The 64,544-nt window shown below is 41.4% G+C and overlaps 1 protein-coding gene across 1 annotated transcript; it reads left to right on the forward strand.

Annotated features, from left to right (window-relative positions):
- The first annotated feature begins 30,603 nt into the window (after positions 1-30,603).
- Positions 30,604-39,595, forward strand: LOC145407173 (uncharacterized). Its single transcript, XM_080278204.1, has 4 exons — positions 30,604-30,674; positions 37,182-37,417; positions 37,626-37,749; positions 39,494-39,595. Exons 2-4 carry the CDS (start codon positions 37,215-37,217, stop codon positions 39,593-39,595), a joined length of 429 nt encoding a protein of 142 aa, XP_080134330.1. The 5' UTR covers positions 30,604-30,674; positions 37,182-37,214.
- Positions 39,596-64,544: the final 24,949 nt, after the last annotated feature.

Below are 64,544 nucleotides of genomic sequence, written 5' to 3' on the forward strand. Positions count from 1 at the left end.
TTTACCAGACTCAGACCACCTAAAACTCTTGCATTCACCTCCCTTACAACACCATCCATGTAAATATTAAACAACCAAGGCGACATCACACATCCCTGTCGCAGCCCCACTCCCACGGGAAACCAATCACTCACAGCATTTCCCACTCTTACACACGCTCTACTATTTACATAAAAACTTTTCACCCCTTTTAGTAACCTACCATCAAGTCCATACAATCTTAAAACAGTCCACAAAGCCTCCCTATCAATTCTATCATACGCTTTCTCTAAATCCATAAATGCCCAAAACACATCCTTGCCTTTCGCTAAATACTTTTCACACACTCGTCTCACAGGAAACACCTGATCAACGCATCCCCTCCCTCTCCTAAAGCCACACTGCTCATCACTAATTACTCCCTCTGTACCCTCTCTAACTCTCATAATTAACACTCTACCATAATAATAATAATTAATAATAATAATAATAATAATAATTAATAATAATAATAATAATAATAATAATAATAAAAGAAATAATAATATTCTTGGTGTGCAGTTTCTTCCTGTGCATTAAGGGAAAATATGGACAATGCATACACAATCATGCAATATATACACCGACTAAGTTGAAGTCCATGTTATCACTTCCCTTCTTTCTGATCGTTTTAATTTTTTGGAAGAACTGCTGACCTCACAAGAATTACTTGGAGGGTCATGCTTCCCAGATATCGCATTGCGGATGTGAGTCCACTGTACGACATGTACTAAGGTATCAATGTAAAATTTGCAAGCCTTTCACAAATTCATAAAGTTTCTAATTTCCTGAGTAGGTCTGACTCCCAAAAAATCATGACTGGAACTGTATATAATGGAAGGCCTTCCTACTAACCAAACGAATTCACCCGGATAATATCACTCAAATCTCCCTATTTCTGATCATTTTTTGTTAATTTTATATCGCATTACGAATAAGAATCCTCTGAAACACACGTGCGAAGATTATATCTATCTCTTGCCAGACGCCTTAATCTCTTAAACGGGGTGGCCACAAAAAAATCGCCTCCACGTCACCGTCCCCCGCCGTTTCACTGCCCTGCTTCCAATTCACACCGCCCTCTCTCATATACCTCTCTACTCCATCCCTCCATCTCATCCTTGGCCTTCCCCTCCACCTCACTCACATACACTCTCCTCGTCAGTCTCTCACTATCCATTCTCTCCACATGGCCAAACCACCTCAGTGTGTTTCTCCTAACGCTTCCTATCACATCCACTTCCAACCACAACGCTCCTTCACATCCTCATTTGTCAGTCTGTCTCTCCACATGACTCCACGGGCTCCTCCCAAATAACTCATTTCCACTGCTCTCACTCTTGACTTGTGTCCCTCCAACAACGTCCAAGCTTCACTTCCATACGTTAGAGATGGTATTACAATACTGTCATGTAATAACCTTTCCATGCTCACTTTCCTGCTTCTTATCACTGCCTTCAAGGAACCAGCAATCTTTCTTCCTTGTTGTACCCTTTCAAGCACTTCACCCTCCAAACTTCCGTCCTTACTCATCACACTACCCAAGTACTTAAACGTACTCACATTTTCCATTTCCTCATCATCCAAATTCACTGGACATTCATTGACTTCACCTCTCTCGAAGACTATAACTTTACTCTTCCGTACATTCACCTTTAGATTTCGTTTCTTACACACTCTCCCAAACTCATCCACCAAGCCTTGCAGCTCCCCTTCCTCTTCACTTAACAACATAGTATCATCTGCAAACAACAGTACAGGGAGTTTCCAAACACTGCCTCTCTCATTAGGACCACTTCAACATCCACTGCCCTACCTTGTATCTCTTTTATATCCCCATCCATATACAGATTGAACAACCATGAAGACATGACACATCTCTGTTTCAACGCAACCTTCAAATAGAATAACTCATTCAGTACGCTGTCCATACTCATTGCAGCCTTAGCACCCTCATACATACTCTTCACAGCATTCAACAACTTCCCATCTACTCCATATATTCTCAGTACTTTCCACAATCCATGTCTATCCACCCGGTCATATGCTTTTTCCACATCCAGGAAGGCTGCATACAACTTCTTTCCTTTCTCTAGAAACTTTTCCAGTAAGATTTAAGAACAAATATCTGATCTACACAACCTCTTCCCTTCCTAAAGCCTCCCTCTTCTTCTCCAACTAATTCCTCTGTTATTTCTCTAACTCTGTCAATAAGTATCCTGCCGTATACTTTTCCTATTACACTAAGAAGACAAATGTCTATGATTACCACACACTTCTTTTTCCCCTTTCCCTTTGTACAAGGGAACAATTATACCTGACTTCCAATCCTCCGGGACTCTACCTTCGTCCCAAACCAATCTGCACATCTTCCACAACCATTCTACTACTATCTCTTCCCTTTGCTTCAGCATTTCACCACACATTCCATCAATTCCTGGGGCTTTCCCCATTTTGACTTTCTTCATTGCTTCCACAACTTCTGTCCTACTGATTTCTTCCTGTCTTCTCACCTCCCTCCTTCTAGCCATTCCCCAGCCACTTATATTCGCATTGCTTTCATTCTCTATATTCAACAGTTCATTAACCCGCGCCATCCCGAGGACGTACTTCCACGTCCTCACGTTTTGTCACAGCCAGTCCCGAGGACGTACTTCAACGTCCTGCAATTGCAAGGTTCATAATTTCCACAAATTTCAAAATTCGCGGGAGATTTTCGTTTCGCCCGGGTACCCAAGCCTCCCCTACCTGCCGCCAGGCGGGCAGCGTCCTAGACCCCGCGTGACCCGCGCTCGCCCTTGTCTCGGTCACTCACCTGCCAGCAGTGACCCAGGTCAGACATGGCGCGGAAAGGTCTCTCAGATGAGCAAATTGCATCCGTCCTGGAAGCCTTCACTGGAGACAGTGATTCTCCACTCGATGATGATGTGGTGGATCGCGATTACGTCCAGCCAGAGGAAGAAATAAGTAGCAGTGATGAGGAGGTCCCTTCGCCCCGAAAAACGCGGTATGTGACATACCGTAAGGCAAGGGAAGGCCAGGCTGCTCCCCAACCACGTGCACAGCTATCTCTCCATCACGATTCTGATCAGGACGAGGATGAGGACGATGAGGATGACGGAGGGCTAGGACGTGATATCGCCGAGTGGTTGGGAAAGGAAAAAATATCACCACGTGGATCAGAAGGTGGGGCGAGACGACACCTAAGGTATGGTTCAAGTACTTTGTCTGGGGAAGTAGCAAGTGGTGTGGTGGGATTGCTGGGAGAAAGGGAAAGTGTTGTGGCGGCAGCGAGGTGAAAGTGAGAGTGGTGTGGGGGTAGTGCGGGGTGAAGGGGCCATTGGTGGGAGGGAGGCAGCACGAGCACGTGGTGATCGTAGACCTAGGGGAGAGGAGGTGGAGTCACTCCCCAGCACTTCTTTCACCCCTGAATATGCCCAAACTTCCTCCCCACAGCCCCAGGATGTGGGGAAAGGAAAGAAAGGGAAGGGAAAGGGTAAAGGAAAAGGGAGAGGGAAGAGAGAGTGCGAGTGATGAGAGGCGCCGCTCTCCACCTCCCCAACCTCCCCCCACCACCCTCACCTCCCCACCCTGACGAAGGGGACGATGGTGACGTGGCTGGAGACGGTGGTGTCACGTGGAACTGGGAGGATGGGAGTAATTTTACTCCCATCATTCACCAGTTCACTGAGGAGTGGCGGTCAGGTTGCACGGCTCCAGGTGTAAATGCTGGGTCGTCACGTTTAGATTTTTCAATTTGTTTTTTGATGAGGCGTTTGTTGGGCGCATAGTAGAACAGACGAATATATTTTCACAATCCCAGCGCCTTGAAAGTGAACGCCTAGGAACCACAAGCAAGCATGCAGAACAGTATGACTTTCCCGTGACTATATCAGAGATGTTCCTATTTTTGGCCCTGGTAATCTTGATGGGTGTGGTGAAGAAAAATCAAATTCCTGCCTATTGGACAACGGACCCAATCATCCTAACACCTTTCTTTGGAAAGGTGATGGGTCGTAATAGATTTCAGTTTATTCTCGGCCGCCTCCACTTTTTTGATGCAGATGATCCAGCCAATGCAAATAACACCGATAAAATGAGGAGAATTAGGCTGGTATTTGATCATTTACGGGAAATGTTCCGCTCCTCATTTTATCCCTACAGAGACCTCGTCATAGACGAGAGTCTTGTATTGTGGAGAGGCAATATTTCCTTTAGGCAGTATATACCCAGCAAGAGACACCGTTTCGGGTTCAAGATCTTTGTTATGTGTGACTGTAAGACTGGTTATGTGCAAGACATAGTCTTGTACACGGGCGCACAGACAGATATAATAGAAGATCGGAGTATAGGACTCTCTGGGGCCGTGGTGAAGACAATGATAGAAGAGTACCTTCATCGTGGTCATGTTTTGTACCTGGACAACTGGTACACTAGCCCTCTTCTCGCTAGGTTCCTCCACCAACACGACACCGGAGTCTGTGGTACAGTCAAGAGAAACCGTCGCCATATGGTCAAGATAGGGAGGAAACTTGACAAGAATGAGGTGGTTTTCTTCCAGGCCAATAACATCCTTGCAACCCTGTGGAACCACAACAGGGAAGTTTGCCTCCTATCAACTGTTCACAGCCCCCGATGCACCGCACAGACTCCGTGGATCACCGTAGCGAGAGGAGGCGCAACGTATGGAAACCAGAGTCTGTACTTGCCTATAATCTGAACATGAGGCAAGTTGATCAGTCAGACTCGATGATTTCAAGTGTTGACTGTGCCAGGACAACGATGAAGTGGTACAAGAAACTCTTTTTCCACTTGCTCGACATCACGGTCCTGAACGCCCCACTACCTGCACGCAATGACCACCGGAGTATCCGAGACCTTTGAGGGGTTTGTGAGGGAGCTGGCACGTGAAATAATCGCCAAGCATGCCCAGGAAAGACCCCCACACCGCCCCCGCGCCCCCCGTGCTGCTCAGACTCCCCTACGTCTTGCAGCCCGCCACTACCCCAGCGCAATCCCTTCCGAACCAAACCGTCGTAAACCCCAGCGTCGCTGCCATGTATGTAAGCACTCGACAGTCAGACCATCAACGCAGAGAAAAGACACAAGATACGAGTGTATCGAGTGCAATGTTGCGTTGTGCCTTCAGCCTTGTTTCAAGGAATATCATAATCTCGTACACTTCTGAAACTGTGTGGGAAGGCGAAATGACGCTCATGATAATGGTAAGGCCAGTCAGTAGGTGCTAAGTCAAATATGAAGTTGAAACGGGTGTTATTTTTTCAGAAAAGTAATGTATAAGATGAGAATTAGTGTAAGTGGAAAGAATTGTTATCAAAACTACACCCACTGTGTAAATCTGGTCAGTAAATATGTGATAGCAAGGAAATAAAGTGGAAACGGGTGTAATGTTAGCATGAATAAAACGTATAAGTTGAACATTACTGTAAGTTGTCATAATTGATGTCACGATTACACCCACATTCTGGTCAGTATGTGATAGGAATTATATACAGTGGATGATGTTGTAATGTTAGTAGTAAGGTATTTTATAAGTTGATTACTTGTGTAACATGAAACAAATGATATCGCGATAACACTCCCTGTGTAAGTACACGCAAATATGACGCTAAGTTCCATCTTACGTTCAGAAATGATGTAATATCAATTATATCAAGTGTTTACATGTGCAATGTTAGTGTAGAATAATTATATAAGTAAAAAAATAGGTTGTAAGTTGAATTAGTTGTCATAGCGACTTCACCATGTGTGTTACTATGTGCTATTATTACGCTATATATTTACGTAAGGCCTGAAATAATCTCAAAACAGTTCTATAAAGTTGAAAAGTGTATAATAATATTAGAAAGGTATTATGTTAGTAGAAAAAGCACAATACGAGTTGAAACATCAGTCACAGCGAGTTCACTCACTACGTAAATTAGCGCTAGCATTACGCTAAATGTTATCAAAAGGTCTGTGAATACGTAAAAACAGTTCAATATAATGTAAAATGGTATAATGTTATTATAGAAGTATTATGTAAGTAAAAAAAATTATATGTATCATGATTTTAGAATGTTAGCGATTCATCGTGACCAAGTTGGCCGATTTTGCTCGTTTCTCACGAAGGTACAATGGTTATTTCTGCTCTATTTTTGTATAAAATCCAATATACTCTTTTATCACATGTTTTTATGTTTGTAATAAATTCATTTCTACTTACTTTCATTGGTTTCCCAAACTTATAATAACATAGAAAACGTTTGATGCTCACACCGCATAGGGAGAACACGGGGCCAGGTGGGACCATCGCATACCTGGTTAAGCTAATTAGGGACCCCAGGGACCACTTTCTTTGCCACCGGCCATTGTTTCTGACCAAAAGCGAAAGTTTAAGCAAAAAAAAAAAAGGTCGAAAATTGCCCGGGATTGGGGGGTACCAGTGGTCGAAAAGTTGCCGGGACGGGGCGGGTTAAAGTGGTCTCTCCATCTGCTCACTTTTTCTCCCTTCTCCACTAGTAATCTACCATTTTTATCTTTCACTCCCCTACTAACTTCATTGCCACCCTGTCTTACTCTTTTCACCTCTTTCCAGAACATTTTCTTACATTCCCTCCACTCTTCTTACTCTCTTTTACTAATCATTTCACCTCTCTCTTCCTTTCTACATATAATTCTCTCTTCCGTCTCTGAACTTGTTCCACGCCCCTATTTCTCATCCATTCATTATATGCTTTTTTCTTCTGTGCCACAGCCTGTCTCATTTCATTCCACCATGCTGTTCCTTGCACCCCCTTTCGTTTTCTCTTCACCCCACACACCACCTCATATGCTGCACATATTTCCTCTCTGAATATCTTGCACACACCTTCCACGTCCCCATCTGCTCCAGTTCATATTTACCCAATCGTTCCTCCACTTCCCTCTTATATTCTGCCTTTTTCTCATCCTCTTGTAACCTTTCCACTCTCCTTGCATGTACTCCTTCCTCCCGTCCTTCCCTTCCTATATTCTTCCATTTTACTTGGACCTTCATTCTGACCACCACTAAGTAATGGTCAGAAAGTCCACTCCCCCAGCCTCTATATGCTCTTGCATCCATTACACATCTTCGCATTCTTTCATCCACACACACATAATCAATCATTGCCTTCCTTTCATTCAGTTCACCATCCACCCATGACTCGCCATTTATACCTGTCGATCATTTTGTGCCTGAAGAGTGTACTGGCTATCACCAACCCCCTCCCGGCACAAATGTCCATTTAACCACTGCCATTCTCATCTGTCTAAGCAGGCACACCCCACTCACCAACTGCTCCATCCACCTTCACATTCCTTACTTTACAGTACCGTCCATATCACCAATCAAAGACACTCTCCCATTCCTTTTAAACTTTTCCATGCACACTTCCACATTTGTCCAGAACTCTTCTCTCACTCTGCTTACACGATCTTGCGTTGGTGCATACAAGTACACAATTGCCCAGATTTGTAGTCCAACTTTCAGAGTTACCCACACAATCCTTGAGCCAACTGATCCATACTCTGGTATAATCTCCTTCCATCTGTTACTCACAACAATACACACTCCTTCTTTTGTCCTCTCATTCTCACCTACTCCTGCACATATACCCCATCCATACTCCCATTCTCTCACACTGTCATCTCTCTATTTAGTTTCAGTTAATCCACATACATCCACTTTCGCACCCTGAAGCACCTGGACAATCTCTCTCTCTCTTTCACCTCATCATTTGCACCCCTAACATTCCACGTCGCCGTCCGTATCGTGTCCTTTGTTCGGTCCTTAGTCGTCATCTTTTGGTCAGTCCTGGTCCGAGGCTTCTTGTTCGTATTTTTAGTTGTTTTCCGGGGAGGGGCACTAACCCTCCACCAACCTACTTGCTTTCACGTAGGGAACACGTGTCCGTTGGTTATAAGGTTACCACCAGGCATTGTAAATGATTTCCTGGTTTACAGGAAATCATTTGGCTTGCCATTCGATGTAAAGCTACCCTAAAAAACAGGGTACCACTACACTAAGTGGGTGGATGATGGGCGCCCCCACCTACCACACTACTAACCAAACGAATTTACCCGGATAATGTCACTCAAATCTCCCTATTTCTGATCATTTTTGTTATTTTTATATCGCATTACTGATGAGAGTCCTCTGAAACACACGTGCGAAGATAACAAAGCTAAATCTGCTCTCCTTTCACAATTTTTGAATGTTTTATTCGGTGGCTGGGCTGAGCCCTCCCTAAAAATAATGGTTGGAAAACTGAATATAGTGGAAGACCGTCGGAGAAAGCAGGTGAACTCACCTGGGAAGTTCTAATAAAATTTTTCAAACTCCCCAAATATCCATGTCACCAGGTACCCCGCCATTTCACTGCCCTGCTCCCAGCTCACACACCCCTATTCCATATACCTCTTCACTCCATTCCTCCATCTCATCCTAGGCCTCCACCTCCCTCTCCTCCCCCCCACCTCACTCATATGCACTCTCCTTGTTATTCTCTCGCTCTCCATCCTCTCCATATGGTCAAATCACCTAATTATCCTTACGCTTTTGATCACATTCACACCACAAAACTCCTTCACTTCCTCATTCTAAGTTTCTCCCTGAGTCCCTCCTCTCCAGAGACGGCAACGTTTGGAAACTCGTTGTACTGCTGTATTTTTAAGTGACGACGAATGAGAACTGCAAGGTTCGGTGAATGAGTTTGGAAGAGTGTGTTAGAAACGGAATCTAAAAGTGAATATAGGGAAGAGTAAAGCTATGGCCTTCGAGAGAAATGAAGTCACTGGATGTATAGTGAGGTTGGGTGATGAGGCAATGGTAAATCTGAGCACATTTAGGTACTTGGGTAGTGTGATGAGTAAGGATGGAAGTTTGGAGGGTGAACTGCATGAAAGGTTACAACAAGGAAGAAAGGTTGCTGTCTCTTTGAAAGCTGTGATAAGAAACAGGGAAGTGAACATGGAAGTAAAATAAACAAAAACAAGTCGCTGCATGACAATATTGTGATACCAACTCTAACGTATGGAAATGAAGCTTAGACCTTGTTGGAAGCACAAAAGTCAAGAGTGAGAGCAGTGGAAATGAGTTATTTGAGAGGAGCATGTGAGATTACATGGAGAGACAGACTGACAAATAAGGAAGTGAAGAAGCGTTGTGGTGTGAATGTCGATATGATAGAAAGCGTTACGAGAAATACACTGAGGTGGTTTGGCCATGTGGAGAGTGAACGTGAGTGAGGTAGAGGGGGGAAGATGGAGGGGGAGGCCAAGGATGAGATGAAAGGATGGAGTGGAGAGGTATATGGAGTGGAGGTGTGTGTGTGTGTGTGTGTATATATATATATATATATATATATATATATATATATATATATATATATATATATATATATATATATATATATATATATATGTGTGTGTGTGTGTGTGTGTGTGTGTGTGTGTGTGTGTGTGTGTGTGTGTGTGTGTGTGTGACCTGGGAGCACGGCAGTGAAATGGCGGGGGATCGGGCGATATGCAGGCGATTTGTTTGCGACCACCCCTTACCGGATTAAGGCGTGTGGCAATAGATAGACAGACAGGTTTTCGTTGTGCATTCAGAGAAAACATGGAAACTGCGTACTTAATTCTACGATTTATATTCTGATTTCATTGAAGTACATGTGCTCACTTTCCCTTATTTCTAGTTGTCTTTATTTTTGGGATGGGACTGACCCTTCCAAGAATCACTGGGGGTTCACAATCTCATAATATCGCATTTCGGATGAGAGTCTATCGTACACTATGTACTAAGGTATCAAAGTTATATCTGGCCTAGTGACCCAATTTTGTATCTTCTGTATACTTTGGAGGAGGGCTGACCCCTTAAAAATAATGTTGAAAAATTTTATAAAATGGAGGATTTTATTGAGTAACCAGCCGAATTCACCTGAGAAGTTTCGTTGAAATACATCAGCACGCTCTCCCTTATTTCTGTTATTTTTTGGGGGAAGGGAGGTTGATCCAACAAAAATCATTTGCTGAGGGGGGGGGGGGGCACGCTCCACAAATATCGCCTAATGCACAAAAGTCTGTCACACAATATATACTGTGAAATCAAGGCCGGGGAGGCTGACCTCTGCTAAACAGCATGGTTGGATAATTGTATAGTGGAAGATCTTACCAGTCAGACAACGAACTCACCTTGAAAGCTTCATTTAAATCCACCAATTAGCTTAGAAGTGATAACACACACACACACACACACACACACACACACACACACACAGCCTGAGTATAATAATATGGTATAGGACACGTTGCTTAGGAGTAATAATAATACTAATACTAATACTAATAATAATAATAATAATAATGATAATAATAATAAAAATGTAGATAATAATAATAATTATAATAGTAATAAAAATTCCGATAATAATAATAATAACAATATAATAGTGATAGTAATCATCATCATCATCATCATCATCATCATCATCATAATTTCATTTTTCATTCATCATCCAATCCTGCGTTGCCCCATGAGAAACCTAGGCGCCCGGGACTAGGTAATTTGGTCCTGACATTTAAGATGAGAGTGACCAGCCTCACTCACCTCTGGGTGGCATTAGGTGAGCAATAAACCCTAGCCATCCCTTGGATATAAACTTTCACCTGCTCAATCCGATTGGAGCGCCGTAATTACCCACTAAACCACCAGGCGCCAAAATTTGGTTATATGGCTACCACCCACATAGTAAATGGTTTCCCGGTGTACAGGAAGCCATTTGGCTTGTCACTCAGTGTAGAGTTTTGCGCATGTACGGTGTAGATGGTAAGCTGCTAGGTGCCGTCATGAGTTTCTATGATGGCAGTGAAGCACGTAGGGTTAATGGGCATCTAAGTGAATGGTTCGCGATCGGTGTGAGCGTGCGACAAGTTGTGTGATGTCCCCAAGGTTGTTCAATATTTATTTGGATGGGGTGATGAGAGAGGTAAAAGCACGAGTAATGGAAAGGGGGATGGTGTTGGTAGTGAATGGTCATGGATGGAAAGTCTTAAATTTGTTGTATGCTGATAATGCAGTACTGCTTGCAACTACCGGACACGAACGTGGAAGGCTAGTAAAGAGTTTTGCTGATGTCTGTGAGCGTCGTGCCTTGAGTGTAAAGTAGAAAAGAGTAAAGTGATGGTTATTGAGAGAGAAGGTGACTCCCAGTGCGATGTAACAGTGAATGGAGAGAGACTGGTATTAGTGAGAGAGTTCAAATACCTGGATACAGTGATAGAAAAAGAGAGAAAATGTGCAAAAGAAGTTGAAAGTAAAGTGACACAAGAAGAAAAGTAGCTAGTGCAATGAAGGCCTTGATAAGAAACAGAGCATTGAGTGTTGCAGCTGCACGAGGTTTGTATGATGGAGTGTTAGTGCCAACTTTAACATATGGGTGTGAGACTATGGTGTGACATGAAAATGAAAAGTCAAGAGTAAGAGCAGTGGATATGGGACTGCTGTGGAATGTACGTGGAGTACAGAGGATGGATAGGATACGAAATAATATGATTTGTGAAAGATGTGGAGTGAGGAAGACTGTGGACACCAGAATCGAAGAAAGTGTATTGAAATGGTATGGTAATATGGAGAGAATGGATACCAACAGAATTGTGAAAAAGGTATATCTGAGCGAATCAGAAGGAGGGAGGAGGCGCGGTAGGCCAAGGAGAAGGTGGAGAGACATGGTGGATGAGTTTGTGAGGAAGAGAGGTTTGGAAGTCAGTGAGGAAACTGACAAGAGATCGAGCTGGCTGGATGAATGTTGTCAGAAGAAATGCATGATCAGGGATATCGCACCCCTTTTTAACGTGGCAGCATCCGGATTGACTCTATTGGATACATTTATGTGAAGCTACAGAACGTGGTGAAAATTTTTGGCGTATCCGATATGACCAGGATTCCGGGGGCTTGAATGATGAGTGAGTGGAAGCGTGGCAAATTAGATTTGGCAAAATTGGGCTGTCTAGACATTGCTACGCCTAACCATGCCTTAGGGTGGGAAAGGTCCGGATGATGATGATGATGATGATGATGATGATAATAATAATAATAATCATATTAACAATAATAGTAAATCTATGTATCTATCTATTGCCAGACGCCTTAATCCCGTAAGGGGTGGCCACAAACAAATCGCCTCCATGTCGCCCTGTCTCCCGCCATTTCACTGCCCTGCTCCCGGCTCATAGCCCCTCTCTCATGTACTGTACCTCTCTACTCCATCCCTCCATCTCATCCTTGGCCTCCCCCTCCCGCTGCCCCCTCACCTCACTCACATACACTCTCCTCGTCAGTCTCTTCTCTCTATCCTCTCCAAATGGCCAAACCACCTCAGTGTGGTTCTCTTAACGCTTTCTATTACATCCACATCCACACCACAACGGTCCTTCACTTCTTCATTTGTCATTCTGTCTCTCGATGTGACTCCACATGCCACTCTCAAATAACCCATTTCCACTGCTCTGACTCTTGACTTGTGTCCCTCCAACAAGGTCCAAGCTTCACTTCCATACATTAGAGTTGGTATCACAATAATGTCATTTAACTTTTTCACTTCCATGCTCATTTCCCTGTTTCTTATCACTGCATTCAAGGAACCAGCAACCTTTCTTCTTTGTTGTACCCTTTTATCATTATTATTAATATTATTGTTATTATTATTATTATTATTATTATTATTATTATTATTATTATTATTGTTATTATTATAATTATTATAACAATAACTAGACTCCATCTCACGATGGGATCTCACCACCCGCTTAGCCGGAAAGTTTTTCCTCGGCACATAATTTTGCACCTCCTTTTTTGATTTGATGCAAATTCAGGATGTAAAACACACACAAACACAGCCAGGCAGCCAACCTCACAGCTTAAAACATTACCATTTCTCTCCCTTTTGCAACGCGGGTGGTAATAATAAGTTGGTCTTCTATTTAACAAGATATCATAATTACAGATGTGGATGAGTCTGTGGCTGGTACTGGTGCAGCGGTGAATACCATGCTGGCCTCACAGTCTCAGCTGTGCTCCCGTTCTTCTGTTATCCTGGTGACAGATCACTCATTCTGGGCCACGGCTGTCTTGACGGTCAGTTACAGCTCTTGTCTTTGGGATTTGGATAAATGTATATTTCTCTGTCTGTCTGTCTGTCTGTCTTTGTCTCTTTCTGTCTGTCTGTCTCTGTCTGTCTGTCTGTCTGTCTGTCTCTCTCTCTCTCTCTCTCTCTCTCTCTCTCTCTCTCTCTCTCTCTCTCTCTCATCGGATGACCAGTCTACACCGCAGCAGTCTGATTAAATCCGTGGGTTAGAAAGTACCAAAATAAATCGTATAATACATTTGTTTTCTGGTAAACCATACCCCAGAAATTCAGTGTTCATTATTTTTATTTATTTATTTATTTATGTTTTTACCAGAACACTCACCGACAAGAGATCACCAAATAAGAAATGCTTCCTAAGATGCAGTCTATATATCTACCGTGAGGGACGGTTGTAACGGTTACCCACTATTGAACAATGTACCTTCCTCAGGGATTAAGAAAAGAAAAAAATCTTGTTAAGTTCCCAACTGATTTTGTTTTACTGATATCAAGAGTTCGGAATATTGGTCAAATCAGGTCCATTATTAATTGTACATCAAACACATGAAGGGTAAACAGAGAATAATTAGTTTAAAATGCACTTGTATTCCCAGGTCCTTTTTTTTTTTTTGGATGTACAGAGGAAAGAAAAACTTATTAAAAGAATACTAATCCATGCACCAGACAGGTTCCTATATTTACAAATAATCTGTAACAGCTGGACTTGAACTGCTATAGGTTGAGTTTTGGGGAGAAACTATTTTGGGGAAGTGAGTTCCAAGAAGATGAAGTTCGAGGAATAAAAGATTTCTGATAGGCTGAAGTTCTGCAATATGGCAATGTGACAGTCGAGTCATGAGTGCGACCAGATGGTCATGTAGCACGGGGGAAGGCATGGAGAGGTGGCATAATGGATGCAACTTCATCTGAACATCTGCCATAAAAGTTCTGTAAAATAATGCAAGGGAGGCAATATTCCTTCATACTTGTATGGGACGTAGAACCTTTGTGAATGCAGAATTATTAACCTCTCTGTGGCCGCTGATGTCGAACGATGCTTTACCATAGCGTGGCAGGTGGTATCAATGCGGCACGATCTGTAAAAAACTATGAATAATATTAGGAAGGGAACGAAGGCCTGGGGCATGTTGACACTGACCTACTCTATCCTCCAGACCACTCTGCTGTCATTACAGAGCATGACACAGTCATGAGTGGATGTCTGAATGTCTGATCTTCGGTCCCCTCAAGGCCCGCACCCCATCCCACTGCCACCCTTTCGCTCACACCAGGGCCTTACAACCCCCGAAATAAGGGCTGGACTCTTCCCCAATGATGGGGAGAGTGATGACGATCATATTAGGTCTTAGGACGAACTTGGAAGCAACAGAGATTACCTCTCGGACGATATCAGTGATAAGTGGTACATGACGCCAACTGAGGAGGACGATAATGACGAGAACTCTGACAATGCTCCACGTCCTTCATGCTGCAAAATTGCTGCACCACTGGCTAAGAAGAAAGGAGGTGGGAAAGCAATTACTTACTGGAGAAGAGGCTGAAAAGGAGGTAAACGCAGAGCAAAGGGTGTTTGCAGCAGGAGCACAGAATGAGTTTCTCCACTCGGACTCCCCAGTCACCACCACTTCCCGCCACCTTACTTAGCTTCACATCATGCCGCACAGCTGCACCACCTGGCCCAGCACCAGGGACATCATCCTTAGCACTGGAAGCCTGTCTGCCCCTCTGCCTTCACAGCAGACTAGATTATTTATAGTGTAATGTGACAGCCGGTAAAAGATCAAGAGGCACTCCAGGCAACAGTCACTGGTACAGTCATCACATTCCCGTGCATCATATTCATGGACATCGACAACTGACTTCCCATCGTGGACCTTTACATTTGACAACAATGACTCTGGTGTATGTGATACAACAAGACTGACCGCAAACAGCTCAGTGCTCAGTTTCTATCTGTTGCTATTTGATGAGTACCTCATGACACTGACTGTGACGGAGACCGAGATTTTTTTTTTTCTACATACTGTCGCTGATGACGGAGAACATGCGACTTACAGGACACGGTTTTGGACTGACATGACAGTGCCTTCCTTGTACATGTTCTTGGTGCTGATGATGTTGATGCTTTTGGTGAAGAAACATGTGAATGTCGAATACTGGACGACTGATGTTCTTACTCGTGTTGACGGATTCGGCGAACACGTCTCAGAACATGTACCAGAACATTCTATAGTTCCTCTATTTCTCCAACAACACTTTCACGGACCCTAAAGACAGTTTGCACAGCATAAGGCCTGTTTTGGAGAACCTCAAAGGCACAATAAAATGCTGTTTTGGGACTCTTCAAAAAGTGGTGATTGACAAGTCGCTAATGCTATTTCGTGGTCATATTTCTTTCAAAAAGTACATCCCATTGAAACATCATATTTTTGCAATAAAGATATTTGTACTGTGTGACTCTGAGATGAGTGTTGTCTTGGATATGATAATATACAGGGGGGCAATGACTGAAATCCCCCATAACAATCATATTGGCATATCTGGCGCAGTAGTGAAAAAATGATGGCAGATTATGTCGGAAGAGGTCACATACTCTACACAAATAATTCTCTACACAGATAATTGATACACCTCTTCAGAACTGGCACTGCACGTGCTTGCCAGGAATATTGGGTCGTGTGGCACAGTGTAGTCTAACCGATGCAGAATGCCAATGTTCAGAAATGAGCAAGAGACAGGCACCGTCGAGCTGCAGTGATGCATGAATCTTCTTGCCCTGCAATGGCGAGACAAGCATGATCTGTACGTGCTCTTAAGTCTCAATTGTATACACAGGAGTTCTCGCTGACACGCGGAAAATAGATCATGTAACAGGTAAATGCATTCGAAAACCATATGCAGTCGCAGACTACAATCGCTAACATGCGTTTCGTTGATTAGAGTGACACGCAGATTGCCAGTGAGGAGTGCTTTCATCTTTCTGTCAGATGATATAAGAAACTCTTTTTCCAACTGGTTGACGTGTGCATTCCGAATGCACATCCCTATTACTGTCAGAATATCTGAAAGACAATCTCCATGAGGAAGGTCATTCATCATTGTGTGTTCGAAATCTTACAGGAATACGGTCCATAGTTATCAGGACCAAGGGGATATTTAAGTGCAATTTGCGACCAAACGGACCATATTGGCCCCCACTCAGTGAAGGCCAAGGTCCTACAAGAGTAGGTAGGAGTGATCAGGTACGTTGCCAAGTAAGTGCAACTTCCGAGAGGCGGCCTGAATGAGAAAGCTCATTACCTGGCAGTATCCCGGATGTCACGTGGCTCTCTGCCCTCCCTGCTACCCTGCGTACCATTCAATTGTGAATATTGAGTATGAAAAGAAAAACTTGTAAAAAGTGACAAAATAATGTGTAAGGAACTACTGTATTTAATGAACTAAATTTATGTTTGTGATGATATAAGAATAACTAAGGAAGTGTTGTAGTGTACGGCTGACTAAGGTAACAAGTGTTAGTGTATTTAAGAATGAGAAAGTAAGTCAAGAAAAGAGAGAAAGTGTGTTTCCCAGACAGTGACTACTTCTCATGGTTTGCTTTTGACCTGGGAAGGGAGGGTGGAGAGATAAGCATTCCTCTTGCTCGCTGCAAACTCCACAAGTCACAACCTAGAACCCTACAAGCGAAAAAGGTAACTATTTTATTTTTTATCATCCAGTCATTTTCTCTTTATTTCTTCTTTCCCTGTATCGTTTTTCTCAAATTTTTTTCTTGCATTTGAATAAATTGTCACAGTCTGTGTGTATTGTAATAACAACTATAACTTACAACCTCACCATTCCCAACACCTTCCCTTGCCAGCTATGATAATCTCTGGCCTCATAGTTTTCTGACCGCACACACAGCAACACCCATTATCTCGAAACAGTCTAAAACTGTCATCTTTCTTCCGTCTTTCGACATGCATTATACCACTCTGAGTATGAATGGAAATCGATACAGGAATAAACATTATAAACAACATATCTTTGTACTGCATAAGCATTGCAGGAACATCTGTGGTGTTCACATGGTGAATAGATGGGTGGAAAACTTTGCCTTCCCTTAACGCTAGAAAACTTTGCCTTCCCTTAACGCTAATCCCCTCGTGCGAGGTGTTGATCGCAAGTCATATCGAATTTCAGCAGATGTGGTTCAGCTATAAACACAGAGGAGCACATTTACCTGATTAGAGTATAAAAATATCACCTCTCGCCTCACTTATCACACACATTACACTACCCAAACTCCAAAAATACCTTGAAACTTGCATAAACACGATAAACATAAAAAATGTAAAAAAATCAACATTAATTAAAAAAAAAAAACACTCCCATATTATGTACTGATATTCGTAATACATATATCTAAGCATTGCAAACCATTTCAGAAACGCCGGTATTTTAAGGGGAGAGAAAATATGGATATTTCTTAGTGTGACGTTTTGTCGTTTTTCTGCTTAATTTCCACTGGCGTCTAGCAGTCACTTTAGAAGTTTTCCGCGCTTCACTTCGAACCTCGGGGGTGGGCTTTGGAAGCTAAAACTTGCAATGCTAGGTGGGCCAGACGTTTCTCTTCAATTTGGTAAAGAAAACAAAAAATATGAATTTTAAAAAATTGTCCCGGCTCTGGCGAGGTTGGCTCATCAATTTCCAGAGCCACGGCCATGGAGGGGTTAATAATCCTTACAGCTTTGTTCCGATTTTTTTCCAGTTGTTTTAGTGCAACCTCTCCACATCCATCCCATAAAGGTGAGCCATATTCCAGTTGGGAGAACACATGACTCTTGTAAATTATAGCTAATTGCTCGTCAGTGAGGAAGTTAAGGATCCCGTACAATAATCGAAGTTTGTTGCAAGCGGTTTTAGGAAGTGATCTAACATCAGAGGTCCATCTAAGGGTATTGTTAAGTGAAACACTGACAATTTCATACTTTTAGAGATATGACTATTAGGAGCACTAAAGGATATATAGGAAATAGGTAATATCTATCTATTAGTAAACAGTATATATTTGGTCTTCGAAGCGTTACATGTGATAACGTTATTTTATCCCCATTCAGTGATCTTAGATAAGTCTTGATTTATGGAGACTGTTGTACTGAGTTGCGAGTTAGAGATGTTAAACATTGTGAATGGGTGGTTAAGTGTGAGCTGTTCAGAATGAGTGAATGGGATTATGGGTGATAGATAAGAGATCATTGAAATGAATTTGGAATAGGGTTGGACCCAGGACTGGTTCTTGTAGCATGGCTGCATTAGTCGAGTGGAAATTAGAAGATACATAATTTACTTTTACTCATATTTTTCTATCGCTGAGATATGAGAAATCCGTAGAGCAAAAGTTGATAGGCCATAACAAGAGAGTTTGACTAGCAGGAAATAGTCCAAAAGCCTTAGAAATATCAATGGCTACTGCATAGGTTTATCCATGTTGATCAATTGACTGATAGATGGTATGAGCGAAGGAATTGAATATATGAACAGTGGATCTTTCGTGCCGAAAACCATACTGTCTGTCAGTAATTATGTTGTTGGATTCAAGATGTTTAAAAGTGTGCATATTAATTACAGTCTCAAATACCTTAAAAAGAGATGTGATAGCTATTGGTCTGTAATCAGACTGGTCAAGGGAACTTCCATTCTGCAGGACTGGGGGAGTAATGTTTACTTTCAAAGAATTAGGGAATGAAAATGTATACCTATGCATAGTCTGAAAAACTTAACTAGGACATGAGCAAGACTGGGGGAATACTTTATCAGATGGACTGGGAAAAATCCATTTGGACCTAGATCTCTGTTGGATGTTTAATACTCTAGGATTAATTTTACGTATCTAGTCTGTATCTGAACTGCAACAAGTTCGAGAGAGTCACGTTCTAGGACAGGGATGATCTCACTGACTTCCTCTAAGGTAGAATTTGTAGCAAACGTACAAACAATGATGTCTGCTTTTTCCACGTGGGTCATTTATAATATTTCCATCTGAGGATTTTATCTGAATGGGTGATGACTTAAAGTTATTACTGAAAGAATCAGAAGTTGGCCAAATTCTTCTTCTGTCTGTAAGATTATTCAGTAGTGTGGATGTTTGGTTTTGAAGAACGTTTTATTTAGCACGAGATTTGGTACTACTTTTGCACGGTTTCTCGCAATTTCAAATTGATTGAGGGATTCAGATGTTTTGTATATTAAGTAAAACTTATATGCTGAGGATTATGGGGTCGTTGCTCAGGCACAATTGCAGTCAAACCATTTTGAGAAGTCTGATCTTATAGTACACTGTGGATTGGGTATAAACAATTCCATACCAGCTTGTATTATGTCATTAATGTGGGACTGAGTAGAACTGACATCAGTGAAGGAGAAAGATTACCATGAAATGTAAGCATGATAATTTCAAAATGCATCCCAGTCTGCCCAATCGAAGTGCCATCTGGTCACTGTGACTGGTTCAAAACGGAGAGGATTGGGGCAACTGACTCATGAGGCTTGAGCGAGATTGTGGTCGGAAGATCCAAGTGGTGACAGTATCTTTATCTTGTATTGATCTGGGATAACTGTCAGGAATAGGTCTAAGAGATAGATGTTATGGTCAGCATTATCTAGGATTCTGGTTGGTTGTTTTACCAATGGCTTGAGATTAATGATTTTTGCAAACAGCTAACATTCTAGACCAGTATCGTCAGTCCTGGCAGAGTGTAATAACCATTCCATACTATTGACATTAAAATCACCCAAAATGGTTATTTCAGTGATAAGGGTGAAGTGACTGGAGATAAATTGTGAATGAGTAAATGATGACATAGTCCTGAGGGGATATTCTCCCTATATGGGTCTGATTAGCTGATCAGGTCAGGTGTGGATAAGGGGATGGGTCCATTATGATGTGGCGGGGGTAAACCATCTCTGCTGTCGGGCCCTATTGCGGATGTCACTGATTGCACTGCACAGTTGACCCTCGTGCGGTGTGGTGCGGTGAGGATCTGTCCCTTCTCTCGGGGCTAAGATGCGAATGAATGTGTTTGAGTGGATGAGTAAATTGGGAGTGTGTCGTCCTGTCTCGGCTACCTCCATTTCCTTGGGGGAAGAAGCCTAGATATATAGACAGAAGGGTGAGGTTAAAGGTGGTCAACTCTATGGATATGGAGTCAAATACGCTGGATTCTGAAATAAGGATTGGGGGAATGATAAACTGTACAGATGAATTTGGTAATATTTAGGCAATCTAGTATGTACAATGAATAATAAAAGTTAGCTTAAATGAAGTTCAAAATTGTGTCAGCAACGTTGTCAAATTTGTTATAACAGGTGCAGCTCTTGTTACAAAAGTCTGTGAGGAGATGGTAACCAGGAAAACAAAATCGGAGGAGTCAGAAGACAGAGTGATTTGGGTATCTATGAGGAACAGGGCTAGAGGAGTTACAGATTCGAGGAAAAAGTGAACAGAATTAAGATTGCTACTGAGACCACAGAGGTTAGTAAAATATAGGGACGAACCCGCACTTCAATGCTGACGAGTATCAGTGTTTGCAATATACGCTGTCAGCACAGTCACTTGATATTTTTAATTTAATGCAAGGAAGATGGAACTAAAGGCCATGAGCCTGAAAGAATGTTCCGTCCAAGATGAAAACAAAAACAAAGATATGATAGCAGAGAGCCAAATTTAACATCCTTTATTTTCATGATGCCTGGACACAAAGACTGGGGATCATAGGCAGTAGGAAATACAGAGGGATACAGTTTGGGAAATGACCAGTCCCATACATGAAGGACTGGTAGTAACGGTTAACTCTTGTGTTACACTATTTGAGAGAAAAGAGATGCGAGTTTGCCACAAGATGGTTGCTATATATGCACCCATCGTAGTGGTGGAGTGTTGCATGCAGACAGTTCAGAGGAGCAGTGACCACTGAAGCAGTGATAGAAAAGAAGTAAAGGTGCAACAGTGTGGGATGAAGAGACAGAGGTTTTAGGGAGCCAGTAAGAGGAGGAGAGTTAATAAGACGAAAAGCCTTTGACTCCACCTTGTTGAGAAAAGTTGTATGTGGGGAGCCTCCCCACACATGTGAGTTGTACTCTACCTAGGAATGAATAAAACCCGTGTGTAAAGTGAACAACGATGCAGGGAAAACGAAGGTACAGAGTCGGCTAAGCCCACATAATCTCTTCAAAGTTAATTTTACAAAAGAGGTAATGTGATCTTTCCAAGATAAATCCCTAGAGAATGAAACCCCAAGTACGTTGAGTATGTTGAAAGATGATGCAGGAATAAGCTGGACAGTGTTAAAAATTAGCGGATACTCTTGCAGAATATTCTTTCGGGTAGATGGATGTGAGAACTGAGTTTCTGACTCATTATAAACAACAAGGTTATTTTTACCCCAGTCAGAGATATGAACCAAGTTAGACATTAGGTGTGCCATGGCCTCATCCTTTGTTTGTTGAAGTGATGGCCGAGATGGACGCTGCAGGAAGCAAAATGGAAAAGTGAAGGATGAAGTCATCAGTTTAAGAATGGATATGGTTGGATGTATCGCGTAGGTCATTGATGAATAGAAGGAAGAGAGTTGGTGATCAGACAGAGCCCTGGGAAACACCACTGTTGATAACTCTAGAAGAACGATGGCAGTCTACAGCAGCAGCTATAGAACGACTACAAAGGAAGCTGAAGAGGACGGCAAAGATAAAAGGATAGAAACCGCATGAAGGCAGTGTGGAAGTTAAAGGTTTATGCCAAACTCAATCGAAAACCTATGAGATAATGAGTGCAATGGCAAAGCTTTCGCCGAGTCCCGAAAGGAGGATGACCACGAGTGTGAAACATAGGCGGGAAGATCGCCAGTGGCGTTTCCCTGGCGGAACCCATACTGATGATCCGAAAGAAGGTTGTGATAGAAAAGTTGCTTTAATTTTTTTTTGTTTTTTGTTTGTTAAGAATAGGCTGAAAAACTTTGGAAATACAGGATGTTAATGCACTTGGACAATAGTTAGATGACTGGAAATGGTCACCTTTCTTTGGGACAGACTGAATGACTGCAAACTTAAAGCAAGAAGGAAAGATACAAGTTGACAGACAATAACAAAAGGGTTTACCTTGGCAAGGTGTTAGTATAGAAGCACAGTTTTTGAGGAGAACAGGAGGAACCCCATCAGGCCCATTTGCCCTGTTAGTATTTAGGCCGGTGATGATACAAAACAGAGTAGTTGAAGAAATTTTAATGTCAGCCACGGCGAAGTCAGAGGGGGTAAGTGATTGAGGAACAGCACCAGAATCGTCTAAGGTAGAATTAGAGGAGAAAGTCTGAGCGTGAAATTATGATTTATCAGTAGAAGTAATAGCTACAGAGTCATCAAAGTGGAAAAGAGGAGGGAAGGATGATGAAGTAAAGTTGCTAGTAAGGTTGTTGGCAAGGTACCAGAAAGAGTGGGAACAATTTGATTTGGAAAGTACAGAGCATTTAGTAGGAATGAAATTATTTTTAGCAGGATGAAGAACAGACTCAGCACAATTCGGATCAGAAAAATAAAAGGGATGAGATTCAAGGGTGAGTTGGCACCTGTACCTTTTGCAGGCTTTGTCCTTGTTGTGGATAGCATCAGAACAAGCGTGATTAAACAGTTTTTTTTTTTTTTTTTCGCACTAGTCACTAGATATGAGAAAGGAATGTATGTTTCCATGCCTGAGAGAATAACCCCTGTAATGCACAAGGCACACTCAAATGGCCATGGAAACAATAATCACTCCACATAAAATTAATGAAGTACTGCCTCAGGGCAGCTGTAAAGTACTACAGCTGCTGCTTCTTGGGAGAGTCTTCAGACATTACTGGAGAGATACGACAGGTTAAGGTGATAATATTGCGACCAGGAGGGCCCTGTGTCACCAGCTCTACCCTGCCAGTGGTGGCGACCTGAGGTACCACCGAATTTGCTGATAATACTGCATTGACCATTGCTAAGAGGGTATGGAAACAGATGGTGTGATGTCTAATGTACGTACATGTAGTGTGTAGCAGACAGTTGGAAGTAGAGGTATTATGATAGTATGCTGGCTTACTCTCTGTACTAATGAAAACACTGGATGAGAGATGGTCAGGAACAGGGCCTGAGCACTTGTGAAACGGGAGCTGCAATTCTCCCTATCGTCAGTTTGCCATTCACCTTGGGAGTACCACCCTGTTCGACTGGTGTTATAGTCTACAGTACTCCCTTTTAAGTAATCACGTTGTCCATAAACTACTGCGAAAATGTGTTGAGACCCAGCCTAGACAACATTTTATCTTTGTCTTTACCTTTTTTAATTATTTAATTAATTTATTATTTCTTTGTGGAAGCCTTCCCAGATATGTGAAGAATTCTCTTCAAACATGTATCGACAGCATATGATGATGTCTTGTATTTTCAGTGTTTTTGTGGCATATTAGTTGAAGGATTCTTCAGAATCATTCTCTTCATTATCTTCCGGATCAACAGAATGGTAGATGTAAAGGACTCTGTAGTGGGAACTTTGCTAGCTTTTACTTCAGTTTTTTTTTTTCTTTCCTCCTGGTGGAATTTCTGTAGAAAGGTATTGTACCAAATGTCATATGCATTTTCATATCAATTGACCGAACTGACACCGGTTTTTAAAGTTTGGTCTGCCTTTGCACAACTTCTGTCCATCCAGTGCTTCACCTCGAATTTCATTTACGAGGTGTTATGTCAAAATTTCCCAAAATCTGAAAGCAGGATGGAAACTGCTTGTTGGATTGTGTGTGGATGGTAGGTGCCAGTGCATGCACCCATTGTTCGTTAACCCCTTAACCGCGGGGCGTCACTTTCGTGACGCTTGGGAGCAAGGGATCATACCGCGGGGCGTCGCTTTTGTGATTCTGTGTTATTTTGAATTCACCCGGGCTTTCAAGTGGGGGCTTGTATCATCTATCAGTACTGACAATGTCCAACACTAGTCAGCACTCCTAATCTCATCTGTACTCCCATCCATTGTTGACAATTTAGCCATTTCTCCCCGTTCTTGACTCCCCTCCCTACCCCCCCTCCATTACCCTATCCTCTCGCCTGCCCGGCCATGCTACGCTAAGTAAATCTTCCCTGGAATTTTTCACTGATTTCATCCATTGAAATAAGCCCTATGTCGTATTCTTATACCAAATAATATATACAAGAAAGAAATCAGGTAAGTGAGAGTGCCATACACCTGGAATTGGCTAATTATCACCTGACAACACCTCACGTGCACTCGTTCGCTAATTTTCGCTGTTTTTTTCCCCTTGAAATATGCCGTATAATCTATTTTCGTAATAAATATACATGTAAGGAGAGAAGGGAGAAGCCTCATGGATATTTACATTCACCTGGAACTACCTAATTTATAATGTATTGTCTAGATTTCCTGCCAATCATATCAGTGCTACACAAAGCTGTTTCAAGATTTAACATTGGTAGCTCTGATTATATATCTCCTAAGTAGGCCTCTAATCTATTTTCGTAATAAATATACCTGTAAGGAGGGAAGGGAGAACCCTAAATGATATTTACATTCACCTGGAACTACCAAATTTATAATGTATTGTCTAGATTTCCTGCCAATCATATCAGTGCTAGACTTAGCTGTTTCAAGAAGTAATATTGGTAACTCTGAATAACCCCTAAAGCAGGCCTCTAGGCTAGCTGGCCTGGCAACTGCGTTATCAGTGTAGTCTCATCTTCCGAAGTGAGAGGACGTATGTTTCATCTTGCAGACTTCAAGGCCTTTTTTCACCCCCATGCAAATGGCTCTGTGACCTTTACCCCCTACTAAACCTCGTGTGGAAAGAGGTAAAGGGCTGACAATTGATAAAAGAGTGACTACGATCTTTCTATTGAGTAAAACAGTGCAAGTGGAATTGTAAATAATGTGTAAATAATGTGTAAACAGAAAGTGAAAGTAATGAATGTAAATATACGTGAACAATGGAAAATAGTTTTATAAGTTATTTCAAGTGACAGTGCATAACACTGTAAATAAAATAGAAGTGTAAATAACGTAAATAAAATAGAGAACGTAAATAGAAATGTAAATGAGTAGTATTATAAGAATACGAGTATATACCCTAGGAGTAATGAAAGTGAAAGTTTCACTCTAGCATGTCTGAATGCTATGAGTTATGAGAGTGAAGATGAAAGTGACATTCACTCTCAATGCCAGTATACAGGACGAGAAAGTGAATGCTACCTATTTTACTGAAAGAAATTGAATCCCTACAGTGACAATAAACTAATACTACTGAAGGAAACTTATGGATAAAGACTGTAGATATATATAAGTGTTATATAGTAATAGAAATATAAAGTGTGAGGGGTTTTATGAATAATAAATGACAGACTACCATGAGCGAACTAGTGCCAGTGCGACGATCAGACGCGCTCGTAATTTCCATTGCTTTCACAGTGTTTTTTTTTTTGAGTATGGATCCCAAACTACTTGAAAATTGTAGAATAGTGTTTATAGTGTTTGTATCTGGCTGTGGTAATCATATTACGGGTTGTTGGGAAGTGTAAAGTGGAGACTTCGTTACCCTACTTCAGAGGTCTCCACAAGTCCTACGGTAACCGACGAAGGCTCAACAATCATTCCAGGAGAAAGCTGAAGGTATGTGCCATAAGCATATGTAATTTTATTATTCTAGGACTAATAACTGATTTTTGGCAAATATTTTTTGAGAGTCTGTCGGAGCCCAAATAACCCCGCGGCACACGCAAGTAATTGGTAAACAAGCCCGCGGTGTAGGGGTTAATGTGTCAAGTGGCGTTGAGCATGGTGGATGCATTCAGTGCATGTGTGTGGTTTTTTGTCATTGTGTTTCGGTTACTTTGCGAATGCTGTTATCTAAAAAATGGAGGATATGAAAGAGCAGTGCGTGTGCATCGAACTTTATGTGAAACTCAGGAAACACGTGGCAGAAACTCATAAAATGTTCAAACAAGCATTTTGTAACAATGCTCTTTGGGTTACACAAACCTAGGACTGGTTTAAGCATTTTAAAAACGGACCGGGGTCAACAGATGATGATGCATGTTCTGGTTATCCTTCCACCAGTTTAGCTCATGACAGTTTGGCTAAAGTTCGTGCAACCATCCTCGAAGATCACAGGGGGACAATCTACGATGTTTGTGGCACTGTGAGTCTATCGTATTAAACTTATCAATACATTTTGTCCTGCGTCCTTGACATGAGACAAATCACTGCCAAGTTTGTCCCGAGGCTCCCCACTGATGAGCAAAAGCAGCATCACGTGGAGGTCTGTTCAGAGCTCAAGGAAATGGCCAGAAATGACCCTAACTTCGTATCCAGTGACATTACTGGTGATGAAAGCTGGGTTTACTGGTACAACCCGGAGACCGAACAAAAAATCATTGCAGTGGAAGAGCTGAGCTTCGCCTTGATCAAAGAAGACATGTCCGGTCAAGAGCAATGTGAGGTCGATGATCATCGCTTTCTTCGACATGGATGAATTTTTGCCTCATGGACAGACCATCAATGCAAAGCTCTACTGTGACGTTTTGAGACGGCTCCGGGAGGACTTGAAACTAAAATGTTTAGACAAGTGGCATACAAAAAAAAAAAAATTGTTGTTTCACCATGAGAATGCACCGGGCACACGGCCCTTGTTGTCCAGCTGTTTTCGGCGTTAAAAAAAAAAAAAAAAAGTGCTGGTTGTCCCCCACCCCCTGTAAACTTGTCATTTGTCTGCCACCCCCCATATCCACCAAAGTTGGCCTCGTGATTTTTTTTCCTCATTCCGAAAATAAAAATCCTGCTGAGAGGACTAAAGTTTAACACCATTGTTGTAGATCCAGGAGGAATCCCAGAAGGACTTGAACAATCTGATGCTGAAGGTCTTCCAGAACGCATTCTGATCGTGGGAGAAGCGCTGGGATCGATCTCTGTGCGCCCAAGGAGACTGCCTTGAAGGGAACGGTCGTGACTAGGACTTAACCTAAGGTTTTTTCTTTCTTTAGACAAACTTTATGAACTTTTGGGAAACCCTCCTATGCCGCCCATTCACTACTTGTTATGGTGTGCTGAGCTATTAGGCGGCGATAATAATTATTCCTACACCTTTTCTACGTTTTTCTACGGATATAGTTGCTAAGTAGTCTTGGTGTCATGCTATCTTATGTGCTCCCATAGGTCAGTCAAAGACTGCAAAATAGCCGCTAAGAATTTGAGTATGCTATGAAGCCACTCCTTCCTGAACTCTCCCCATATTCTGATTATTCAGTTGTATTCTTTGTCTCTTTTTCATCTGATATTGTCATGTCTCCATGAGACATTCGTTATACTGATCTTCCCAAAGCCTGAAATGACTGCTAAATTAACGGTAATGTAAATGGCCTTAGACAGTCATGCATAGACGTCAGCGGTGGTGAACTGACTCTAAAAAATAACTCTACTGCAGCACGTTGCCTGTCACTGCTAGACTTTAGGTCTCAGAGTATAGAAAATCACTTGATTATTATAATTCTTATTATTTTTTTAAAATAACAACGGAGGAAGGAAAAACAATTGGGGAAAAAAAAAATAATCCATACACCAGATTACTGGTGTCCTCTATTCATAAATTATCTGTAACAGTTAGACTTGAACAGTTGTGGGTTGAAATTTGGAGGAAAACAACTCTGGGGAAGCGAGTTCCAGAGAGATGCAGTTCGGGGAATGAAAGAATTCTGATAGGCAGAAGTTCTGCAATATGGTTGAGTGATATTCCAGTCATGAGCGCTACCAGATGCCCGTGTAGCACGAGGGAAGGCATGGAGAGGTGGCACCATGGAAACTTCGTCTGAGCATTTGCCAAAAAAATATCTGTAAAATAATGCAAGGGAGGCAACATTCCTTCTTACTTGCAGGGGAGGTAGTTTATATGTAATGGCAGGGTTGTTAATGATTCTAACAGCTTTATTGTGAATTTTGTCTAGTTGTCTTAATGCAACCTCTCCACAACCATTCCACAAGGGTGAGCAATATTCAAGCTGAGAGCGCATATGACTCTTATAAATTATAGCTAACTGCTCATCGGCGAAGAAGTTACGGACTCTGTACAATAATCCAAGTTTCTTTGAGACGGTTTTAGCAAGTGATCTGACATGAGAGGTCCAGCTGAGGGCACTGTTAAGTGAGACACCAAGAATTTCAATACTTTTGGAGATGGGAATATTAGTAGCACTGAAGGTAATGTACGAATCTGGCAATATCTGTCTATTAGTAAACTCTATATATTTAGTTTTACTAGCATTAAAAGAGACAAGGTTGTTTTGTCCCCATTCACTGATTGTAGCTAGATCTTGATTTATGGAGATGGCTGTACTGAGTTGAGAGGTAGAGATATTAGACTTTGTAAATGGATGTCTGAGTGTGAATGAACTATGTAGTGTTGAGTCATCTGCATGTGAGTGAACGGGATTGTGAGTGACAGATAAGAGATCATTAATATGAACCAGAAATAGGGTTGGCGCCAGAACTGATCCCTGCGGCACGCCGGCGTTAATTGAGTGGAAATTCGAATATACATCATCTACTTTTACTCTTATTTTCCTGTCACTAAGATAAGAAGAAATCAAAGGAACAAAAGATGTTAGTCCATAGCAAGGGAGTTTGGACAGCAGGGAACGGTGCCATACTCTGTCGAAAGCTTTAGAGATATCAAGAGCTACTGCATGAGTTTCTCCAAAAAGATCAATTGATTGATGGATGGTATGAGTTAAGAGATTGAGTATGTCAATGTTGGATCTTTCGTGGCAAAAACCGTATTGTCTATCACTAATTAAGTTGTTGGATTCAAGATGATTAACAATATGCTTATTAATTAAAGTTTCAAATACCTTACCAAGAGAAGATGTGACAGCTATTGGTCTGTAATTGGAGGGGTCAGACGAACTTCCTTTCTTCGGAACTGGGTGGATATTGGCTTCTTTCCATGAATTTGGCAATAAAGAAGTACGTATGCATAGTCTGAATAATTTAGCTAGGACAGAGGCAAGTTCAGGGGAACACTTTTTCAAAACAATTGGCGGAATTCCATCTGGGCCTGGAGCTTTGTTGGTAGGTAAATTGTCTAGGATGGATTTTACGAATCTTGTCAGTATTTTAAGTGGGGCAATTTTGGGAGAATCAAGTTCCAGTACTGAGACATTCTGGCTGGTATCATCTATGGTAGAGTTTCTTGCAAAGGTACTAGCAAAGATATCTGCTTTCCCACGTGGGTCATTTGTAATATTGCCATCTGAAGATTTTAGTGGGGGAATGGAAGATGACTTGTTAAAGTTATTATTGAAAGAATTAAGAGTTGACCAGAATATTCTATTGTCATTAGGGTTGTTAAGTAGTTTTGATGCTTGCTTTTGAAGAAAGTTTGATTTAGATAGCTTTAATACAGCTTTTGCATGATTTCTAGCAATTTTAAATTGGGAGAGTGATTCAGATGTTTTTGATTTTAAGTAAGAGTTATATGCTAATGACTTTTAGGCTGTTGCTCCGGCACAATTGCCATCAAACCATTTTGGAGAGTTTGATCTTTTAGTGAATTGTTGACTTGGTATGAATAAATCCATACCAGCTAGTATTAAGTCGCAAATGTGGGACTGGGTAGAATTGGAATCACTAGAGAAGAAAGACTGCCATGGAACATCAGCAAGATAATTTCTAAATCCATCCCAGTCTGCTCTGTCAAAGTGCCATCGGGTCACCCTGACAGGTTCGGAATGGGGAGATGTAGGAGGGTTAACTAATGAGGCTTTGATGAGATTGTGGTCAGAGGATCCAAGTGGTGACAGTACCTCTATCTTATATTGATCTGGATTATTTGTCAAAAATAAATCCAAGAGATGGGCATTATGGTCAGGATTATCAGGTATTCTGGTTGGTTGCTTTACCAACTGGGTGAGATTAAACGATTCCGCAAACAGCTCGCATTCTAGACCAGCGTCGTCAGTCCGTGCAGAATGCAATAACCATTCAACATTGTGTATGTTAAAATCAACCAAAATGGTAATTTCATTGCCAAGGGCAAGGTCAAGGTAACTCAACTGAGTGGATAAGGAATCAAATACACTGGGTTCCGAAGAAGCATTGGGGGAACGATAAACTACACAGATATATTTGGTAATGTTTTGGCAATTTAATTTATATAATGAGTAATCAAAACTGGATGAAGTGAAGTTTAAAATAGTATCAACTGCATGTGATATTATTATTTTAGAGTGGTGCATGACCAGAGATATCTGTAAATTATTGATGAAATATGCATCAGTTTATTCACTGACAAAATATAATATATTCTACAGGCAATAGACCAGATTCCAGCACCATGGGGCTTAGGAGTATTCAGGAGCTCAGTCGCAAGTTATAACACCAACGAAACACAGACATTCCTTTCTTGGACTCATGCTGTGGATGCAAAACGGGTAAGGTAAAACTTTAAGTCACTTGGGGCCAGTTATGTGCATTGTTCTGCAAACTGCTCAAAGAAGAAAACACTCTGTCTCATTAACATATAAATTCGACATTAATGAAGCCTTGATTATAGCTGTGAGTAACATTACCAACGATGGCATTTACAGTAACTTCCTTGTGTGTAACTGAGATTTTGTCAAGTAAAAAGTCGTAAAAAAGGCAATATTAAAGAATGCCAGAATCTGGCTAAGGCCTTTGAGATATCTATCAGAGAAGCAAAGAATTTATTAAAAATCTGAAGAGAATATGGTCCAGGAATCTAAAAAAAAATAGCAGAGCACGTGTGACAGAAATAATCCTTGAGTTCGGTGAAAGTATTATGAAAAGAAATATATGTGAAAATCGTATTGTACAGAATAAACTAAAAAGACTGCTGAAATGCAAGATATTAGGGCAACTGGCCGAGAGATAAATTAGTGGGATAAGATATCCAGGCAGGCTGAATGTGCGCTGTCTTGCAGAAATAATAAAATGTTAAATTTGAGAGGCGAAGGGGCTTGCTGGGGTCAGGTTTAATCATAAGCACAGACCTTGAGAACAGCAATACGAACTCCACCGCACTGGTATGCTTTATTAGTGTGGATGCCAGTGAGAGCAGCAAATATATCCTTTGAGGTAATGGCAGGGGCAAGTAAAACTAGGCAAATATATTTTGGTGAGAGACTGCTCGTAAAGTTGATAGACAGACCAAGGTTTGACCGAAAAGTAGAATTTTTTCAGTGCAGGAAAGAGAAACTCTGTGAGTGGAAACGAAGCGGTTATTGTTTGCTCGAGTGGTTTAGGCAAGGCATCAACAAGAACGATGCTACAGTACTTTGTTTTGGAAAGTTCTTAGCATTTCTATAGGATGATGTTTTAAGAGTCATAGGACAGAGTAAACACGTTTTCTGGCAGAACGTGGATTGCATGTGATCAACGGTATATAGATGCAGGTACAGTAGTTCACACGTGTTTGTGCATATTTTGTGGGATATGATATGAGACTGGATGATAAACTTTGGCATATGAGTGCTTCTACAGTAGGGCCGGAGGTTCGTAGTGATGTGTATGCCATACATTGTTTTATTGCCATAATTTCTGTTGCATTAGGGATTCATCCTAGCAATATTGTATATAAATGTTTGAAATAACTCACATGGATTTATTTTATCATCTATCTATATGCCGAGGCTGCTTCCCCCAAGGAAAGGGAGGTAGCCGAGACAGGACGACACACTCCCCATTTACTCATCCATTCAAACACATTCATTCGCATCTTAGCCCCAAAGGGGAGAACGGACAGATCCTCACCGCACCACACCGCACAAGGGTCAACTGCGCAATGCAATCAGTGACATCAGCAGCAGGGCCCGACAGCAGAACTGGTTTACCCCTGCCACATCATAACAGACCCATCCCCTTACCCGCACCTGGCCTGACTAGCTGACCAGACCAAATGCGGGAGAATATCCCCTCAGGGCTGCGTCATCACTTATTCATTCACAATTTCTCTCCATTTATTTCTGTCACACACAGCCACTCTTCCTTGCTCAACAGACATTCCTCTTGCATCCAGTGCTCTCTTCACACTGTCCATCCATCCTATTCGTGGTCTTCCTCTCAGCCTTACACCTCTCACATCATATCTAGTTATCTTTTTCACCAATCGCTCATTATCCATTCTCTCCATATGCCCAAACCATCGCAACACCCTCTGCTCAACTCTACCAACCATCTCCCGAACAACTCCAGTTCTCCTTCTCACTTCATCATTTCGCACTCGATCCATACGCGTCACTCCACACATACTCCTCAGACACCTCATCTCCATTACATTCAAACGTTTCCTCCCTGCTACACCTATATTCCATGTTTCAGCCCCATATAACGCAGTCGGTACCACAACACCCTGATACAGCCTTCTCTTTACATCCATTCTAAGTGAACGACATCTAAACACTTTTTTCATTCCTCCCAGCACCTTTCCTACTTCATTTATTCTAAACTTCACTTCTGCATCTATTCTTCCATCCACAGCAACATGTGACCCTAGATATTTAACCCGCGCCGTCCCGAGGACGTACTTCCACGTCCTCACGTTTTGTCACAGCTAATCCCGAGGACGTACTTCAACGTCCTGCAATTGCAAGGTTCATAATTTCCACAATTTTCAATTTTCGCGAGTCATTTTTGGTACGTATACACGGGACACCTGCCTCAACAAGATGCCAGGCAGAGACAATGCCTTACCCAGCATGACCTCCTCCCCCCCCCTGCATGCCCTTTTCTCAGCAATTCACCTGTTATCAGTGACCTGGCCAGTATAGCCATGTCATGCCACGGTACGAAATTCAGGGCCAGAGTGATTCCCCAATCAATGACAATGTGGAGGACAAACTTTACATAGCATTAGAGGAAGAAACAGTTAGAAATGATGATCAGGTAATGTGGCAAAAAAAGGTCAGGTATTAGCGAGTGAAACAATGCTTATAATGCCTATATTACTGCTTGAAAACCAATATACTTTTGTACTACATATAAATTCGTAACAGTAAATAAATAAATACCGTTTATGAGTGGTGTGAAATAGTTATCCTCCCATAGAACTCGTTTTCTTTGGCGCCAGCCTGATAGAAAACCCAGTAAGGTAAGGAGGCTCTCCTACCTGTAATGAGTATTTTAAACCTCAGGTGAGCGATTTCTCTATGAATTTTCGATGTTTCTCACCAAAAGCGAAAGTTTTAGCAAAAAAAAAAAGGTCAAAAATTGCCCGGGATTGGGGGGTACCAGTGGTCAAAAAGTGGCCGGGACTGGGCGGGTTAAAACACCCTACCTCCTCAAGCAACTCGCCATTCAAAACTATATTCACCCCCCTACCATCTACCAACCTCGTACACTTCATCACTTTACTCTTGTTCTCATTTACTTTCAATTTCCTCCTTTCACACACCCTTCCAAACTCCTCTACCAACTCTCTCAATCTCTCCTCTGAATCAGCCACCAGTGCAGTATCATCTGCAAAGAGCAGCTGCTTCAGATTCCACTCTCCACCATCAACATTCACCAGACTCAGACCTCCACCTAAAACTCTTGCATTCACCTCCCTTACAACACCATCCATGTAAATATTAAACAACCAAGGCGACATCACACATCCCTGTCGCAGCCCCACTCTCACAGGAAACCAATCACTCACAGCATTTCCCACTCTTACACACGCTCTACTATTTACATAAAAACTTTTCACCCCTTTTAATAACCTACCATGAAGTCCATACAATCTTAAAACAGTCCACAAAGCCTCCCTATCAATTCTATCATACGCTTTCTCTAAATCCATAAATGCCCAAAACACATCCTTGCCTATCGCTAAATACTTTTCACACACTTGTCTCACAGCAAACACCTGATCCACGAATCCCCTCCCTCTCCTAAAGCCACACTGCTCATCACCAATCACTCCCTCTGTACCCTCTCCAACTCTCATAATTAACACTCTACCATAAACCTTACCTACAACACTCAACAGACTTATACCCCTAAAACTAGTACATTCATACTTATCACCCTTGCCTTTATACAACGGGACCACACAAGCACTTGCCCAGTCAATTGGCACCATACCTTTCTCAAAGCACATATTCAACAATCTTACTAACCAGTCAACAATAGTCACTCCACCACCCTTCAGGCATTCCACAGCACACCCATCCATACCTGCAGCTTTCCCTGTTTTCATATCCTTTACTGCCTTCTCCACTTCTTCCTTCGTGATCAAAGAATCATTCAACTCTCCCAACACATTTATTCCTTGCACCCTTCCATCCGCCACAATCTCAGCCACCCTTTCCTCCTCTACATTTAACAATCTTTCAAAATACTCTGCCCATCTCTTCCTTACTGCATCCATCTCAATTAACATCCTTCCATCCTCTGCTTTTACTCGTTCTTCCTTCCCAGACTCTCCCTTTCGCACCCTTTTCACCTCCTTCCAAAACATTTTCTTATTCTGTTGAAAATTCTCTGTCAGCCGCCTACCCCACCTCTCATCTGCTGCCACTTTAGCATCACGCACAGCCCTTCTCGCTCTATTCCTCTTTTCCTTATACCTTTCATGTGACATCTCATCCTTCCTCTGCAGCCACACTTCATATGCCCGTCTCTTCTCAGCCACAGCCATACTTACTTCCTCGCACCACCATTCACTTCCTTTTCTTACACCACCACCCACACGTCTCGCACCACACACCTCTTCTGCATGCCCCACCACAGCACTCTTAAACAACTGCCATTCCTCCTCCACGCTGCCATTTTCCCGATCTTTCACTGCGTTCCACTCATCTTTCAATTTCTCCTGATACTCTATCTTTTTCTCTCTTTTATCCAACTCACTCACTTTCAAAACCTCCCTGCCACACCTAACCCTCCTAGCTCTCACCCATCTCTTACCTACTCTTAACTTTCCCTCCACTAGGTAGTGGTCAGACATACCTCCACCCTCCCCTCTCAGAACTCTCACATCCAACAATCTTCCTATTACATTCCTAGACACAACACATAGTCCATCAAAGCTCTATCAACAACCCTTCCACCCTCCTGTCTCACCCATGCATACTTATGGATATCTTTCTTCTCAAACAAAGTATTTCCAATCACCATCTCTCGCTCAACACACATCGCTATCATTCGTTCCCCATTTTCATTTCTTCCAGGCACACCATGCATACCAACTACACCTTCAACTGCTACATTTCCCACTCTAGCTTTCAGATCTCCCATCATTACCACATTCACATTCGTTCCAAACTTCTGCAGACACTCATCAACATCATTCCAGAATGACTCCCTCTCTTCTTCATCCCTTTCACTACCAGGCCCATATGCACTCACAAACACCCACAACTCACATTCAAATTTCGCTTTCACCCACATCAGTCTCGATGACACCTCCTTCCATTCAGTCACACACTGCTGTACTTCCGGATTCACCAACAAAGCCACACCTTCTCTTGCCCTTCCTCTATCAACACCTGACAATCTTCCATTCACACTTCTAAACATAGACTCACCCTTCCCTTTCATCTTCGTTTCACTCAAAGCTAACACATCCATCTTTCTTCTCACAAACATTCTCCCAATCTCCTCCCTTTTAGCCTCAATCGTACTACATCCACGCACATTCATAGACCCAATTTTCAGGGTACGGGGATAACTCCATCCCCCAACCCTTTCTCTGGCCTGTCTCTTTTTAGGAACTAAAAAACAGAGGAGGGGGTCCCTAGTCCCCTCACCCCGCCCCTTTTAGTCGCCTTTTACGACACGCATAATCAACAAAAAATGTATGGTACATGTCTTGTTTTACAGAACCTCTGAAAGTTTGGGCTTGTGTTTCAGCAATGGCTTGCATTAATAAATACTTGGCTACCAACCCGTCCTGTGGCGCCATATTCGCAGTTTCTGCTTATTCATACTGAAGTTGTAATTTCAGTGGACACTGACCCACCGGGGAATTTCACGAATGTAAAGAGTGACAGTAGTCCCCCCCCCCTCCACTCAATTTCCTGTGTAGTTTTCATGACGAATGTCAAGAAAAACATATTATCGCCAAAGCAGATCTCTGATATGGTTGATAACCTTTAGTGCGGAGTTTCGTGAACCGGGTTCGATAAGAACGAACTTGGTGTCATGTTTCGGTTATTATATGGCACTGTGTCAAAGCAGCTTATATGGACTGCAACCAGAGCCAATGCGTGCTATTTAACTCGTGTACGAGAGATGGCACCAGCTGTCTCCCTATACTGTCTGACATTAATAAATAACCAATAACTAATCCCCATATGGCAGAACATCCCCAGTGACAAGGAATAAATAAGGGTAGGAAAGACCATAAGTACCAAGTCTTCCGAGGTGGTCAGGACTATCGGTAGGGCACTGTAAAACCCGATGAAGACCAACTAAGGGTATGCAAGATGTAGGTATGTTTACGAGGCTGAATGCAATAGACAGGCTGGAAAAAATACGGAAAATACGGAAAATAAACATGGAAAGCTTGAGTACTGTATAAATGCAGGCAACAAATGTTTTTGGCTTTTAATTTAGGACAGACATCGTACTAAATATATCAATTCATTTTAAAAGAATGTGTTTCATGGAATATGCATGTACTGCGGTGCAGATAGATAAATGAACAAATGAACATAACTCGAAACTGCATCATATGGGCTGGTGAAACTAAAGCCCTTGTCCCCCACCCATCCCCCTCCTTCCCTATCTCACCACCTATCCACCCGCTACGAGTATTACCCTGTTCGGCAGGTGATATAATCTCCGAATTCTAATTTTCCTTATTATCATTACTGCCAAAGTGGAGGTATGGACAACCTTGGAAATCATCAGCAGTAACCTGTACAAGAAAACGAACAGAAAGTGTGTTATGGTAGCAAAGACATTAAAAGCTGAATTACTATCTATATCTCCAGCTGCGTGATGTGTTGTGGTGCGTGACTGTGATCATGGTGAGCGATGATCCAACCTTCCTCGTCGCCTTCGCTGAGTCCTCCTTCAAAAGCCACCTCCTGCTGGTCCAGACAACGAGGCTGCTTGCTTTCACTCGCCTCCCTCTCCACCACCTCCACACCCTCCACCACTTTCATAAGACTTTATCACGCACCAACTCACTCATCACCGTCATCGATGACACCTCAGTAGCTTCCAGGTTAGACTGATGGAGATTAATTCCTGCTCCTATAGGGTAGATTTCCTTCAGCTGAATAAATCATCTAGAAATAGCAAGAATGAAATGGAAACTATGTTATCAGATTTAAAAAAAAAAAAAAACTCATTTTAAAAATCTTCCTTAGAGTATTCCTTCACTTTCAGTGCCCATTTTTGCTCATTTACTCTAACATTATACATTATTCCAGTGGCAGCGTGTATTCCTTCCTGCCATACAGCAATCCAAATGATAAGCCTATACGGGTAGCCTCTTGGACTGCCGGCAAAGGCCTGACTCATACTTCAACATCTTATCTCTTTCCTCCTAAACTTGTGAGGCAAGTTAACATTATTCATATCCTCCAAATTATAAAAGAACTTAAAAGAAAACTAGAACAATACATCTGCTGGTCCCATCAGTGCTGTTTGTTTCTGGGATCAAAGTGATTGTGTTATTTAGCGACGCAGATCAGCGAAAAATCATGCACTTTGTGATGCAAGCATCGAAATGGTATATATACTCCTCTGATCCTGCTTTAACTAAAAAGCCCGTTAGCCACGCAAAAATTCAATGTGGCAGCCATTTTTTTTTCAATTTGGGCGCCATTTCCGGTTCTAAAATACAATTTCTTCACTAAAACTTGACATAGATGACCGATCTTAATAATTTTGGTGTCAGATCATATGTTTTAATGCATAAGCAAGTCAATTTTGTGAACTGTTAGCACATTAGAAGCTTCTTCAATGTCATTAATGCCCGCTATGGACAAAAATGCAGGGTGTATGTCCAGTTTACATCTACATTTGTAGTGCTTCAGCGAAAAAAAAAAAAAATGTGTCCTGTGTAATTGTTATCCTTGCATCGAATTGTTGGTGTCTGTTGATGCAAATCTTCACATATGCAGCTGCATAAATCTGTAGAGGGAAGACCAAAACGATAACACTTCCAACTGCCACTGCATTCAGTCTTACTCAGAAGTGGCTCACGCATTTCACTTTCATTGTCTGATGTTGGGTACTGGAAGAGGGATATGCTTATTCCATGGAAAGTGGTGGCTGTGGTTGCTGTTCGATTAAGGGCTATGCTGTCCATAGCCACAATGGTGAAGAGTTTCTAAGAACAGAGGGACACACCACTCCTTCGTCCATGTGTACCTTCCAACGGCTAACTCTCCTATAGTCGCGGCGCACACCTCTGAGGTTGTCATTATCGTAACCTGACAACGTACCTGTCAACAATGCGGCTTATTTCGTATCATATTGTACACGAATCATTATAATATACGAATATATTATACATGAGTATTATTACATAAGAACGTATTATACACGAATCACATGCGTACCATATCATACACGAAATCGGAAGCACTATTGATGGTTTAACGCCGAAGGATTATCCTTTTACCACCTTTGACCATAGAGTACTGAACAGTCACATTCAAGTATGGGATACAACTAGGTTCCGATATAAAGACTTCCTACATCTAGCCCGATCGTTCATCCAGTATCATTAAGTCCCATGCGATCTGTACGCCATCCGGATAACTGAAACCCCGTTACCCTTGGCTCAGCTCTCCCAAGCTGGCACATCCTGTCAATTCAGGTGCGGCTATCTAACTAAAACATCACTGTAGGTTATGTTTGTGGGGCTAATTAGATAGCATTTGAGACACTAAACAATTATTCTGCTGCAGTCTGGAGATACTTAGCTGATACTGAACCCAACGCTGAGTTTCACAGCAGTGATGTCACCAGTGTGCCCTGGTTGTGCCTTGACAATCACTCTTTTCTTAGGAAATATGATAGAACTTTCTAGAAACCTGTTTTTTTTTTTTTTACGTGTCCGACTCTGGGCAAAGGCTTTCAAGGCCAATCCAAAGGCCCAGTAGTCCTCCTACACACCTCCACATGTCACCACTTCGGCGCTAACACCCACCGTCCATATTGAATACATGCTAGGTCTGGTGTACTGGTATTAATGGGGTATTATTATGACATGTCGGCGGGTTATCTGATAGATCAGAAGTGTCTGCTTTTTATGAAATTCAAATCCTTAAACCGTTCACTGGCCCAGCTGTGGATTCGATCCTGGGTCCCTTACGACTGCAGACCTCCTCTCTACCGGTTCAACCACCGCCTTCCCCAGCTTGGCTTCTCCATGGCAATTAAACTGTAGTTTCAACTCAACTTCTTCGAATTTAAGTCATACAGTCAACTGGAAAAAAATAAAAAAATAAAAAAATAGAAAGAAAATGGCGGCACCTTGAAATCTGAAATGATTAACAGGCTTTTTCGAAACAGTATCCCGTTATGAGTATCCATGCCAAGTTTGATGCCCGCATAACAAAGTGCACAGTTATCCTACAAGATTCATTTAATCTCCCAGCTATCTCAGTTTTTTTTTTCTATAACTCGAAGATGGCAGTAAACCGTGTGAAGTGGGGAAGAACTGGAATTATCCCCATATAAGTGGGTAACACTACATACAAGGTTGGGGAAAAAATCAAACAATGGTCTCACCATTCTGAGGTAAGTGGTCAGTGATTTGCGCCATTGGTTGTTGTACAACAGCTACTTCTGTAAATGCCATATATCACCGGACAAGAGGATACTACGCGCCGATGCACCATAACAATGGCAAAAGTATGTTTCTATGACTCATTCATTGTTGCCCATGGCAGCGATTTAAGGTATGCTGCTTCGAAGCAACGTAAAATTGTATCTCTTCTATACCTTCTTTGGCCTGAAACAGTTGTAGAGTAGGCTACACGAAACATATCCATGAACGTCTTAAAAGTTTTAACCTTAGAACTATATATATATTTTTTGTTTATTTAATCATTTGTATCAACCCTACTGGATTCCTCATATCAAAATCATATCTTAGTCGATTGTCCTTCTCTAATCACACATTATTTCTTTGATATCCATGGTTTAAATCCGTCTGAATACGGTGAGTATTAAAGAAACAATGATATATACATAAATTTCACTTATCTTCCGGTTTAAGCCAAAATTAAAATTGAATCACGCTTGCTGTGTAGCTTTGAATCATGGTCAGTATACATTTTAACCCATAATTGGAATTAACCTCTTTTACATCTTGCCCAGCACAGCTTCATCCATGCCAGGTGAAATGATCTTTCCATTTCTAGCCTCCCCAGTTATTTTCAGCGTGGTATAAATACATGGCATTAAAAAACTGAAGTCTGTGGGACACAACAAATGTTTGGTTAGGCATGCTAAGAGCATGTGTTCTGCAGCATGCATTCCTGGTGGTGAATGCCCTTATATTTGTTTGTGATTGGTATGGGTGGTGAATTCAATGAACGGAAGGCAATGATTGATTGGAGGAGTAGACTGTAACACCAATCGAGCAGGGCAGTACTCCCAAGGTGGATGGAAAGCTGATGACGGAGAGCTGAAGCTCTCGTTTCATCAGCCCTCAGGACTAGTTCCTGACCATCCCCCATTCCTGAACTTTTTCAGGGTTTCAGTAACACAGAGTAGGCCAGCATGCTCTCCAATACTAGTTTCTCTGTCAGCACCAAACTACATGCACAGTACACACTACACTACCTTTACAAAATTGAAAAAGAAAAATGGCGTCAATAAATCATGCCTCGGAGTCCCCAAGGGGGGGGGGAGGAGACCATAAATTCCCCCACCATCCGCACCTCTCCCGGTGACGACTCAGAAAGATGCCTGGAACCACTGTCTGACTCACTTCTTCGTTTCTGCAACATTCGCAGCCTTTCCTCTAACTTTCTCTCTGTCAAACACCGCCTCTCCTCCTCTAAACCTCACATTCTCTTCTTGACAGAGACTCAGCTGTCTGAGGCAACTGACAGCAAACCCTTTTCTTTTTCCTCCTACTTTCTCTATACTCATTCCAAAGCCAAAGGTGGCTGTTGTGTATTTGTACGCAACGATTTATCTTGCTCCCTTGTTCCTGAACTTGATTCTTCTGAATTCTCTACTCTCTGCCTTCGGCTTTCTTGTCATTCTCTGCCTAAATACATCTGCGCTGTTTACTTGTCTCCTAATTCTACTGACTATGAAAAATTCTTCAACTATCTTACTTCTACGGTGGAACACATTCTATCCATTTCTCCTTTCTCTGAAATCTCCATTCTAGGAGATTTCAATGTTCACCACCAACTTTGGCTCTTCTCTCCTTTCACTGATCTACCTGGTGAACAAGCCTACATCTTTTCTATCCTTAATGACATAGAGCAGCTTGTACAGCACCCTATCCATATCCCTGACTGCCATGGAGAGAGCTCCGACGTACTTGACCTCTTCCTTACAACTAATCCTTCTGCTTACACTGTTAATCTTTCCTCTCTGTTGGGCTCCTCCTATCACAACCTTATTATCTAACCTGTCCTATCGCTCCGGTACGGCCTACGGACCCTCTAAAGAAAAGTCATCTGTGGAACTTTGGAGCTGCAGATTGGGAGAACCTCAGGCAGTACTTCTTTGATTTTCCTTCCCTCCTCTTATCTATTCTGATGGCTCTGTAGCTATTTCTTCTACTAATAAAGCAAATCTCTTTGCTCAAACTTTCTCCTCCAATTCCACCTTAGACGATTCCGGTGCTGTTCCTCCATCACTTCACCCCTCAGACTTCCTCATGGCTGACATTAAAATTTGTTCAACTGATGTATTTTCTGCCATCACTGGCCTCATTACTAACAAGGCATATGGGCCTGATGGAGTCCCTCTTGTTGTCCTCAAGAACTGTACTTTAGTGCTTACACCCTGCCTAGGTAAACTCTTTAGCCTTTGATTGTCAACTTGTACCATTCCTTCTTGTTAGAAGTTTGCTCTCATTCAGCCATTCCCAAAGAAGGGTGACCATTCCCAGCCCTCTAACTATTATCCAATTTCTTTTACATCCTGTGTCACAAAAGTTTTTGGGTCAATTTTAAATTGAAAAATTTTAAAGCGTCTTTCCTGTCACAACCTTCTTTCTGATTGTCGGTATGGGTTCCATCAGGGGTGCTCCATTGGCGATCTTCTCACCTACCTTTCACACTCCTGGTCATCCTCCTTTAGGGACTTTGGAGAAAGATTTGCCATAGCATTAGACATCTCAAAGGCTTTCGATCGAATCTGGCATAAATATTTAATTTCCAAACTACCCTCTTACGGTTTCTATCCTTCTGTCTGTGCCTTCATCTATAGTTTCCTTTCTGGTTGTTCTATAGCCGCTGTTGTAGGCGGCCATCGTTCTTCTCCTACATCTATCAACAGTGGTTTTCCTCAGGGCTCTGTCCTATCACCAACTCTCTTCCTTTTATTCATCAATGACTTTCTGAGCCGTACATCTAACCCTATCCATTCGTATGCTGATGATTCCTCCCTTCACCTTTCCACTCGGTTCCCGCGCATCCATCTCAGCAGTTACTTCAACAAACAAGTGATGAGGTTATAGCACACCTAATGTCTGACTTAGCTCATATCTTTCACGGATGTAAAATTAATCTTGATTTTAATGCATCTAAAACTCAGTTTTTACACAGATCAACCCGAAACAATCTTCCAAGGGAGTACCCTCTAATGTTTAATAATATTCAGCTCAATCCTGCATCATCCTTGAACATGCTTGGGGTTTCATTCATCCGGGACTTATCTTTGAAAGATCATATTGCATCGCTTGTAAAATCTGCTTCCAAGAGATTAGATGTGCTAAGCTGACTCCATACCTTCTTTACCCTTGCATAATTGTTGACCAATTTTATCCTGCCCTGTTTAGAGTACAACTCTCATGTGTGGGGAGTTTTCCCACATACAGCTCTTCTTAATAGGTTGGAGTCAAAGGCTTTTCATCTCATTAACTCTCGTCCTCTTACTGACTCCCTTCAACCTCTGTCTTTTCTTGGCAATGTTGCATCTTCATCTCTTTTCTATTGCTACTTCAATGGTCACTGCTCCTCAGAACTGTCTGCATGCTTTCCTCCACGTCTACGTCAGGCGCATAGCACCCGTCTAGCAACAAACTCTCATCTCTTTCCTGTCCAACTCTCCCAGTCCTTCGTTTATGCAACAGGTCAACTCTGGAACTGTCTCCCTCTGTCTGTATTTCCCGCTTCCTATCATCTCCAGTCTTTCAAACGCAATGTGTCCAGGTATCTCGAAATGATCGGATCTTGAATTTGGCTCCCTCTTGTATTTTGTTTTTCTTTTGGAAGGAAAAATAATTGTGGGCTCGCGGTCTTTGGTTCCTTCTTCCTCGCATAAAAAAAAAAAGTTTACCTTGACCAAAGGATTCCTTGAATTTTAAATACATATCCTGCTTCTCTTCCACACATTCATGTAGCACCCAACCTGAAATTCTGTTATGATCATTTGCTTTTCTTATCTGGTAATATGTGTGAGCATGTATGTTTCATATCACCTCTCTCAAAGTTTTTCTTTTGTAAAAACTGATTGGAAGTTTTTATTTAGTGCTTTACAAATATCTTTCTCTTTTGTATAGATGATCCTCTCATACGTAATGGACTGTATATTATCTTTCAATTCGGTTTTGCTTCGGATGTGGCTGTGAAATTGCTTTGCTTGATCACTACATTTATTTGTCATATCTTCCTCAAACTGACTTTGAGGCCTACCTCCTTATCTTCGATTATTTCTTGCCTGTTTATAGTTGTTCTATGCCCTCTCGCTATTGTGTCTTCTGTATCCATTCCACAGCAAGTCCCTTTTTTCTCTTGATGTTTTATATTCTGTATTAAATGATTTTTTTATTTTCATGTCTGTTGTTTTGTACTGAGGGATGAAATTTTGGACTCCTATTTCATAAAGATCACACAATTTGGACATATAATATTTAAATCTTGTCATTTAAGTTCCTGTCCCCAATCTATTTCTAAGAAGTACTTCTTTGGGTCACGTTAGTTGCGCTTGTTGTAATTTAGACTCTTTTTGTAACACTCCTTACTGGTAACATCATATTGAATCCTGAAGTTACAGTTTAACCCGCCCCGTCCCGTCGACGTATGGGTACGTTGCAACATTTTGCATTTGCCAGTCCCGGCAACGTACTGGTACGTCATGCAATTGCAAGGTCACTAATTTGCACAATTTTCAATTTTCGCACATGATTTTTCGTACGTATACACGGGACACCTTCCTCTATTCCTCTACAAGATGCCAAGCAGGGACAATGCCTTACACCACATAACCTCCCCCCTCACGCCATTGTCTTGGCAATTCACCTGTTACCAGTGACCTGGCCAGTAAAGATATTCAGGGCCAGAGTGATTCCCCAATCGATGACAATGTGGAGGACAAAGTTTACATAGCATTAGAGGAAGAAACAGAAATAATGATCATGTAATGTGGCAAAAAAAGGTCAGGTATGGTGATTCGTTAGTGAGTGAAACAATGCTTATCATTCCTATATTACTGCTTGAAAACCAATATACTCTCATACTACATATAAATTTTTACCAAGTAAATAAATACCGTTTATGAGTTGTGTGAAATAGTTACCCTCCCATAGAACTCATTTTCTTTGGTGCCAGCATGTTAGAAAACCCAGTCAGGTAAGGAGGAACTCCTACCTGGATCGAGTATTTTAAACCTCAGGTGAGCGATTTCTCTATGAATTTTCGATGTTTCTCACCAAAAGCGGAGGTTTTAGCCAAAAAAAAATTTTTTCGAAAATACCTCGGGATTGGGGGATGTCGGAGGTGCGGAAAACCTCAGGACGTGACGGGTTAATACTGCATGGTCATTTATGCCGAATGGGGGATGATACATTATATTGTCAATTTCATTTTCTTGCCAGGTAAATATAAGATCAAGTACTGATAGATCATAAAGTCCTCTTTTTCTGGTGTTTTCCTTTACATGCTGTGTTAGGAAAAACTCCTGCACAAGATCTAGGAGCTTCTGATTCCAAACGCTTTCACGGATTTTTACATCTACAGTATTCCAATTTATATTTGAACTGAAGTCTCCAGTTAATATAATTCTTTCAGACTTCTTTTTCATTCTATGTGGTAATGTTCTTAAACTTTCAGTTGTACTTTCTACCAGGTCTTCATATTCACCTCATTCCCAAGTGTTTGTATTGGGTGGCATGTATAAATTTGCCACAATTAAGTTCCCCTTCATATGTGTTAATTTCCAGTGCAATCACTTCTACTTGCGAGGGTATATCTAGTTTTATTTCTTTGGCTTGTAAATTTTTCTTTGTTAAGATTTTAATTTCTCCTTCCTTTCTTAAATTTGTCTCTTCTCCATTTATTGTATTCCTCTAAGTTTATGGTATAGTTTGGTATCTTTCAGGTTATTTTTGTTTCAGTTAGTCAAATAATATGTGGTTTCTTTTCTTTGATATAGTCTTCTATCTCTAATAATTTAGACACCATTCCATCCACATTTGAGTACTTCTAACCATCTTGTTTACACACTTGCCATAACTTGAGTCTTCTACCTTCCTCCATTTTGTTCCCTGTTATTTATGTACCATTTTCGTACCGGCAATCCAATTTCTTTGTAAAAAAAAAAAAAAAAAAAGGGGTACTCTTCTCTTCCTCTGATCTTCCCCCATTATTTGTTTTTGCCTCCTCCCTCTTCTCTTTTAGTATTCCCAATTCCTCTTGGGTTAGGCATATTTTTATCCAAACTTTTTATATACTTCATTTTCCATGAGTTTGCATTTTTTAGTATTTCCTCCACAGTGTTCACACTCTGGAAAGTTACTTGCAATGGCCTTGACTTATTTCTCTCATATTTCCCTTGCATTTTGTGTTCCTTTATGCCTTTTTTATAGATTTCCTCTGATACTTCCTTCAATATGTTCATTATATTTGCCATCTGTTTTTTGTCTCGACATTTTTTTTTTCTTCCTCCTATATAGCCTACCAGTGATTACTATAGATTTGTTGATATCTGCTGAATCTTTGACCAAGTTTAGGTTGTTATGGATTTTTTTTCTCACTTCCTTTTTAATGTTTTTTTTTCCTTGACTCTTGTCTCTATGTCTTTCCTTACTTTCACCATTTCAGCATACTTCAGCATACGTAGTTTCCACATCATCTTTATAAATTTGCATCACTTCATTCACTTGGGTTATCTTCTCTTCGGTATCACTATTTTGGTCCATCAGACTACTTGTTTGCCTAATTATCTCTGTATCAGTTCTGAACTCCTCTATAATACTCTCGTGGTTGACAACTGTACTGTACTGGCCATTTCACCACTCTTCCAAGTGAACCCAACTCAACTGACAGGTTATCTATTGTTTTGTCTTTCTTGTTTAATTCCTTTACCAATTTTTCATATTCCTCCTTCTGCATGCACAATTGCTCCTTAATTTCATCCATTTCATTCTGAAATGCCCTTTCCAATCTGTTCACCCTTTCTACTAATTTGCTTTATGTTTCCATTTCAACCATTTCCCGGTAATCATCCTGTTTTCTTCCTTTATCCCTCTTCTTAATTCCTTCCATATTCGCTTTACTAAAAATGATGGTCCTCCTGTCTTATTTCTAAGAAGAAAGAAAAAAGTTTTTACTTACAAATATGTATCTCCTTACTCGCCTCTGGTACCGTAGTCAAAACAACTGGGACTTGATCAGCACATTCCTGCACTAATTGGTTGTATTCTGTTATTTGGGCAACACTTTTGCTTAAACTTGCTCTGTTGTTTTAGAACACTGGTTAGTTAAACCCAGTACAGAGATTGACTCATATAAAGATATTATTTAGGTATGGCCAGTTGTGGCCAAGGGTGGCCAGCTCAGAGTGAGGTGATATGGCGTGTTGTCTTTCTGAGGCCTTAACTGCAGTGTTGCCAGATGGTTCTCATAAAAATCGGCTATAGCGGGCGCTAAAATCGGCTAGAAAACAGGTAGACTCACACATAAATGGCTAGAAAAATGGCTAGATTGTGTGCATCCATATATCAACTAATATTGCATACTCACAATTTTCTCACCTTTTACATATCTTGTATGATGAAGCTTAGCATTTCATCGTCTTCATCATCTTTTTGTTCTGCTGATGAAGTTGATGACTTGTCTCTTGCAACTCTGCTCGAATCTTGATTATCTTGGTACTTATGACTTGAAGTTACAAGATCCAGAACTTCATTTGGGAAGTTGTAGGTTACACAGGTTTCAGACATTCTCCTTAGACCGTACCGTACATGAAGCAAGGCATTAGTGGTGTCTGTTTTCATTTTGTTCCTTAATTTACTCTTTATGATGTTCATTTGACTAAAAACTCTTTCAATTTCAGCATTTGAATGTGGCAAACTCAGTATTGTTAGAGCAACAGATGACAGTTCATCATAAGGGTTCAGATTTGAAGCATCTTTGTAACCCTTAACCTCTGCCCAAAATTTCACAGTGTCCTTTGTTTCATGCCATTTTACTAGGGTTATATTTGACCACTGGAGCTCAATTTTTGTTATGGTTTCTGCACTAACATTCAATGATTCAAGGAGAGGAGCAATGGAGTTTTTTACCACACGCAGAGTATTACAAACACTTAACTGTGACATAGTTTTCAACACTCGTACATTGTCTGGCAACCTTTGTCGAAGTTCCTTAGTTACCAAAAATTTTGACCCTCGCTCTCGGATGTCTTGCTCTCGATCTGCAGGCAAATTCTTGTGTAGTTCTGATAAGAGTTTCTCAGCTTCGTAACCAAGGTATAGTTTGGGAACTAAATACTCTTCCAAGTTAGAGGTGAAGGGATCTATACGATGCTGGTTTGATGGAAGTATCACTCCGTTTACTAGTGTTTCAATCAGGAGTGTTAAATCATCCAATAATTTGGTGGAGTCACAGTCACTGGACTCAAATAACTTATTAACCCTTTGAACCTCATTTAAAACAGACTTTAGAAAAAGCATGTAGGCATGGTTGCATTCATCACTGTACATGGAATATAACATTTCAGAAGTGTAACACTTTTCAGATGATCTTGTTATACCAAAATGTGTTTTGAGCTCCAACCATTGATCACATAGTCTTTGCACTGCAGAACCAATAGATAACCAACGGGTTTGGCAGGCTTGCACAATCTTAAGAGGTTCATGTCCATCATTAATGAGTTTAAATAAGTTAGTGTATGTCTGCTGTCTGGACGAGGACCTGGCAAACCAATTATAGGTTTCACTTATAAGAAATTCTAGGTTTCTAGGCATGGTTTCAGAACTTGCATGTGACACAGCTAACTGGACTGAATGGCATACACAGCGGATGTGGACTAAAGCAGGAACTTCTTCTTTAAGTTTCTTGTAAACTCCATTATTTACACCTACCATTACACTTGCGTTGTCAGTTCCAATACCAATCATGTTCTGCAAACTAAGTCCATATTCATACAAAGTTGATTTCAGAGAGTTAACAATGCCATTTGCATCACATTCTTGTAAAAAGGTGCAAGGTGCAAAAAAGTAGAAACTAGTTTCTGTGAATGTACACTAAAGTAATGTATAGCTAATCCAAGGTATTTATTTACAGCAATGTCTGTGGATTCATCCATTAAAATACTGAACTTCTGGTCACCTATGTCCTCTTTTAACTTAGCAACAAAATGGGGCATCATAACATTTTTCAGTATTGCAGTGCATTTAGTTCTGTGCATTGCAAGATCTACTGTAGATTTATCACTGAAACATTTTTTTACCACATCCACTAGGTGATCACATGAGTTTATGGCACAGTGTTTAGCAATGAAGAGTGGCAACTGGCCTTCAGTTCTAGCCACGTCCCGAGATTTTTCAACTTTGGGAAAATTTATCGTTGCTTGTCGTGCAGAAGAAAATGGTTCACTATTCACTTGGTGTTTTTTGCTTTTTGCATGATCCTTAATGTCACAAAATTTAGCTCTGAATGTTGTTTTGCAGTACTTACAAAGAAAACTTTTTCATCATTAGTAACTTCTTTAATCCAGTCTTTGCATACCTCATCTTGTAGCCACTGCTTTCTAAATCGTTGTGTATATGAACGCGGTTTAACTTGCTTAGCCATGTTTGAAATAGTTATATTAACTCTCAATCCAATTTAAAGAGTAACTAATATAATGAGGTAAATCTTCCCTTAGTCATACAAGCGCACTACTGTTACCGCGATGATTAGAACTGCGACTGAGAGCTCACAAGTCACAAGTCCAGGACAGGGGAAGGAACCTCACATGAACGCGACGTGTGAGGTGATCAGTTGGTTAAGACCCCCACCCCCCCACCCAATTTACACGAGTTTCAGCGGGATATTTGAAAACTTAATATCTAGTAACAAAATGTATATTTTATGTTAAATGTATTATTAAATAATTTCAATTTTTAAATCATTAATTTAATATTTTCTCTAATGCCAAAAATCGGCTAGAAAACGGCTACACTATCTTGGTTTCCGGCTGCCTTTTTCGGCTATCAGCTAGATGCATTTTCTTCCGGCTAGATGTAGCCAAAATCTGATAATCTGTCAACACTTCTTAACTGTGTGTGTGTGTGTGTGTGTGTGTGTGTGTGTGTGTGTGATCACGGCAAGAGCTATGGAACAGAAGAGAACCTGGTAATGAATGATGGAAAGTTATTTCAAATCGAATCTATTCACGTGTGACAGATGATGACTGTCCTAAAACCATAATATCTATCTATCTATCTATCTATCTATATAGTTAGGCTGCTTCCCCCAAAGAAAGGACGACACACTCCCAATATTCTCATCCACACACACTTATTGATTCATATCTTATTCCCAAGGGGAGAAGGAACCATAATACATAGTTCTAAATATTGGTTGAACAGCAACAGATAAAACATTTACTTCGCAAGTCACATATTTACACATGATCTAATAAAAATATTGGTTTAACAGTCAATGTGTATTATTTATAGGAATTTTAAAACGCAGGTTCAGTCACCGGCCCCACCTGATTATAACAGCTGAAGCATTCCCAACTCAAGTAGCTATAATGGTGGATGATCCCACAGTGCCGGGGGGCAAGCGTCTCACCTTCCGGGGACCCATGAATAATGTTGCTGAGTTTTTATCCCAGAGGCTTAACTTCAGGTATGTCAAACTTCATCCATGGATGGCTGGAGTTGTCTTGTGTTAGTTATAACTGTGTGGGTTTAGGTTTCTGTGCTGGCAAATAAACTAATTATATTGTGTTTACTTGAAGTTTGCTGCTGGAGCCTAACCCGGGTTTCTATCCCTCCAATTGTTTGGTTGTCAGAAGGGCATTCAGGCCTATGGCATGCCTTAATTATCTTTCAATTTTTTTCTTTTTGTTTTGCAGTTGCATCTCAGTTGGTAAACTGAGTATTGATCTCAATTGATAAACAAAGCCACAGAAGCGGTACGTATCATAAAAAGTACTGGTACACTGGATATTGTTGTTCCTTAACCTCGGTCTGTCTAACCGAGTATTACTTTCAACCATAGATAAGCAACTTCTGTGGGATCATCCTACAGGTACAACACAGTATCTCAACAGAGTTTGGACCAGGGTCCTTCCCCATGGCAAGGTGAACGAGAAAATGGGGAAGTTTTTCTCCCGGGTGGATGCTGCAGCTGTTCCACCCATTGTGAACTATACGGGACCACATGTAGACTCCCCTTCATCATCAAAATATATTAGTAAAATATATATCTTACAGCATCTCTCGTCACTCGTCAGTCGCCTGTAGAGCCTGGAGCTATGGCTTTGTGATATTTCATGTTACACATTGCATTATACAATAAAAACAAAAGTAACATTCCTTTGATCTATGTCCTCTGACTACCACTATACCTCCCCGTCGATGGCGAGATGGATTTGGATGTATTAGTGCTGTAATGGGAAAGGGTTGACTGAGTTGGGTTGGGCATGTGGAGAGGATGGATGATGACAATCGGTTGCAGAGGATGTGTCAGTGTTAAGGATAGAGGTGCAAATGGCAGATCGAGAAGGCCCAAGGATGAGATCATATAGTGTAATCTCAGGGTTAAAGGACTAAGTAGAAAAGTTGATAGGGATCGAGCAGTGTGCAAAGTCGTCATTAGGTGACAAAGGCCGAAGCATGCATGTTGGAGTCTTTATAAATCAAAGAGAGAGAGAAGAGAGACTTTGACAACATTAGTCTTCACAGTGAAGAGCTACATTATCTCAGTTAGGATTTAATCCTTTCCTTATCAAATGATGAACAACATTTTCTTTTGAGGCTCATTTATCAGTGAGACAAGATCATGCTTAAAAATATTTAGATGCAAGAGAATTTGATCGAGTGGCCAATGGTTTTCCAGATGCAAGGTTTTCACTCACACAAATCTTAGTGACGATCCATATTATGCACCTCATGGTTTCACATCCCTCTACTACTTTTGTACATTTCTGTGACATGCAGTGATTATTTATTGTTCCATTATGTTTATCACAAAACTGTACATAACCTATCTGAAGACACTAAAACCTGAAAGATATCTCTGTGGTTTAATATTTTTTACAAGATATCATATGCCTGTATACACAGTAATGTACAGATTTGTTACTGACGTGTTCCATGTTTACTGAATTTCACAGTTACATCTATAAAAGATCACCTAACCGAAGCTGGGGCACAAGGCAAACAGACAGCACATGGACAGGAATGCTGGGTCTAGTAATGAGGGAGGTAAGTCAAACGCACGTGGAATTTAGTGACAGTTTCACAGTCTAGGTCAACGGTTCTCAACCTTTTTCTGGCTGCCTCCCTCAGCCTTGGTCCACATATCCACGCCTCCCCCCCCATTTCCTTCCATCTTAAAAATTATTCTTGAATAATTACCATGCCTCGACGGTAGTCTGGCAAGGTATTGTTATTAGTAAAGTTTGTTTATTTCCTTGTTTGTATGTCAGCAACATTACGGAAAAACAGCAGAATTAAATTACATGGAAGGATTTCAGGTTATGTGGGCAATGGACCCCAAAGAAAGTGATTAAAACTGAAAGGTCAAAAATCAAGGTCACGTTTTTTGAGAGGCTATAACTTGAAAAACTGTTGAAGATAGAGATATTTACTATTAGGAACATACAGGAACTCGTAACATAGGCTGTCATTTGCCACCAAGACCTTTGACCTTGGAAGTGAACCTGAAAGGTAAAAACTCCAAGAGTCATGGATATTCAGGGGGCTACTAACTCGAAAACTGGTTGAAGACAAGAGGGATTATCAACGCATATAGGGAATCCCATATGGAGTTTTTAATTGATACTTTGACCTTTGATCGAAAGTGGCATTGAAAAGGTCAAACTCAAGGTCACGGATATTCAGGGGGCTATAACTCGAAACTCGTTGAAGATGGAGAGATTTACTCTTACCAAGATAAAGGAAGTCTCATATGGGCTTTCATTTGACAGCATGACCTTGGAACTTGAGTGACCTTGAAAGGTCAAATGCAAGATCATGGATTTTCAGAGAGGACGCAACTCGAAAAAATTTGTGCAATTACCCAAGACTTTAATTGTGCACCGACACTAAATGGGTCGAAACAAGTCAGTATTTAACAACAATAAAATAACTGCTGTTGGGTGAAGTTTGTTGTGTCTGGTACTTGTTATTTGCTGTTGCCGCTTGGCTTCAGGTCAACGATAACCCAGGCGAATACAGACTGAATTAGCCCTATATCCTGCTCTCCACTATCCCCATTATAGGAAATGGAGGGGAGAGTTGGGGGACAGTTGCCTTTTAACTGAGCTGCTGGTTAAACCATCTTGCAGTCATAAAACTTCTTGGTGTCTCATTTTTCTTTCAAAATGATCAGATTAGAAACAGGGAGAAAAAGAAAAGAAAAGCATGGAGGTGACTAGGCAACACAACAGAGGAGAAAAAACCTTATTCCACGGATCCAAAAAACAGTGCTTTGAAAGGCCAGGAGCTTGGACAGAATGTGAGTACTCAATACAAATCGGTAATTCATCATGACACACACACACACACACACACACACACACACACACACACACACACACACACACACACACACACACACACTTTCCAGTTCATTCCTGTTTTTCCTTTGAGTCTTTGCGCCTCCCACATTAGAAACTGCTCATGTCCCCCAGGTTGAGAGCCATTGGTCTAGATGTTACCATGTCAGTATTCATATGCCTCATAATATACACAAAGAGTTCCCCATAATATGGCATAATAAGTATTAAAGCCAAATTTTTAAAACAGCTTTCCGTGTCCCACAACATTCTGGGATGATGCCTCACACCATCCCACATTATCAGGAAAACTTTTAGCAGGCCGTCTACAGATGCATTTAGTTAGCTCATTCCATTTTGAAAGTGGTAATAAACGCTTCACTTCGGCTAGGCTTCAGTAATTTGTCCACATGTCTCCAGTACATCACTGCCTTAAATTCTGAAGTGTAAAGTATGCAAACTAATTAATTTTTAAATAATGGATACACATGATTTCATAGTGTCGTGCCAGAACCCAAGCACCTTCATCACACGGCTGATAAAGTGTGGTAAAAGAGAAATAGAAATATATTCTTTAATAACAAACTTATATTCATGAATGCTAATTAGCTGCATTAAATACCCCTAAAAGGGAATGAGGTCCTACTCTAATCTAACATTCGTAGGTAAATATAGCTCTTTGAGGAAGTGAAACATCTGAATAAATATTTTGACGGTTTTATCCGAATTTTTAAAAATGATCTATAAGAGAATGGAAACCAGAAGCGCTTGACACATTGTTGACACATCAGTTTTATATCAGAAACATAGAACCATTACTAAAGGTTTGTGAAAGGTGTTAAATGAACTATTTTATTGTGATGTAATAAGAAACAGACAACAAATGAATGTGAGAAGGAAGGACTCCCTTAGCCGCTTGGGAAGGAATGAGAAATATGGATGGCAGGGGTCAATGCTGGTTGAGGTTTGTCGGCGGATTTATTAATTTGGCTGTAAATTACTTCAACATAAGAACTTTGTAGAGTTGTACATGATACCTGGGGATAACCAAGCAACTCTATGTTGCTTTGATTCATCGTCTATCTTTTGCTCATTCTGACTAGTTTCCTAGCACTGATACGTCTGTTAATTTTATTTAATGTCAACCTCATTTTACAGATGGCAGCTTACATCATTTTTAATTATTTAGTAGGATTACGATTGATATCATACATTATATGGATACATATATCTGTTCTGTTTTTGCAAAATATCTCCTCCTATTATTATGTGGCTTATAAGATCAGAAGGTCAGTATTTTAATTCTTTAAGCTATTATCACATTTCATAAAGAAGGAATAAGAAACGCTTTGACGATTTATCATCATCATCATCCAGACCTTTCCAACCCAGGTGGGGTAAGGCAGTGTCTAGGGAGCCAGAAGGCTCGATAAATAAAAACGGTAAAAATGAGATCTTAAAGTTTGCCCAGTTGAATGAGCCACACACTTCCATTCCCGGACACAATTGAAACCCCAGAATCCTGTGTCCACCTGATTGATTGAAATTCATTCCTCACTTAATTCACACTTACCCATCAGACAGAGCCAATCCGACTGACTGTCAAATTAAAATGGGTTTGCTAAATTCTGGTAATACACTCCCCGCACGAAATTCATCCAGCCAGCTGGATCACTAGTCAGTTCACGTGACTCTTTAGCTCCTATACCTCTGTTTCCGACATATTCGTTTACCATATCTATCACACATATTTCTGGTCCTACCACGCCTCCCTCTCACCTTCAAATTAGCCCAGACGTGCCCTTTTCACCACTCCTATTTACACCCATTCGCTCCCCCTTCATGCCCATGCCCTGTTAGCATAGTCTCTTCAACTTGTGTCCACAGACTTCCGCTTCAAATTATCCATCTATCCCCAATTACATTGTACCTTATCGTATGCACTGTACACACTCTGCCACACATTTCTGAACAGACTTCCTTAATATGTATCTTTCTCCATTTCACCTTGTTCCTTATCCTATTAACTGTCAACATACACGGCACACGTTTCTGAACAGTCCATCTCCACTGCTTTTACTCTTGACACTTGCCATGAACGATATAAATACACAGTATTCCCGAAAAGCTATATATTTCTAAGTAACTGACGAGAACTCAAACCAACTTGCAATTGTATGGATCACTCAGTTTTAATGATGATATTTTTAAATTCAAGAAAATACTTAAAGAATGTAGGCATGGAAACTGCGACATATGAAATGTAGGCCAAATGCAAAGTAAAAACTTCACTTTGTTGGACTAGCGTAGATAATAACAACTGATGAAGTCACAAGATTTAAGGTTAGTATTATGTCCCACGCCTAATTTTTAGTTGATTGTATACGGAGGGGGTGAATTTGCCCATAAAAAGAATGCATGTATATGCGGGAAATCGACGTAAAGAAAACTTCCTAAAATGAAGTTTGGAAGATGATAATGATGCTTTTGTAGTTCATCCCAGGTCAAGCCTGGACCAGCAGACCCGTCAAATGCGACGAAATTGCCCCTACGGGGTCGTCCTACAGATTCTTTACACCGTTGAAGTTGTGTCTGCGTCATAGCGTGGCATGTGTTGTTCATTCCTTCATAATGGGTGCTGTGTTGCGTGGGGCTACTCTATCAACCAGGGCGTGTACCATACATATATATATATATATATATACTGTATAGGAACATGGGTGAGAACTGAGAGGAAGAGACGGTAGGAAACAGGAAGAGGAGTAGATAGATGGTGGGCTGACCACCATGTTTTTTTTTTTTTTAACCAGCAAGTTAGTAGAGTGGGTGTTTGTTTCTGAAGAGTATGTGTTAGTAGATGGGCACTTAGAGGTTTGGGTTGTTTGTGATGGTTTTTAAACTATGTTGGGAACCATCCGTGGAATGTACGTTCCGTTCATCCATGGTATTTTTGAGGGGAGTTCTATGTTTCATTGTTGATTGTCTCGATTTTCCCTCATATTTTCCTCTCGGCTTGGTTGTTGCAGGGGTTTGATTTTGGTTATTTCGTGTATTTGTTAGGTGTTTTAGTGTGTATGGATTAGTGTTGGTTAGTGGCAAATCCTGAGAGCCTTGTTTTGAACTGTCTGGTAGTTTACAATACAATTAAATACAATTAAAATTGGTAACTGGAATGTTGAGAACGCTAAATCATGACAGGTAAAAATCGATGAGTTAGTGAAGGTTAGTTTCAAAATTACGGACTTGATATTTGTGCTCTGACAGAAACTAGATTAACTGGAGTCGATAAGTTTGGATTTGGAGGATGGTATACGTTTATTGATATCTGGTCGACAGGACAGAATGCATTATCAGGGGAGTAAGGATTGTTGCTTGGGTTGGTAAGGCAAATAAGGCTTTATGTGAGTGGGATTCTATAGATGAGCGATTGTTACTCACGCCACGGTTTAAATCAAATCATGGCAACATCAGTCTGTTTGTGTGTTATGCACCTACTAATGATGCACTCGATGAAGGAAAAGACACATATTATGAAAAGTTGCAAGAAAGGAGTAGGGGAAGGGTACCTAGACATGATGTTTTGATCTGCGTTGGAGACTTTAATGCAGTAATGGGCTGTTCAAATGAGGGATTTGAAGGCATGTATGGGTAAGATGGGGGAGTTGGTAGTAGGATGAGTGAAAACGGAGTGAGGTTTGGAAGCTTCTGTCTAGCAAATGACTTAGTCATCGGGGGGCACACTCTTTCCAGCATTTGCAATATACACAAGAAGACAACTTGGGTGTCGCCGTGTGGAAGAAATATTAAAAAATCAGATTGATCACATCGCTATCAGTAGGAGGCATAGGAGTTCTCTGCTAGATGTTCATGTTAAACGGGGAGCGGATATTGGTAGTGACCATCAACTCAACATTGCAAAAATAAGGAAAGGTTTTTAAACTTAAAAAAAATCAAGAAGAAGGAAAAATCTGGTGTTGGTAGATACGATATTGTTAAGCTTAGAAGGGAAGGAGAAGAAAGGAAGAATTCAGATTAGAATGCAGAAATAGGTTTTTGGTGTTATTGTTGGAAACGTTGGAAAGAGGGAGAGAAGTGTAGATGAGATGTGGGAGGATGTGAACAAAGTTTTGCATGAGACTGCTGAATGTACGATTGGAAAGGAGACATAGCTTCAGGAGAAAGAAATGGATATCAGAGGAAACGTGGGATATGATAAAAAAGAGAGGTGAGGCTAAATTGAGGAGTGAGATGCAATGCGTTGATGAACGAGAGATTGAATTAGCAAGAGCTGCGTACTGGAGTTTGAATTCAGAAGTAAGAAGGTTAGCTAGGAGAGATAAAAGAGGATGTGTGGATGAAAAGGTTGCAGAGACCGAAATCTTAATAAACAAAAATGATGGACAGAGTCAAAGAATAGCATATGAATCGATTAGAGAACTGAGTGGTAATGCAGGTAAACGCAAGGAAATACCAGTTAGAGACAGGGAAGGAAATTTATTGACCAAAGATGGAGATATTAAAAATAGATGGAAAGAGCATTTTGAGACAGTTTTTAATAGACCAATACCACCAGAAGAGGATATACCGTCTGCTCAGGAAGATTTAAATATAGAAACAGGAGAGTTGAGGCTTGCAGAAGTGGAGAAAGCAGTAAAACAGTTAAAGAATAATAAGGCACCAGGGGAGGATGGTTTATTTCCGGAAATGTTTAAAGTGGAGGGGGATAGATTAATAATGATCTTGACCAAGCTATTCAATAAGATATGGGTGACGGGGTTACTACCATCAGTTTGGAAGAATGGTGTAATTGTTAAAGTTCCGAAGAAGGGAGACCTGAGTGAATGTGGTAATTGGAGGGGAATCTCTTTGTCACCGATAGCTTTGAAAGTTTTCAGTAGAGTGTTGTTAAATACGTTGGAGCCGGTGGTTGAGGGTATTCTGAGGGATGAACAGGCTGGTTTTAGAAAGGGACGTGGTTGCAATGATCAGATCTTTATAGTTAGGCATTTGATGCAGGAAGTTAATGAAATGAGGGTACCGTTAAGTCTTTGTTTTGTTGATTTTGAAAGGCTTTTGATAGTGTTTCGAGAGAGACTATGGGGAAGATCATGAGACATTATGGAATACCAGAGGAGTTTGTGAGGGTCATTATGAACATGCATGAGGACACATTTTGTAAAGTGATGGTTGATGGTTGTCTTAGTGATTCGTTTGAAGTCAAGTCCGGAGTAATTCAAGGTGGTGTTCTATCGCCTTTTCTATTTATATTGGTCATTGATTACATTATGAAACGCGTTGGAACAGAAACCGGTGCAGGTATACTTTGGGGAGAGAACAGGAAACTTTTGGATTTAGATAATGCAGATGATATAGTTTTGATTTGTGATGGGCCAGAAGAGATGCAGAGAGTGTTGGACTGTTTGGTGAGTGAAGGTCGCAAGGTGGGTTTGGTTATTAATTGTGGAAAAACTGAAATAATCAATATGAATATGGAAAATGCGCAGGAATGTGTAATTGGAGGTATGGTTGTAAAGCAAGTTGATAGGTGTAAATATTTAGGTACTTATTTAGCCAAGGATGGTTCTTTGAACTTTGAATTCGAGGAAAGGTTAAAGAAGGCTAATCAGGCAATGGGAATGCTTAAAAATATTTGGAATAATAACAATTTCTCTGTGCATACAAAAATCAAACTTTATAAGGTAATGGTTAGGAGTATCTTAATTTATGGACACGAGTCTTGGTACAGCACAGTGACTATGGAAAATAAATTCTTGGTGTTTGAAAATAAAGCACTTAGAAGAATATTAGGAGTTAAGTGGTGGGAAAGGATACCAAATAGTAGAATTAGAGAAATAACGGGAGTGCAGCCGATCGATGAATATGTTAGATTCTCACGATTGAAGTGGCTAGGACATGTGTATAGGAGACAGGGAATAGTACGAGGTACACCAGGGTGGGTGGCACTTGGTAGGAGAGGTAGAGGAAGGCCAAAAGAGACGTGGGTGAGGACAATGAGACGGGAAGCTGGAGATGAGTGTTGGGGAGATCTTGAGGAGTTAGCACAAGATAGGATGTGGTGGTGTGAGTTCATCGAGGCCCTATGCATCCCCGAGGGTGCCACAGGAAATGATTGATTGATTGATTGTAGTTTCGTCATCTAGGTGCGGCTGAAGGTGTGTGTGTGGGGATGGGGGGGGGATATGCTAGGATGGAAAGATCTAGCGTTTAAACAAGATGGGTTTTAATTTTGGTGTTCATGTTTTTAAAGCGGAGTAGACGACATAGTGCACATGTAGCTTTGTTTTTTTTCTGTCATTTACACTGTTTAGGTATCCTCTAGAGTTAAGATTCAGGCCGAGCATTTTTCCTCCTTCTTTAAAATCAATTGATTATTAATGGTTCTTTTCTTGTATTGGCAAGTTGGATCACAGTGAAGTTATTGATGTTGGTCCTGATTCTTCACTTGTTCTCATGTGCATTTATTTTCTCTACTTCATATTTAGTTCTAGAGTTCATTATGTGTCTTGATGGTCCTGGGTATTTTATTATTTGAGTGATGTCGTTGGCATAACTGATGTTGGTGCCATGTGTGGCTTAGGGATGTCACTAGTGTAGATGGTAAAGAGAGTTGGGGACAGAACACTACCTTGGGGGACACCACATCCCAGGGCAAAGCTGTGTCCAGTGTGATATTTAAATTTGATTTTGGCTCCTCTGTCATTTAGAAAATCACATAAGATTTATCAGTGAGAGTTCGTAGGTTAAGGTTGAGTAACTTGTATTTTACGCCTATGTGCCATACCTTGTTGAACTCTTTTGTTATATCTCTGAGGACTATATGACGTTGTCCTTTGTTTGATTTATTAAATGCGATGTATTCTGTTCCAGTAGCGATTGCTTGGGTGGTGCCCCTCAAGAAGCGGAAACCATATTGATTTTCGTTATATAGGGTGTTAGAATCTAAGTGTATTCTTAATTTTTCGTTAATGATATTTTCCAGAGTCTTCCCTGGAACTTCTAGGAGATATATAGGTCTATAGTTTTCTACTAGATGTGGATTATTGTTCTTTTTGGGATTAATCTGATAGAGGCGACTTTGAATTTATCTGGGAAATATCCTGCTGAAAAGGTTGCATTAAATATATGCCTGAAGGTTTCTTTGGCTACACTAGGAAGGTTAGATAAAATAGTTTTGTTGATTCCGCATTCTCCAGGGCACGTTTTCTTCATGTTTTTGATAATAGCAGTAATTTCTCCTTCAGAGATGGGAGTAGTAAAAATTGTGTGTGAATCTAGTCTGGCAGGGTTTGCTGTGTGGTATGGTGTGAGTCAGTTGGCAGGGTTTGCTGTGTGGTATGGTGTGAGTCAGTTGGCAGGGTTTGCTGTGTGGTATGGTGTGAGTCAGTTGGGATTGTTGTTTAGATATTCTCCTACAATGTCTTCGTGTCTTTGGTTGTTATGTATATAGTCGTCTTCTTGGAAAATGGCTTCTCAATATCTTCTGTGTGTGATTTCATGTTCTCTATGGGAGTATTGTCTGGTGCCTCGAGGGTCTAACTCTAGAACATAGTGGGGAAAAAGGATTGAGTGGCCAGAGAGAATTTTGACTTTGCGCCAGAAGGTGGAGGGGCCGTTGTACGTGTTGGCAGTGTTGGTGATGTTAGTCCAGTGTGTGTGTTAGTTTAGAAGAGATGTATGTAATCGAGTTTGAAGAGATCTGTAGTGTTTGAAATGTGCTCTTGTCCTGCCGTGTGTTTGGGAGGATTCTGAGAGCGTTATCTTGAATAATGAGGATGTGTGTGTCTCTGGAGTGTTTTGGATGAGTAATTGTTCTGTGTGTAGTTGTTAGAATGTCCTTCCTGATTTCTTCGTTTGTGGTGGAGTACCATCTGTCGAAGGCTAGGTCAATTTCCTGGACAGTGCCCTTTTGTGGGTTGATGAAGTTATCAAAGGCAGTGTTTATTTCTTGTCTGAAGTTGTTCCAGTTGGCCATGGCGAAGTTGGATCTAGGATGAATGAGAATGGATACTGGGGCAGTGGAGGTGGTGGCAATTAAGAGGATGTGGTCGCTGGTAGTAAGGGGTCCGGGGAAGAAGTGAACGTTGTGGTATGCGTTCATGTTGCTGAGTGCAATGTCAGGGGTGGTGGAAGAGTTGTGTGAGTGAAATGTGGGGAAGTAGGGTCCTATATGTCTTAGTGTAGTGTCGGTGATGAGTTGGGCTATTTGTCTGCCTGCAGTGTTTGAAGTCCTGTTGCCTAGCCCCTTAACCGCGGGGCGTCACTTTCGTGACGCTCGGCTACAATGGATCATACCGCGGGGCGTCACTTTTGTGATTCTGTGTTATTTTGAATTATCCCGGGCTCTCAAGTGGTGGCTTGTATCATCTATCAGTACTGCCAATGTCCAACACTAGTCAGCACTCCAAATCTCATCTGTACTCCCATCCATTGTTGACATTTTAGCTATTTTACCCCCTTCGTGACTCCCCTCCCTACCTGCCCTCCATTACCCTCTCCTCTCACCTCCCACGCTGTGCTGTGCTACGGAAATTTCCCCCTTCTCTTTCCACAGATTTCATCCATTGAAATAAGCCCTATGCCCTATAATTTTACCCAATAATATATACCAAAAAAAAACAGGTAAGTGATAGTGTTATACTCCATAAATTGGCTAATTATCACCTGACAACACCTCACGTGCATTCATTCGCTACATTACCACGGTAATTTCCCCTTTGATTTATGCCTTGTAATCGATGTCTGTAATAAAAATATATATCAGAAAGGAAGGGAGAATCCTAATTGACATTTACATTCACCTGGAACTACCTATTTCTTTATTTATTGCCGAGATTTTCTACCTATAAAAAATTAGCATGTAAGTTAGCAGCAGTAAGCCTAAAGTGTCATTGTCAACCCTTCCCTTCTCAGATAATTTACCCCCTTCGTGATTCCCCTCCCTACCTGCCCTCCATTACCCTCTCCTCTCACCTCCCACGCCACGCTGCGCTACAGAAATTTCCCCCTTCTTTTTTCACAGATTTCATCCATTGAAATAAGCCCTATGCCCTATATTTTTACCCAATAATATATACCAAAAAAACCAGGTAAGTGATAGTGTTATACTCCAGAAATTGCCTAATTATCACCTGACAAAACCTCACGTGCATTCATTCGCTACATTACCACAGTAATTTCCCCTTTGATTTATGCCTTGTAATCGATGTCTGTAATAAAAATATATATCAGAAAGGAAGGGAGATTCCTATTTGACATTTACATTCACCTGGAACTACCTATTTCTTTATTTATTGCCGAGATTTTCTACCTATAAAAAATTAGCCTGTAAGTTAGCAGCAGTCAGCCTAAAGTGTCATTGTCAACCCTTCCCTTCTCAGATAAGCCGCGGCATTTAGTTCCTTGTCCTCCACTGCAGAGACAACATGTCGCACTCGCGCGCCGCCATTCCTGCCGCTTCTGCGCCCATTGCAAAGGGCCCCGTGACCTCTACGCCAAAGAAAAGTGTTGAGGCAAGCAGGAAAGGCCTCAGTGACTCTGCAGTGGCACGAGAACTTGCTGAATTGTCCATGATAATAATGGACAGCGATTTTGACGATTCTGGTGAATCGTGTGATGAGCCGGGTGAAGTTATCGCGCCAGAAACAGCGACAACAAGTGCTCCTACCAGTGAATCAGTGTCTAGCTCCAAGGGAAAGGAGCCTTTAGTGCAGGAAGGACAAGAATTTGGGAAGGGAGTGAAAGGGCGGCGTGTTAGCCCCAGAACAATGCCCCCACGTGACCCAGCCCGCCATGAGTCACAAGAGCATTCACCTTCCCGTTCCCCAAGCCCCGCTTTACTCATCTCTTCATCATCGTCGGCTGAGTTATCTCCGGAGTCTTCGTCGTCGGAGTCACCACCAGCATCAACAGTGAAGGCCGGCTGTAGAGGTAGAGGTAGATCTAAGAAAGTGAAAAGTAGTGTAGCTAGTAGGGTAAGGGCTGCTAGTGCTGTACGGCAACCTAGGGTCAGTGCGAGTGACCTTGACAGAGATAAGCCTCCCTCTCAGCCAACCTCCACCACCACCACCACCACCATCCCTCCACCGCCACGCCAGGGAATCCTGGACGCCTTCGCGTGGATGGAAGGGTCAGATTTTGTCCCCGAAAACCTGGTTTTCGATGAGAGCTCGTCAGGAGTTCAGCCTGCCTTCATTATGGACGAAAATGCTGAGTGTGTCGACTACCTTTTGGCCTTCCTAGATGACGAAGTCATGCAGCACATATGTGATGAGACCAACAAGTTCGAATCACAACGTGCTGCTAGTGGTACAGGTGCAGCCAAGATGCAACAGTGGACCATGCTGGGAGTGCAGGAGCTGTATGTGTTCTTTGCCCTCTTGCTTCTTATGCCACACTCCAAGAAGCATGAGTTGGAAGAATACTGGTCCATGGACCCCTTACTACCCTCACCGACCTTCAACAAGTACATGGCCAGAGATCGCTTCCGGAACATCATGGGAAACCTACACTTTGCCGATAATGATGTACCTTCCCAAACCGACCCACTCTGGAAGATCCGGGAGATTCTGAACAGAATGAAGGATAAGTTCATGTCATTCTTCCACCCATTTCAGAAGGTTGTCATTGATGAGTCCTTGGTTTTGTTCAGAGGACGTCTTCGGTTTGTTCAGTACATTCCAAGCAAACGCCATCGCTTTGGAATTAAGTTCTTTGTACTGTGCGACTGTAAGACGGGGTACATCCTTGACTTCGTCATATATTCAGCCAGCACTGTCGATCTCGATAAAACACACCCCTTGGCTTCTCAGGCTGTGTAGTGAAAGTGCTCCTAGAAAAGTATTTTGGTGGGAATCATGTGCTGTATACAGACAACTACTATACAGCACCGAAACTTGCCAAATACCTTTCTGAGCACGGCATTGGCTCCTGCGGCACTGTGAAAAGTAATCGTGCCAACTTCCCCAAATTCCCAGAGGCGGGAAACTCGCAGCGAGGAGACGTGCACCTATGCAAGTCTGAGAAGATGCTGGCAATACGGTGGCATGACAAGAGAGTCGTGCACATGCTCACCACCGTACATAAGGGGAGATGAGAGACAGTGGGAAGGTCGACCGTAGGACAGGCGAACCTGTGATGAAACCTGATGCTGTGTTGGACTATAATATAAACATGCGGCTGGTGGA

This window comes from Coenobita brevimanus, chromosome 8 (assembly GCF_032717465.1).
Source record: "Coenobita brevimanus isolate Jiangsu-jjx chromosome 8, ASM3271746v2, whole genome shotgun sequence".
NCBI classification, from domain to species: Eukaryota; Metazoa; Arthropoda; class Malacostraca; order Decapoda; family Coenobitidae; genus Coenobita; species Coenobita brevimanus.

What these genes read in the sequence shown, in the direction of transcription:
- LOC145407173 (XM_080278204.1), top strand. Translation starts at nt 37,215, where the DNA reads ATGGTGAGCGATGATCCAACCTTCCTCGTCGCCTTCGCTGAGTCCTCC. An exon ending in GACACCTCAGTAGCTTCCAG is followed by an intron (nt 37,418 to 37,625) that starts GTTAGACTGATG and finishes ACATTATTCCAG; the next exon opens with TGGCAGCGTGTATTCCTTCC. An exon ending in ATCTCTTTCCTCCTAAACTT is followed by an intron (nt 37,750 to 39,493) that starts GTGAGGCAAGTT and finishes TCACTGGCCCAG; the next exon opens with CTGTGGATTCGATCCTGGGT.